The 72089-nt window shown below is 15.2% G+C and overlaps 8 protein-coding genes across 8 annotated transcripts, besides 84 other annotated features; 2 read left to right on the forward strand and 6 right to left on the reverse strand. All coding sequences in view use genetic code 6, as the record gives it.

The window, feature by feature from the left end:
* The first annotated feature begins 247 nt into the window (after nucleotides 1–247).
* Nucleotides 248–333: a microsatellite.
* Nucleotides 334–5493: 5160 nt separating this feature from the next.
* Nucleotides 5494–5523: a microsatellite.
* An 812-nt stretch (nucleotides 5524–6335) lies between these two features.
* Nucleotides 6336–6387: a microsatellite.
* A 106-nt stretch (nucleotides 6388–6493) lies between these two features.
* Nucleotides 6494–6531: a microsatellite.
* Nucleotides 6494–6553: a microsatellite.
* A 344-nt stretch (nucleotides 6554–6897) lies between these two features.
* IMG5_189790 (signal recognition particle 19 kda protein, putative) lies at nucleotides 6898–7523 on the reverse strand (the record flags this gene model as incomplete). The annotated part of the gene is made up of 4 exons (XM_004025152.1): nucleotides 6898–7027; nucleotides 7125–7215; nucleotides 7272–7375; nucleotides 7433–7523. Coding segments are annotated over 4 exons (416 nt in total), but the record flags the coding sequence as incomplete, so codon positions are not given.
* Nucleotides 7049–7098: a microsatellite.
* Nucleotides 7501–7533: a microsatellite.
* Nucleotides 7534–8555: 1022 nt separating this feature from the next.
* Nucleotides 8556–8590: a microsatellite.
* A 653-nt stretch (nucleotides 8591–9243) lies between these two features.
* Nucleotides 9244–9272: a microsatellite.
* A 3121-nt stretch (nucleotides 9273–12393) lies between these two features.
* Nucleotides 12394–12440: a microsatellite.
* A 1-nt stretch (nucleotide 12441) lies between these two features.
* Nucleotides 12442–12466: a microsatellite.
* Nucleotides 12467–12576: 110 nt separating this feature from the next.
* Nucleotides 12577–12635: a microsatellite.
* Nucleotides 12636–12674: 39 nt separating this feature from the next.
* Nucleotides 12675–12717: a microsatellite.
* Nucleotides 12718–14682: 1965 nt separating this feature from the next.
* Nucleotides 14683–14716: a microsatellite.
* A 100-nt stretch (nucleotides 14717–14816) lies between these two features.
* Nucleotides 14817–14853: a microsatellite.
* Nucleotides 14854–15478: 625 nt separating this feature from the next.
* Nucleotides 15479–15529: a microsatellite.
* Nucleotides 15479–15536: a microsatellite.
* A 27-nt stretch (nucleotides 15537–15563) lies between these two features.
* Nucleotides 15564–16719, reverse strand: IMG5_189800 (nucleosome assembly protein, putative; the record flags this gene model as incomplete). Its single annotated transcript, XM_004025153.1, has 2 exons — nucleotides 15564–16340; nucleotides 16702–16719. 2 exons carry the CDS (start codon nucleotides 16717–16719, stop codon nucleotides 15564–15566), a joined length of 795 nt encoding a protein of 264 aa, XP_004025202.1.
* Nucleotides 16563–16595: a microsatellite.
* Nucleotides 16567–16655: a microsatellite.
* Nucleotides 16720–16812: 93 nt separating the features above from the next.
* Nucleotides 16813–16853: a microsatellite.
* A 734-nt stretch (nucleotides 16854–17587) lies between these two features.
* Nucleotides 17588–17673: a microsatellite.
* Nucleotides 17593–17643: a microsatellite.
* Nucleotides 17607–17663: a microsatellite.
* A 516-nt stretch (nucleotides 17674–18189) lies between the features above and the next one.
* Nucleotides 18190–18239: a microsatellite.
* Nucleotides 18240–19453: 1214 nt separating this feature from the next.
* Nucleotides 19454–19535: a microsatellite.
* Nucleotides 19536–20384: 849 nt separating this feature from the next.
* Nucleotides 20385–20449: a microsatellite.
* Nucleotides 20400–20440: a microsatellite.
* Nucleotides 20450–20962: 513 nt separating the features above from the next.
* Nucleotides 20963–21011: a microsatellite.
* Nucleotides 21012–21378: 367 nt separating this feature from the next.
* Nucleotides 21379–21413: a microsatellite.
* Nucleotides 21414–21897: 484 nt separating this feature from the next.
* Nucleotides 21898–21959: a microsatellite.
* A 57-nt stretch (nucleotides 21960–22016) lies between these two features.
* Nucleotides 22017–22073: a microsatellite.
* Nucleotides 22074–23485: 1412 nt separating this feature from the next.
* Nucleotides 23486–23533: a microsatellite.
* Nucleotides 23487–23526: a microsatellite.
* Nucleotides 23534–23899: 366 nt separating the features above from the next.
* Nucleotides 23900–23968: a microsatellite.
* Nucleotides 23969–24728: 760 nt separating this feature from the next.
* Nucleotides 24729–24850: a microsatellite.
* Nucleotides 24734–24771: a microsatellite.
* A 260-nt stretch (nucleotides 24851–25110) lies between the features above and the next one.
* Nucleotides 25111–25184: a microsatellite.
* Nucleotides 25185–25713: 529 nt separating this feature from the next.
* Nucleotides 25714–25758: a microsatellite.
* Nucleotides 25759–26569: 811 nt separating this feature from the next.
* IMG5_189810 (kinesin motor domain protein) lies at nucleotides 26570–28071 on the reverse strand (the record flags this gene model as incomplete). The annotated part of the gene is made up of 3 exons (XM_004025154.1): nucleotides 26570–26857; nucleotides 26916–27851; nucleotides 27911–28071. Coding segments are annotated over 3 exons (1383 nt in total), but the record flags the coding sequence as incomplete, so codon positions are not given.
* Nucleotides 26614–26668: a microsatellite.
* A 649-nt stretch (nucleotides 28072–28720) lies between the features above and the next one.
* Nucleotides 28721–28774: a microsatellite.
* A 23-nt stretch (nucleotides 28775–28797) lies between these two features.
* Nucleotides 28798–28838: a microsatellite.
* A 348-nt stretch (nucleotides 28839–29186) lies between these two features.
* Nucleotides 29187–29266: a microsatellite.
* A 2433-nt stretch (nucleotides 29267–31699) lies between these two features.
* Nucleotides 31700–31749: a microsatellite.
* Nucleotides 31702–31740: a microsatellite.
* Nucleotides 31736–31782: a microsatellite.
* Nucleotides 31755–31829: a microsatellite.
* Nucleotides 31830–32215: 386 nt separating this feature from the next.
* Nucleotides 32216–32262: a microsatellite.
* Nucleotides 32263–32902: 640 nt separating this feature from the next.
* Nucleotides 32903–32956: a microsatellite.
* A 985-nt stretch (nucleotides 32957–33941) lies between these two features.
* Nucleotides 33942–33993: a microsatellite.
* A 265-nt stretch (nucleotides 33994–34258) lies between these two features.
* IMG5_189820 (hypothetical protein) lies at nucleotides 34259–35803 on the reverse strand (the record flags this gene model as incomplete). The annotated part of the gene is made up of 1 exon (XM_004025155.1): nucleotides 34259–35803. One exon carries the CDS (start codon nucleotides 35801–35803, stop codon nucleotides 34259–34261), a length of 1545 nt encoding a protein of 514 aa, XP_004025204.1.
* Nucleotides 35804–37348: 1545 nt separating this feature from the next.
* Nucleotides 37349–37388: a microsatellite.
* Nucleotides 37389–38434: 1046 nt separating this feature from the next.
* Nucleotides 38435–38479: a microsatellite.
* A 43-nt stretch (nucleotides 38480–38522) lies between these two features.
* Nucleotides 38523–38590: a microsatellite.
* Nucleotides 38591–39332: 742 nt separating this feature from the next.
* Nucleotides 39333–39371: a microsatellite.
* Nucleotides 39372–40595: 1224 nt separating this feature from the next.
* Nucleotides 40596–41422, forward strand: IMG5_189830 (ser thr protein phosphatase family protein, putative; the record flags this gene model as incomplete). The annotated part of the gene is made up of 2 exons (XM_004025156.1): nucleotides 40596–41252; nucleotides 41387–41422. The coding sequence occupies 2 exons, from the start codon at nucleotides 40596–40598 to the stop codon at nucleotides 41420–41422; spliced, it is 693 nt and encodes a 230-aa protein (XP_004025205.1).
* A 1083-nt stretch (nucleotides 41423–42505) lies between these two features.
* Nucleotides 42506–42557: a microsatellite.
* Nucleotides 42508–42557: a microsatellite.
* A 357-nt stretch (nucleotides 42558–42914) lies between these two features.
* Nucleotides 42915–42976: a microsatellite.
* A 566-nt stretch (nucleotides 42977–43542) lies between these two features.
* Nucleotides 43543–43569: a microsatellite.
* A 1680-nt stretch (nucleotides 43570–45249) lies between these two features.
* Nucleotides 45250–45313: a microsatellite.
* Nucleotides 45301–45373: a microsatellite.
* Nucleotides 45374–45377: 4 nt separating this feature from the next.
* Nucleotides 45378–45429: a microsatellite.
* Nucleotides 45398–45438: a microsatellite.
* A 76-nt stretch (nucleotides 45439–45514) lies between these two features.
* Nucleotides 45515–45555: a microsatellite.
* Nucleotides 45556–46812: 1257 nt separating this feature from the next.
* Nucleotides 46813–46850: a microsatellite.
* Nucleotides 46851–46910: 60 nt separating this feature from the next.
* Nucleotides 46911–46964: a microsatellite.
* A 507-nt stretch (nucleotides 46965–47471) lies between these two features.
* Nucleotides 47472–47515: a microsatellite.
* Nucleotides 47516–47609: 94 nt separating this feature from the next.
* Nucleotides 47610–47639: a microsatellite.
* A 988-nt stretch (nucleotides 47640–48627) lies between these two features.
* Nucleotides 48628–48670: a microsatellite.
* Nucleotides 48671–53856: 5186 nt separating this feature from the next.
* Nucleotides 53857–53900: a microsatellite.
* A 91-nt stretch (nucleotides 53901–53991) lies between these two features.
* Nucleotides 53992–54046: a microsatellite.
* A 63-nt stretch (nucleotides 54047–54109) lies between these two features.
* Nucleotides 54110–54200: a microsatellite.
* Nucleotides 54123–54194: a microsatellite.
* Nucleotides 54168–54212: a microsatellite.
* Nucleotides 54213–54332: 120 nt separating this feature from the next.
* Nucleotides 54333–54379: a microsatellite.
* Nucleotides 54380–57090: 2711 nt separating this feature from the next.
* Nucleotides 57091–57133: a microsatellite.
* Nucleotides 57134–57897: 764 nt separating this feature from the next.
* On the reverse strand, nucleotides 57898–58268 carry IMG5_189840 (U6 snRNA-associated SM protein LSM8, putative; the record flags this gene model as incomplete). The annotated part of the gene is made up of 2 exons (XM_004025157.1): nucleotides 57898–58115; nucleotides 58166–58268. The coding sequence occupies 2 exons, from the start codon at nucleotides 58266–58268 to the stop codon at nucleotides 57898–57900; spliced, it is 321 nt and encodes a 106-aa protein (XP_004025206.1).
* A 1125-nt stretch (nucleotides 58269–59393) lies between these two features.
* IMG5_189850 (hypothetical protein) lies at nucleotides 59394–60440 on the forward strand. The gene has a single exon (XM_004025158.1). The coding sequence runs from the start codon at nucleotides 59444–59446 to the stop codon at nucleotides 59930–59932; it is 489 nt and encodes a 162-aa protein (XP_004025207.1). The 5' UTR covers nucleotides 59394–59443; the 3' UTR covers nucleotides 59933–60440.
* A 7-nt stretch (nucleotides 60441–60447) lies between these two features.
* On the reverse strand, nucleotides 60448–62775 carry IMG5_189860 (hypothetical protein; the record flags this gene model as incomplete). The annotated part of the gene is made up of 2 exons (XM_004025159.1): nucleotides 62736–62775; nucleotides 60448–62691 (listed from the first exon to the last, which is right to left on the reverse strand). Exon 2 carries the CDS (start codon nucleotides 62662–62664, stop codon nucleotides 60448–60450), a length of 2217 nt encoding a protein of 738 aa, XP_004025208.1. The 5' UTR covers nucleotides 62665–62691; nucleotides 62736–62775.
* Nucleotides 60458–62514: a microsatellite.
* A 785-nt stretch (nucleotides 62776–63560) lies between the features above and the next one.
* Nucleotides 63561–63627: a microsatellite.
* A 5314-nt stretch (nucleotides 63628–68941) lies between these two features.
* Nucleotides 68942–68997: a microsatellite.
* A 1025-nt stretch (nucleotides 68998–70022) lies between these two features.
* Nucleotides 70023–70084: a microsatellite.
* Nucleotides 70085–70387: 303 nt separating this feature from the next.
* Nucleotides 70388–70428: a microsatellite.
* Nucleotides 70429–70956: 528 nt separating this feature from the next.
* Nucleotides 70957–71025: a microsatellite.
* Nucleotides 71007–71036: a microsatellite.
* A 405-nt stretch (nucleotides 71037–71441) lies between these two features.
* Nucleotides 71442–71476: a microsatellite.
* Nucleotides 71443–71473: a microsatellite.
* Nucleotides 71463–71505: a microsatellite.
* The last annotated feature ends 584 nt before the right edge of the window (nucleotides 71506–72089 follow it).

The raw sequence follows: 72089 nt of genomic DNA on the forward strand, positions 1-72089 counted from the left end.
AAAATCTGGAAATAAATATTATATTTTTTGTGAAAAAGATAAATTTCTAATCGTTATAAGTGATGAAATTTGAAAATTATTAGAAAATAAAAATGCTGTTAAATTGATTAAAATATTTTATATTAAGAATAATTCAATTAATCTTGTAAAAACTTGTTCAAAAAGTTTTATATTATTAAAAAATATAAGAAGATTAAAGAATTGAAAATATAAATTGTAAAATTGTCAATAATGAAAATTAAATTAGATATAAATATATATAAAAATATAAATATTTATATTTATTTTATTAATATATATATATATATATATATATATATAAATTTATATATAAAAAAAAAAATAACAATTATAAAATTTTATATATAAATTTTTTTTTCTAATATATATTTATTACTATTTTTATTTGAAATAATTCAAAACTTTTTTTATTTTTAAGAAATTAGTATTTTTTATTATTAAAATTAATTATATAATATTTTATAATTTTGATTGCTTTTTATTTTTATTATGGTTTCTTTAAGAAAATCATATCTTTACATAATAATTAATTATTTAATAATTTTATTTTTACCAAAACTCAATTATTATTGACTTTACTATTTTTTGGACTTTTATTTTATACACTATCTGTATTTTTTTTATTTGGAACTATAAGTACAGTTTTTGAATCAATATTTAGTATATTTCCAAATTCTGTTTAAGTTTTATTTTTATTTTTTCTTTTAATTATTAAATATTTAATTTTTTCCATTATTAATTTTCTCAAAATTTTAAATAATGTTTAATGTACTTGTTTACTTTAAACTTAACCGTTTTCGTCTATTCGATTAATTTAGTTAATTTTAAATCTATTATTCATTAATTTTATTTTGTTTTTGGATAGTCTCTGTATATATTCTGCTTTATTTTTTTTAGGCTGCATTGATAACATTATACTTTATAAAACACAAAAAGAAATCGTATTCCAATAAAAATTTAAACATGAATAAAAAACTAAAATTAAAGGAAAAATAAAACGCGAAAGATTATTTTACTTCATGGCTTCGTAGACTTCTATTTGTAAACCAAAATATTAAAAAATTTCTGATTAAACATTTTCGCTTATTAGTTAGATAAATACTACAATACACACAAACGTTAAAAATAAGCTTTATATGCATCTAAAAATAAAATCAATGAACGGGAACATGTCTTATTTCATTTTTTTAAAATACCAAAATTAAACTAAAATTTAGTTAAATAACTTTAATACTTTTTAATAAATATATAAAATAAAAATGCTTAATTTAATTTTTATTTTACTTAAAAAGCCTAATGTTAATATACTGAATGATTAACTAAAATTTAATATACTTTTTATTTTCGGATATATTTAAGGAATTATTAAAGTTATTATTGCTATTATTTAAACTAAATCATTTATTTATATAAACTAAAATATTTTCTTGTTTGAGACTTTAAAAAAGCATATAAATAAACTGAATGGTTTGCTATCATTATTATCTTAGAGATTTAATTATTGTTTTTTTAATTTCATAAAAAAATTATTTCTTAATATATAATTATTTTTTTCTGAAAAAAAAAAAAAAAACTTTTTTTAATAAAAATAGTTTATTTTTAAAAAGGGTTGTGTATGCAATTATATATATTATATTATATTAAAGGGTTAGTGAGCAAAAATTAGGGAAAATATACACATGAATAGAATTATATATATTAAATTCAAATTTTTTTATATATTAACTAATGAATGCACTTTAAGGAAAAAAATAGTAAAAGAATATTGAATAGAAGCTTTTGAAGCAGATTTTGGTAAAAAATGGATAGAAATTTTTTAATTTATGAGCATTTATAATTTGTGGAAAATATATTATTAAAATTATTAGAAAAATTTGAAAAAAGATTATAATATAAATAAAAATAGTTATGATGTTTGTGTTGTAGTTTTTGTTAAAACGTAAAATTAAGAATTTGAAAATCATATAAATTAGCGTAAAAAGTACATGAGAATATTTTAACAAAAGAAATTTTTTTAAAATGTTTTATTATTTTTGGAAATCAAGTGGTGTTGAAATTTTAATAATAAGTTTATTCCAAATTTTGATGTTAAATTATGGAAACTTTTTGTTATAAATATAAATATATTCTTTAAATTTAAAATATATATTAAATAAATAAATATAATTTCGTTTTCATATTATTGATAATTTCCTTTTTATATTTATTTCTTATTAATTTTCTACATACATTTTTTTTTTTTTTCGATTTATTCAGATCAAATTCATTGATTTATATTTATATATTTTAAATTTTTCAAATTTATTTCTATTTTTTTTATTATTTTTATAAATATCCAAATAGTCGTTTCTTTTATGTATTTATTAATAAATTTTCATTTTAGCAATTATTTTAAGACTTATAATTGAATCTAATCTCTTCTTATAATATTTTTTTTTCGATTTAATTTATTAAGATTAGCATAAATAATAACTTTTGTATAATAATAGACTTTTTTTATTTATTTTCTAATTTTTTTTTCGATTTATATATTTTTTTCTTCTATAAAAATTTACTATATAATAATTCTTTCTCTTTATTATTCGTATTTTTTCATAATTAATTGGCTTTATAAGATCAGTTTTTGTTATAATAATTAAAATAAATTTATTTAAGTATTATTATATGTTATTTACTTAAAGATAAAAATTGAGCCTATTATTTCTTTAAAAAAGATAAAACTATTAAGAATTTAAAAGTATTACTTCCAAAGTATTATTAATATATAATTATAGGTTTAAATTTGATTCTTGCTAAATTATTAATCTTGAATATATTTTTAGAATAATTTATTCATCATTCGCTTCTTTCATAATTTCTTTTTTATTTATAAACCTTTATTATTTATCCCACATATTTAATAATTAGCATTCATTATATATCTAATTATTTTATTCAAATATAAAATAAAAATACTGTTATGTATATAAATACTTTTTCTATTTTAATAATTGAAGCTATAATTTTTTGTGTAAATTTAAATGAAAATTTATACTTTTTGTTTTAATTTTCTTTAATATATAATATTTATTCTTATTTTTTTTAAATATAAAAAATACTTTTTTAGAATATTGCCTTAAGTAGATTAAATTACTAAGCAAACTCTTATAATTTTTTCGGGGATTATCATATACATATAATTCTTATATTTAACTTTTACCAAAACCTTAATTTATATTTATTTATAGAGACAATTTATACATTTGATCATTTTAATATTAATTCATACCCAATATATTATAATTAAAATTATTAATTACTATATTAAATTTCAAGGTTTTACAATATGTATTAATAATAATATAATAATGATTAAATGTATTAGTTATGAATACTCATTTAAATATATATAAATATATAGTTTAAATAATTAAATTAAATTTATTTATTATTTTTTAAATAAAATATCAAAATAAATATTTAATATATTATTAATAGCTTTTTAAAAATACATATCCAAATTAAGAAATATCATATATATTATTTATTTTTTTATTAATGGAATAATATAATATATAAATATATATATATATACATAAATAATGTTAATTTAATCTAATTATATACTAATATAATTATAAATACTTAAAAAAGTAATAACTTATAACATTCGAATTAAAGGAATATTATAATTAATAAATTAATTTTATTTATAAATAAACATCAAATTTCATTATGCTTTTTATTTTATTTTTCAAAATAACAATAAAAAATTGAAGGAAGTATTTAATATATGAAATTAAAATTTATAAAATAAAAATTTTATTTATTAAAAAATAAAAATATTTTTAATAATGAGCAATAATTAAAGTTCCTAAAACATTTCACATTAAGATTCATATTCTTTTTCTGAAAATTTACCTAATCAATAAGATTTTTCTTTATATTAATAAGTTGAATCGTTCTAATCATTATAAAATTCTCACAATATTGCAAGCTAAATAATAAAAAAATTATAGATTTAAGCTTTGAAAAGTTTTATACTAATTATTTAGATAAAAAAATACCACATCATGTTTTTTAATACTTTATTTACCTATCACATTTAGGATAATCATAATATTATCTTAGATAAGATAATTGTTAATCAATTACTTAAGATTGCTAAATAAATTAAGATTAAGAACCTTTATATCCTTAAAAAGAAAGTTGGTAAGTTTTTAATTTAGAAATAAACATAAACACTAAAACAAAAGAAAATGAGAAAAATAAAAATACAACAATAGAATAAGATAATCAAATAATATAAAAATTGGAAAACAAGAACTTCGATAAATACAAATTCAAATTAAATAAAATAAAAGAAAACCAAGAATAAAACCGATTTGAAGATTAACTTCGAGTTTTGAAATAAAGGGAAGCATAATAAAAAGCTGAAAAATAAAAAGAAGATTTAAAAAGAAATAAAGAAAATTAAATCTATCTTTAATTGATAAAGAACAATTTAGAAAAAGAAAAAGATAATAATTAAAATTATACATATGATTTTGATGGAAAAATATTATTACTAAATAAACCTAATGAGAATATTAAAGATAAAATTTCAATTGTATTACCATATAATATAAGTAATAAATAATAACTAAAAAGTTATCCAAGTATACCTTCGTAACCGAACTCTTAAAAGATTATTTCAAATAATCCTTCTTTTATTTAAGAAAAATTTAGAAAAGTAAGTATACTTTTACCAAGAAATAGTTTTGTTTTAAATAATTCTGTTAAGGATAAAGAATTATTTTTTGATAATTTTCAGGTCAATAAAGGAGTTACTTTAATAGAAAATTAGAAAGTTAAATAAGGTCCTAAATTTGTTAATTATATTTGTAAGGCTTCCCTATTATAAGACAATACTAGAATAACAAAATAAAATTTTCTTAATATTATTGAAGGGTAAGAAATCGATTATATAAGTAAGATTTAGGGTATTGTAAAACCTCCAATAGATATTGTTAACTAAAGTTCCAGAAAAAATAATTAATTAAGCAATTTAAAAAAAAAATCAATTAATGGAAGTAACAATAAAATAGATACATAAGAAGGATAAGAAGATTAAAATAAAAGTTAAACTTAAATCCATAAAAAATAATTAAATATTTTTTCCGAAAATCTTTTTAGAAAAAATTTTGTCTTAAAATTAAATGAAAAAGATTAAACTAAAATTAATTAAGATAATTTAGTAAAAAATGAAAAATCGGAATTATTTCCTTTAAATAAAATTGATTAATTCAATAAAGGATTTCTTACTAAATCTTTTGAATATGAGTTTAAAGAAAAAAACATATAAAAAATGTTGCCTCCTTTGAATAGTTTTAGATATTCAAAAAAGAAAAAATAAACATGAAAGACTATTATTAAATAAATTTTAATAAAAAATAGATATGTAACAACAATAAAAAAATTTATGGATATTAACAATTTACAATAATTATAATTTATATATATATATATATATATATATAATATTTCATTTATATTTTGTTCTAAGGTTTTAATTATTACAATAAATGTTTTTAAATTTATATCATCTTAAAAATAAAATTTTATTTTTCGAACTATCTTTTTTATCTTTTTAGTCGTTTAAATAACTCTAACCAAAAGGAGAATTATATGAAAGAACCTTCTAAAAAATAAAATATTTAATATAAAAAAATTAATTAAAAAATAATTTACTTTGACATCTAAATGGTTTTATGACCTACAGCCACTATTATTTACAGTAATATCTTATAAAGGATTTCTATTACCATTAAAAAAAAAATGAGAATTTTATACTTCTTAACTATTTACAAAATTTTAATTCAAAAATATGTTTTTATTTTCTTCGTTTTCTTCTTCTTCTTCATCCATTTCTTAATATATTTATTTAGGATTCTTATTTTCTTTATTTATATCTATCTTTTCTTCAACAAACGAGTCCTCAAAAGACTACTCATTTATAATTATTTTTTCAAGATTTGATTAGAAATTGTATTTACTATTTATACAGATACTATCATAAAATTAATTACCGTTTAAATCAAAACATATATCATAAGGAGATTATTAGTTAAATTTGGGTATTTATTTTTAATTATTAGAACTGCAGCAATTAGTTCCATTAGATGCAGTTGACTTCATGCAGTTATTGAAAGGCGACTCTTTCAATTTTTAAGGTGTTTTATGAAAATCCTAATTGAATACATTATAGATTTATTAAAGTGTTAAACTATTTTCTTCTCTAAGCATTTTTTATTATTATTATTTCAAATTTAAAATTATTATTTTGATTTAATTTCTTTTAATATATATTAATTTTAATATATGATTGTTTAATATTATTATTTTTAACAGAAAATTTAATTTAATTTTGTATGTTTGAATTTGATTTTACAAATTCAATTTAGTGATAATTATTTTTATGAATTTTTTTTAAATTTTTATAACTTAATAATTTAAAAATAATAAAAAATAACTAAAAATTAACTAAAAAATTAAAGAAAAATATTAATTAAAATATCTAATATATATGATATTATTACTCTGTTAAAATTTTTATAATTATAAACATTTAATTATATAAAATTTAAAAATTAAATATTCAATTTTTTTTATATACAAATAAATAGTTAATTATTTAATTTTTATAATTTGAGATATTATTTTATATATAATTATTTTTAAAATTATTTAATAAATGTTAGAAATATTTTACAAATATAAAAAAAATATCTTAATTTATTTTATTATATATATATTTTATAAATTTTTTAAATAAAAATTATAATCTTTTAATAAAATATTCATTTTCCTTTTTTTTTTTTTATTTATTTGCCTCCTTTTTCTTAAATTTTGGTTTAATTTTAATTTTTTTATTCTTAACTTTCATCTTATAATATTGCTCTTGAAGGATGTGGTTTTCCAATCGGATTTTATTATCTTTCACTTGTTTATTTTATTTCCTAACATATTCTTAGATAAAGTTGTTTTTCTTTTTTTTTTAAAAAAAATAAATATAAAAAGTTGAAATAATAATATAAAAATGATAATATTAATTAAAAAATTATTTTAATTTTAATAAAAAATACTTGATTTAAAAATGGGATTAACTAATTTCTTATCTTCATCTTTTAACATTACTTTAACTCTGCCTTTTATTTAAAATGATCTTGGATATGACTTTATTATAAAAATTAAATTATTTTATTTGTTTAAAAATAAATCTAAAAATGTACTTTATGAACTTCTACAACAGTAGGTACTCTAATTTTTTACAATGCTTCCGCAATTTCTTTTATATTTATATTTGGGACGCCTTAGTCTTTAGATATTCTTCTTCCTGTATCATTGTATTTTAATAAAAAAATTAATTTTTTTAATTAAAACAATAGTTGACCTTCTTATCTAGAAAACAAAGAATCAAGATATTATGGATAAATAGTTTTCCATGTTTTTGATTATTGTATCATTTCTTATTAAGACATCATTTTTTTAAGATTTACTAATAAATATTTTTATAAAGTAATTTTAAATTAAAAAGTATGTATAATTATGTATTTAAATTAAGATATTCATATTTACACGTATTAATATTTTTTATATTATTAATATATTAAATGTATTTTAAATATTTATATTGATTAAAAAATATACAATTAAAATTACATATTTATTTTGATTTAGTAAATTTATTTTAATTACAAAATATAGTTTTATAATTAAAAGCAAGCAAATAAATTAATTGATATTATTACTTTTTATATCACTTAACCTAATAAATATATTATCTATATTTTCCAAATTAAAACACTAGTTCACTTACTTCACCGAACTGTGATATATAAAATAAGTAAATATTTTAGTCAAAATCTTGAAAGCGATAGAATGGTTACTTTAAAAAGGATTAACAATCATTAATGTTAATAATTTAATAGAAATATGCAAAAGATATCGGAATAATTATAGCAAAAAACATATTAATTAACGTTTAAATTTTTTAGATTTAAAATCTTTTTTAATAAATAATTTTTTCAAATTTTTCAAGATTTTAGAAATACTAATTTATGTCTAATTTTATAAAATATAAAATAAAATACAAAGAATTATTAAAAAAAAAAATACAAAGCAAAATCAATAATTTAAAAGTTCTAATAAATTAATCCTAATATTTTTAATAATAAAATAAAATCTATTAATTAGAAGGAAATAATAAATCCGAGATAATCAAATAATTAACAAAAATTTAACTTATATTATAGATAATATTAAAAAATTTTATAAATAAAAAAAAAGAAAAAAAAAAATATCTCTTTTAGATTTTTATTATATTTTACTTTTAAAAATTTCATTATTTATATTTAATTATCTAATTTTTTTTCAAAAATCAATAAAAAAATTATATAAACCTTATTTTAAAAAAATATATTTATATAAAAATTGAAAATGAAAAATAATTTAAAAAATTTAATAAAATTTGCAAAAAAATATCAATTTGATTATATTAATAAATTATCAGTTACTAATTAAAATCAAAAAATTAATTAAATTAAAAAAAAATTATTTTGGTTTTAGTTGTGGCATCATTTTTCTTTAGCTCAGTATCTCTAACTTTGAACTTGAAATTTTGTTTGAAAGTTTCTTATATATTTATAATCCTCTTAAGAGAATTTAAAAGGAGAATTAACGTATAATAAAACATCAACTTTAACTGATTACAATGCTTATTTAAGAGTCCACCTTCAGTGATTTATTTAGTAATAACTGTGAAGTTAAAAGCTTTGATTTAATTTTAGTTATTATATAATCTGATATAGAATAATTATCCTTTCAATAACTCATCTTAAATATTTATTAAATATAGCTAAGTAAGTTTATTACTTTATAAATATTTTTTATTATCATCAATTAATTAGGTATTTGAAGTTAATTAACTAGCTGAAATAAAAGATATAACAAAAAAACTAATATTTTATATATTTATGTTATTTAATAAAATTTATTTATAAATAAAGCTTTAAATTCTATATAAAATAATATAAATGGCATATTTTTTAGATTTATTTTTTATTGTAAATTTTTTGAATTAAAAATTAATTTTTTTCTATGTTATTAGTAAAAATTTAAATTGTAATGTTTTAAAATATTTGAAATATGTTTTTTATAATTATAAAATATATTTTAATAAATAAGCTTTTATACATTTGTAAATTAAGCAATATTTTTAAGCAATTATTTTTTAAAATACTTATAATGACTTTTCTTTTAAAAAATGCAATTAATATTATTTAAAATCTGATTGATTTAGTATTTATTATATAATTATACTAAAAAGCTACTTTAATTTATGATATTTTTTAATATATAACAATTTATGTATATAAATTAAAATATAAATAAAATTTAAATTTATACTCAGAATTTAATTTGAAAAAACTAGAAAAAGATTAAAATAACAAATAAAATGAAGTAAATGAATTAATTATATTTACAAAGAAAAATTATTTTTTTAAAAATAATTAAATATTATTTATTACTTTGTATAGCTTTAAACCAATTTAAATATACAATTTTAATATAAAATTAAATGTGATTTAAAAAAATAATTTGTATTTTAATTTATAAGTTAAAAACTAATATATATATTTTATTTTTTTCATAAATCATTTAATATATATTTTTTATTTTGATTAATTTATGGTAAAATATTAATATTACTGTCATTATTTTTTAATTTGTTAGATATATTTATAAATTTGTAATTATTTGATTAACTTTCAGACAAATCGATTCCATTTTTTTATTTTATTTTTGAGTTAATCATATTAATAATTTCTTTAATTTTTTTTTTCATTTAAACTTGTTATTTACTGAGTTAATAATATTTGATATCTTACATAACTTCATTATTTACGGGCCAATATTTATTATTAACAAATTTTTAAACAATAAAATTATTTAGATTTCTATTATGGCTTAATTAATTCATTATTTTTTTCTACCCAATAGTTTTTTTTTTTAATTTTTTATTTTTAAGGAAACATTGATTCTCCCTATTTTATCTTTATTACTTAAATACTATTTTATAGGAAAAGGAATTAAATAGTTCTTTTAATTTATTGAAGGTAGAAAACAAGATTTATTTTACTAATCTAGTGGCGAAAAGTACTATTATTATTAAAATATTTTCAAATCTAAATCATCTTCACTATCTGTATCATAATTATGTTTCTAATTATATTTATATTACTTTGTAAAATTAACACACATTTTTCTTTTTTATTAAAATTTATTTATTTTTATTTTATAAAAAATTACTTAACTAAAGAATTTTCCTTTTCAATATCATTTGAATAAGCTTTATTATGAAAATATTCGGCTAAATAAATATCTCCGCAGTAATATAAGACTAAACCTATTTTATCATAAGCTAAAAGTTCGAATTCTTAATCATTAAGCAATATAGATAACTTGAGTAATTTTTTACAAAAAATTAATGCTTTTTAATATTGTCTTGTTATTAGTAAAACTTCTATTAAAGTTAAATATGATTAAAGTTTTAATTAATTTTATTTTAATTTATTGCATTATTTTCTCATTTCTTTTGATAATTAAATGCACCTATCATATTCACCTAAATTCTTTGTTATATTTATTTACATTAATAAGCTTTTAAGGTAATATTCATTTTCTGATAAAAAGTAATTTTAATTTAAAGATTATATATTTTCTAATAATTCTATTATTTAATTTTTTTAGGTTAATCTATTAATTCATATAATTATTGATTTAAACTATTTATTTATAAAAACACTTATTGTTTTTAATCGTTTTCATCATCTTATCCAATAGATTTATTTATAGTCTCCTTTGTAGAAAGTATAGAAGTTGAATTATTAAGGAATGTTAACTATTATTTAGAATAGTCTTCTTATGAAATCTCTTTTGCTATTACATTTTTTTGTTATTTTCGATTTTATAAAAGTTTAAGTTTTAATATTGAATACATTTTTATTTTAGAGGATTAAATTAAGGAATAATTTGCTTTTTTTTATTTATTTTATTATTAATCTATAATAAATTAAACAAATGTGAATTAAAAATAATTTTATAATTTTTATTAAATAATGTTTTAGTTTTAGTTTTTCTTATTTATATTTTAATTTTCTTTTTTTAAAAAACATAAATAAATAAACACTATTTTAAAAGATTATTTAAAAAAAAAAAAAAAAATTTAAAATAGATATTTATATGTTAAATATTTTATTTGTGATACAATATATTGAAAAATAAAGGCGGCTTTTCAAAGCACTAAATCAAAAAATTATATACAAAGCTCTATTTAATATATCATAAAAAGAGCTAAATTTATAATATATATCAATGTTAACATAATGCTTTTTTCATTTAACTAAAACTCAAAAGTTTTGATACGCATCTTCTTTTTGTTTTTCAGCAAGACTTCTAACTCTCCCTTTTTTAAGAGTAATATTGAGAACAACTTCAATAAGAGAATCAACATTTGATTAGAATAGAATTATATCGGAATTAACTAATCCCAATCCTTATTTCAAAGTTCATTATTATATATTCTTTAAATAGTTGTAAATGCATTATTTTCAATTTAACTGTAATTTCAATTATAACATACAAATTATATCATATTGTATAAAAAATTATTACTCATTCTTCTTAAAATTAAGTGTATAAAAAAATATCAGTTTAAATATGTCATTTGGTATCCAAATTAAGTTACAATAAATCATTCTTGGAAACAATCACAACCTTGAATTATTTATTTCAACAATATTTGAAGTTAATACATTAATAAAAGTCTTAATTTAAAATTTAAGTAATGTCTAGTTAATAGTTTTACCTATATATGATGGATTGAGTAAATTATTTCCAATCAATTTCACAATAGGGATAGTATTTTGTGGAATTAACTATAATAGGTTGATATTGTAACGAATTCTTATATTTATTATTAAGGTTTGACAAAAAATATTAAGAATTTTACTCTTTCGTTGCATATTATATATTTTAAATTTATACTTAATAAATATAATAGTGATAATATAAAAAAAAATTGGAGAAATATTAATTTTTTTAAAATAAGTTTTTTATTTAACTTCTGAACTTTTTTAAACTTATTTTATTATATTTAGTATATATTGTAAAATAATATGGAAAAAAAATGTGAATAGTTGTCATAAAGATAATAATTAATAAAATTAAAAAATAAATTAAATTAAAATATATATATTATGAATATATATAATTTATTTAATAATAACACTTTTAAAAATTAAAATATTTAATAAAATAAAATAAATATATATATTTATGTCTATTAAAATTTTATTTATAATTAAAAATAAAAATTATTTATATAAAATAAAAAAAATGTTTTTATTTTTATTTTTATTTTTATATTAATAAATTTAGAAAATTTATATATTCATTATTTATACCCTTAAATGTAATCATTTTATATTTAGTTCATAAATCTATCGATTTTCAAAAATTAATATTTTTTATTAAATTATATTACTTAATATATATTTATTATATACAAAAATAAATTATTATTTACTTAATATTATACCAATATATAATTTTTTATATTAAGTATATCCTATTAATTATTTTTTTTTAATAATTTTTTATTTTTGTAATATATTAAAATATAAATAATTAAATATTTTTCATATCATTTTTTAATTTAAAAAAATCTAAATATAATAATTACTTAGATTAAAAAATATTTTATTTAATTTCTTTTTATTCAATAAACTATTTATATATTTATAATAAAATATAAAAATTAATTTATAATTAATATAAATATTCATAAATAAGTTTATATAATAATTTTAATAATTTCAATTAAATTAATTCTTGTAATTATTATTATTAAAAAAAATTATTTAAATTAAATTAATTATTGAATAATACTTATATTAAAAATATAAAAAAGATCAAAATAACATTATTTTAATTATTATTATTTTTTATTTTAAATAATTAATTGTATTATCATTATCTTTATTATTATTATTGGTTTTATTAAATATTGTTTTATTAATTCTATTGTTAATTATTTTATTAATTATTAGTTCTTTAAATATTTACTTAGCTAAAAATAACCTATCTATTTTAGAATATTTAATTGAATATATTATACAAGATTGAAAATATAACAATAATAATTATAGTAAATATATATTCAATTATATTATTATTATCACCATATTAGATTTCATTTAAATAACTTTCTTAAATAGGATGTATATTATATTATGCTAAATCTCCATTTTCTAAAAGTAAATTTACTACAATATAATTTTAATCTTATTTTAAATTTTCTTCATTTAATTATAAATCTTTTATTAATATTTCTTCATCTTATTAAAAGAATTCAGCTTTAAAAACAGCTAGTTTGAAAATATTATTTATTAATAATATTTTTTTTTTATTTTATTGAAAAAAAAAAATATTACTTGTCGAATTTTTACTATCAATATCTTGTAAGTCTATTAAAAATAATTTAGAAATCTGTTTATAGTTTTGGGCTAAAATGAATATATAATCAGTATTTTTGTTTTAGAAAATTTTAATAACTTTAATGTTTTCTTATTCGAAATTATCAATTTTAAAAAAGTGATTTTCACTATCCTTTTGATTTGAACTTTTTTAAAAATAAATATACAAAATTTTTATTTTTATATACTTTAATTTAGAAATAAATATATATTTATTCAAAAACGAAAAAATCATAACTTTTTTTACTTCTTAATAATACATTGAGAAATATTTATAGAAACTTAATGAAAAAATATCAATTTTTTTAACTTCGAATTCCATAATTTTTAAAATAGGAGTAAATATATGTACCCATTCATATTCATTTTCTTTATTTTATATTAAACAATATACTTCTCCTTTGAAAATAATTTAATCATTTTATCCTCTAAATTAAATTAAATATTTTTTTAAAAATAAAAAAAGAAATAAAATTTACAGTGTATGGCTCAAAAAAAGAGTTTTTATACAATTTTTATCATAAGAAATATTAATAAAATTAAGAGATAAAGTTTAAGCGAAAAACTTTTTATTATTTTTAATTGTAGGATAAAAAGTAATATTAATCCATTAATTATTAATCCTTTATAGAAAAAAAAAAAATAAAAAAGAAAAAATAATTAAATTTAATTTTTTAATTTTCTACTTTTTATAAAATACTTTATCTTGGATCGAAATAAGACAAAATCTTCCTTGTTTGCATAAACAATGACGTTTTCTGATATTTAAAGAGAAATGATATCCGAATATGGTTCTATTTGTATTTCTTCATAAACATTTTCTATTTTTTATTCTTCAGAAACAAATTAATGTTCTTAAAGTATTTATTATTCTATTTTTTAGATATCAATTATGCAAATGTATTTTTAATCATAAAAGCCATAATTAATGCTTTTACGTGAAAAAATAACCTTGCTTTAATAACTTTGGTATGCGTTTATTACTGAAGTATTAAATCTTAATGTAAGAGCATGATAAATATCATTTTTTATATAAAATAAATACTTTTAATTAAACAATTAATTATTAATTAAAAATATATCAAGGCCTAAAGTAAAATAAAATATAAATATAATTAAATAAATATAAATATATAAATTTATGTATATATTTATATCTTAAATATAATTAAATATATTTATTAATATTTATTTATATATATTTCTTTTTTATATTTATATATATTAATTTCTATTTGTAAAAAATATAATTATAAAAAAAAATTATTTATAAAAACTTGAATATTTATTAGGAAAATTTGGGTTTATCATAAAATCATTATTTATAGATACGATTCCTAAAAAGTTTGAATTTAATGAAAGTGCATTTTCATTTAAAAAATAGTTTTTTGTTATATTTGTTATTGAGTTTCTATATTTCTACCTAATAATATTTGCTTATTCTATTTATTATACTAATGTTTCGTAGTTTTATTTTATCTAATCATCTTTTTATTCTTATTCTTCTTCTATTATTTATTCCATTTATTATATCTAAAAATTTGTTTTATAAAATTATATAAAAGCCTAATATAAATTGTTTTAATAAGAATTTCTTTTTTTTTCTTTTTAATGTTTTATGAAGATAATTTTTTTGTTGAAGAAGAAAAATATTTAACTAATTATAAATCAATATCATTCATATCAATATACGTTGCTAATTCTGTATCTCTGCTTTTATATTCATCTGGAAAACTTTCTATTAATGAAATTAAAGTCCAGACAGAAAAAAAAATTAATCCGATAGCTATAAATATAATTTTTTGAAGCATTTTTTATTTTTTTTCAAAATATATATATTTTTTTCTTTTATTATTTTAATTATACCAATTTTATTATTATTTTTATTTTTTTCAATAAAAATAAAATATTCATATATAAAATTTAATTTTAAAATATCATTTATAAAATATATATATATTTTTTAAAAAAAAAACAAAAAAAATATCATTATTATTTGCATTCTTATTTATCATTAATATTTTTAACTCCTTTAGATTTCTTTTTTTAATTTTCTTAATTTTTATTATATTCATCACACTATTAATCTTCGAATTCATTTTCATCATCTAAATCTAAACTTTCTTCTCCACTTTTAACACCTAAAAAATACTCTATGGAGTAAGGAATAACCTCATCAATTAATGATTTAAAAATATCAAAGTCAATATTAAGTCTATCAACATCAGATCTTTGATTCTTTTCATTATCATCGTCTGAATCTTCACTCAAAGGGTAAGAATCATTAAAAAAATTAAAAAAAGATTCATATTTTTATACTCTTTCTACAATTCTTTTAGTCCCTGTTTTTTTACTTTTTTAAGTTTTTTTCTCTATTTTTATGGTAGTATTTTTTCCTTATTTCCAGTCTATCGATGTTCCCGTTGATTTAATTGGCTCGTCTTCATCGTCTATTTCAAAAGTTTTAACTAATAATGTATTTGTGAAATATTCATTTGGCTTAAAATGAAAAATTAGTTAATATTTATATACTTCTAAGGGTATATATTCAATTCGTTTTAATGTCTTTAATACTGGAATGTCTTAGTCTTTTATTTCTTGTGATACTATATTATTACTATACATTGCTTTGTACCAATATTCATTTATTTCTTATTCTGTTTGGAGATTTTATAGCTCTTTTCTTTCTTCTTCATTTGTGAAATTTTCTATGTCGTTTATTTCGTCTGGATTTGGATATTTTCCGCATATTAGTTCTTGTGACTATTTATTTAATTTGTTTTTTTTTTTAAAATTTATTTTGATTTACTTTTTCGTATATTGGTTTTGATTTTTATTCATATTCAAATTTTAATTGATTTATTTTTTGTGATAATTCTTCATCTATTTGCTTTTTTTATTATAAATAATAATTGATTCCAATTGCATATATTTTTTCGTTAGAGGGAAGCTTATCGATGGCTTCTTCGATTTGCTCTTCAAGAGTTTTTTCTTTTTATTCTTTTTATTCATTTTATTATTATAATTCTTTATAATCTATTAGTTGATTTTATTATTGCTAATCTTTTATATTTTTTTCCTTTTTTTTTTTTCATTTTTTATAATGTTCTTATTTTTAATTTACTTCAGTAATTTCAGACATAATTCTTTTTTAATTATTATATATATAATATTTTATATTTATTTATTTTTGATTATTAATATTTTTTTCTTATAAAAAATAAAAAAAATGATGATAATAATTGCTTTAAAAATAAAATTGCTGTTAAAAAAAAACGAAAATAAAGAATTACTATATAGAAAAATAAAAAAATGTTAAAATCTTCATCAACCTATCTTTTAGATAAACAATTCCTATGTAATAGGAAAATAAATAAATAAAAAAGAAATAATATGCAATGGCTTAAATATATAAGTATTAACGAAAACAACTTATAGATTTTTAAAAAGATAATTGTGAGAATCAAACATTTTTGATAAATAAAATCACATAAATTAATAAAACCGATATAATAAAGATAGTACATCTAATAACAAAAAATAGTAATAAAAATTATATTATATAAATTAAAATATTTTTAAATATAAAATATGTTTCTTGTATAAAAATGAAAAATAATTAGTTTTCCTATAAAAATATCTTTTGAAAATGACAAAAAAATAAAAAATATTTGGCTAAAAAAGCGAAAATAATCTTATTAACAAAAAAACAATGTTAACTTATATGAATGCTAGAAATTTAAAAATTAAAATTACAATATTTATAAACTCTAAAAGTAAATTATAAAAATATAATATATAAATAATGTAATTAGTAATTAAAAAAATGAATAAAATATTATTAAAAAATAAATATAGATTAAATTAATAAAAATAATATTTAAACTTAAAAATAAAATAATTACTTAATGAAAAAAATAGATTTAATTTAAAAATATTTTTAAAAAATTAAAAAGAAAATAAATGTTTTAATATAAGAAAATAAAATTATATGATACTGTTGATAAAAAATTTAATATATAATATATAATATATTATATTTATATATATATATATATATATATATTTTTATTTATTTTTATATTTTTATATTATTGAATTATTTTTATTCGATTAAATAAAATATTTAAATTAGAAATTTTAATTTTTATATAATAAATTTTTTTTAATTGATTTTTTAAGCAAAAAATACAAAATAAGAACAAACTTTTTACAATGCAATATTCAATTTAAATTATTATTTTATATGTACAAACTTATATAATAATAATTACTAAATATCAATAATGTTTAAAATTTTAATTACTCTGTGATAAATTATTATAAAGAATAATTTATAAAATATATGATTTCTTATTTACATAAATAATGAAATAGAATTTAATATTAAATAATAGATTAAAAATAACTAATCATTTTTTAAAGGAAAACAATTAATTGAAATAATATATTTTTAAATTAGAATAATTATAAGAAACAATCAAAAGTAACTATTTTTTTATATAATTATATAAATATTTATTATAATTTTTAGTATTTTTTTTAAGATAAAGTATATATAACGAAAATTTAAGTATTTGTTCAGTAATTTAAGAATATAAAACGAAGATATATATTTTTTTATTATTAACTAATAATATTTTTATATTTTAAAATTAATATGTATTTAAATAAAGATTTTATCCATATTTTTATTATAAATTATCTATAATTTAAAAATTAAACTTAAAAATGATATTTAATATAAAAATAAATAAGTTATTAAAATTAAATATTGAGAAATTTTTAATTTTATAAAAAGAATATTTTTTTTTATTTTAGTATCTTATTATTTATTATCCATATTTTATGAAATTTTTATCACAATTAACAAATCAAGTTAATTTATATAAAAATTTAAAAATATAATATATAAATTTCAGTTAATAATATAATTAAAAGAAAAAAAATGGAAATTTAAAATGATGTAAATAATCAAATTAAATATGAACATAATGAAAACGTATTTTTTTTAAAAAAAAAAATGATTAAAATATATATATTTTTGACATAAAAATATATAGAATTATATGAATTCACCTCGTTAAAATTTAATAAGAAATTATTTGCTTTAAAATGGATATTTAGACTATTAGCTTTCTACAAGAAACACATAAAGATTTTAATTGCCATAAATATAATCGCAAAGAGAAGAAAACTCAAATAATTTTGTTCAATAAAACGTAATCATAAAAAGTATATAAAAATATAGAAATATAAATGAAATAATAATTATTAATAATTTTTTATTGATAAAAATAATTAAAGTATGAAAATTTGTATTTTAGTTCATAGGTAAGATCGTAATAATAATAATAAAATTAAATAGAACAATAAATAATAGTTAATTAATAATAAAACAATATCTAATAATAGTAGGAAAATGAATAAATGATATAATAATAAGAAAAATTTAAATAAATTCAATAAACTTTTTATTTGATATTTTTTCTATTATTAATATTAACCTTATTGAATGGAATATTTATTTTAGTATTATATGTGTAAATAATAAAAGATAATATATTTTTAATATTAAATATAACATGTATTTCTTTATCTTATCTAATGTAAAAAATTATTTATTATATATAAAAAAAAAACATATATATACAAAGAAATTAAACATCAAGAAAATATTTTTTAACTATAGAAATTTGCGTAATGGCTTTTTTTTTTTTAGCATTATATATATGCACTAAAATAGATAAAGACTAACCTTTGGCATCATTTATTTTTTATTGGCCTTTTTTACATATATTTGGATGGATGTTAGTAAATATGAAATGTGAAGAAAATTAAAATAACTCGAATATACATGTATAATAATAAATAAAATATATAAATATATATATATATATATATATATATATATATATATATATATATATATAATAATAATATATATATATATAATATTTTTTAAAAGATTTATTTTAGTTTAAGGGTTTTATGTTTTTTATAAATTATGTTTGTTTTACTTAAAAACGATGGATATTTAGATATTAATTGGTATATAATCTTTTTACCTTGTCTAATTAGTATGTTAATCGGATTAATTATATGTATTCAAATTGTTTTTTTTATGTTATAAAAAATTCGTATAAAAAAATGCGTTTCAGATTCTTAATAAAAATGTAATACAAACTTTGTTTTTCAATTTATCTTATATAAAAATAGTTCATTAATAATTTTTAGAATGTACAAATTTAGTAATATCTTATTTTGGATTTCTTTATACAATAATAGGAATCATTATTTATCTTTAATCAAACATCAAAAGTATTATTTTATTTAATTTTTATTTGACAAAAATAAAAAAAATATGAAGAATATGTTTTAATAAGCTTGGTTGTAAATATGATTTATTACTAATTATGTATGATTTACTTAATCAGAAATAAAAAAAATATAATGTATAATTATAATATTATTATTTAAATTTATCTATAAAAAGATAATATATATCAAATAAACTAAATCCAGAAATAAACGAATAATAATAATAGTTATAATAAGATAATTAGCAAGTATATATAACAAATTAAAATAATATTGAATAAAAATTTGAAAATAATAATTAAGATTAATTTGATAAAAAAATGAATATACATCCTGATTCTTCTCCTAATCCTTCTCCTAATTATTTAATTAAAATATCTTCTACTTTCTTTAAAATATGTAAAGTTAAAACTCAGATAGAAATGGATAAATTAAAATAAAATAAAAGCAAAAAAATAATTTTTAATAAAAAAATATTTAATTAATAAGTAAAAATTATTGAAAAAAATAAAAATAAAAAAAAAAGTAAAAAATAGAAAAAAGTAATAAATTAGTACATTAATTGAACCCGTAAAATTAATCTTTAGTCATTTAAACACAAAAAAAATATGAAATAAAATCTTTGTAATAAAATTAGTAAATATTAAAGTATTTATAAAATTAAAGATCTAGTAATAAAGATGTGACATGCATAATTTGTTTCGAAAATTTACCTGATTCTGTATTTATGGAATGTGGTCATGGCGGTATTTTTTTTTTTTTTATATATTTTACAATATAAAAAGGAATATGTAATTTATGTGCTATTGATATTGGAAAAAAAACTGGATTATGCTATTTATGTAGAATGGTAAAAAAATATTATTTATTAAAAAATACATATAAATAAATAACTAAAGCCTGTATAGAATATAATTTTAATATATATAAATGATTATAATTAAAAATTCTAATAAATTAAGTATATTACTAATATAACCTGTTTAAGATTAAATAAATGATAATATTGTTCTTAATTATTATAAGAATATATATATTTTTTATATTTATTTTTTTCAAAAAAAAAAAAATAAATTAATTTTACAAATTAAATAATTTTTAAAAAATATATAAAATAAATTTTTTTATATTAAATGAATTATTAAACAGCATAAATCCAATAACCAATTATTTATTAGCCTTTACAACAATAATAAATAGAATAATAATTAAGGACTGGAAATGTTTGCATTCCTGCCCACGCATCTACTCCTTTTTTACTTCCATCTACAGCTACAACAAAAAATGAAATATTATCAATAAAATCTGATGATTCTAGTGAAATGATAAGAATATAAGCATAAAGAATTGCTAGATTTGAAGAAAGATGTGATCTTTTAACCAAATAATATCAAAGATATATTTCTACAATAGCTTATAAGGATTAAGAATAGCACATTGGTAATAACGTTGTAATATTTTGTAACAACATTTAGGTAATAAAAAAAAATATTTAAAAAAAAAAATTACTTAAAATCTAAAAAGAAACTCCTTATAAAAGAATAGAAGAATTATAATGGGAAAAAAATGAAGTAAAGAGAGATTTCGAAAGAATGTAAGCCGTTTTAAAAACAGGAACTGATGAGTTAGTCTCTTTAGATTTATTATGTAAATAAAAAGATAAAGATATTGAGTTTTGGAGAGATAGAGCTAAAAAAGCAGAAAAAACATAAACTATTATTATGTCATTGGAACATAGAATTAAAATGCTTTAATAAGAAAACGAAAGACTTGATGGAAATATAACTGCGGATAAAAATTAAACTTATGGGAAACTTAACAACTGATTTTTTTGTTTATTTTTTATTATATTGAATATTTTGTTTTGTTTTTATTTATTTTTACTTTAATTTAATTTTGGAATTTTGTTTTAAAATAAAAATATATTAAATGATTTAAATTTATTTTTATATATGTATTAATTTTATAATATTAATAATATTTTACAACATAAAATATTTTTTAAAAATATATATTATAAATTATAATACATTTTAAAATTAATATTTAATTAATTATAATCCTTTTGATGTGGTTAAAAATCGTAAAATGTAAATAATTAACTAAATAAAAAGAAAAAAATATATAATTATATATATAATAAATACTGAAATTATATTATTATAAAATAATAATATAATTTTAATTATTTTTAAGATTTAATATTTAATATTTTATTTATTATAATCATGATTTTAATTTTTTTTTTTTAATCAATTTTTTTATATATTAAATTTTATAAAAAAATAAATAAGAAAAAAAAATTAGCTTAAGTAAGAATAAGTTTTCGATAAAATATTAAAAATTTAAAAAAAAACTAAACTTATTATTTAAATATAGAAAACACTATTCTATATTCATTCTACGACAAATTTTACGTATTTTTAAGCTTTTAAAACAAAATTTGATAAATATTTATAAATTATAAAAAATAATTAAATAAATTAATATTATTTTTTAATAATTAAAAATAAAAATAGTTTTTATTTTGTATTTAATTTTTTTTTTTTTCCCATATTATATAAAAATAAAAATTATAATAAATTATTTAAGAATATGTTTATATATTATTAATATTAATTTAAAATTATATGAAAAACTAATATTCTTTTACTCATAGTTGATTCATATCAATTTGATATATTTTTTAATTCTAAAAAAATTATAATTAGTTTAAAAATATTTTTATTTTAAATATGATACAAAAAAAAGTTAAGACAAAATATTTATTTTACTTAAAATATTAAAAAAATAAATATATATATATAATATTTATAATAAATAATTACACATATATATTTTTTTATTTAAATATTTCTTATACAAACAAATTTTTTTTAATATTTATATTTGGCACAATTTTTTGTCTATTAAAAATAATAAAATAATTTGATTAAAAATAATTTATATGAAAATTCTCTAAAATCTTAATAAAAAATAATCTGAGTATTTATATTTTAATAGAATTATAGAAAAATTAATATATATATATATAAAACCAAAATTACACATACCTAAATTATTAAAAGGTGGGGGACTTTTAAAAAGTAATAGATAAAAAATATTTTAAAATTATTAATACGCAATTTCTGTTTAGATTAAAAATAAATTTGATGCAAATTATATAATTTTTTTTCTTCAAAACTTAAAAACTTTTGCTAAACGAATTATAAATATTAATTTTACTTAGCTATGTTTTACAAAATTTAGCCCTTTTTTAAAATAATAAATAATTTAACTAGAGAATTATATTTATTTTTTAAATTATTTTTATTTTTGTTATGAATATTGAAACAAAATAATAATATTATAACCCATAAAATTGTTTATATATTTATATATAGATAGAAAAATAGAGGTATTATTTTAATTATTTATTTTTGTTAAAATTATTTAAAATACATATTCATATATTTAATTTTGTTAAGTAAAATGGAATTTAAAAATAATAATATTATTAAAAAAATAATTTTGAAAACATTCATAATATTAAATTTCATATTGAAATATATAATAAATAGGAAAGAAATTATAAATATTATTTTTTTTAAAAAAATAAAATAAAAAAAAAAGTAAATATATAAAAAAACAAAAAATTAATTCAAACTTCTAAAAAGAATAATAAATAACTATTCAAGCTAATATTTTTAGTAAATAAGCAAATTTAAATAAAAACGAAAAAAATAATTTAAATATATAAAAATATAATACTAAAATAAATTTATTAAAAATGTTATAATAATTAAATTCATAAAATAATATTAATAATGAAAATCAACACAAATAATAACACTGCTTATGTTATTTAAAGTTAAATTCACAATAAACAATAAATAAATAAGATTCGTTTTCAACAGATACACAATCCCAGATTGTAAAATAATTATAGTATAATCCAAAGAGTGATTAAATTTAGGAAATAGAAGTTTAAATGCCTTTATATATTAATGAAAAAATGGAATAAGAAAATATTGAAGAATATATAAATAAAATAAAGGAGAATATGGAAAAATATAAATAAGATAAAGAAATAACTGAATATTTAAATATTAGAATAAAAACTTAATATTTTAAGTCCCTTATTATTAGCTAAGTTAGAAATTAATAGAAATTTATGGAGAAAAATAGGAAAAATTAATAGAAAATAATATAAGTAAATACTTCGAAAATGATGAGTTTCCTAGTATTTTTAAATTGTAGCAAATTCTTGAAGAAGAAGATTAAATTGCTTTTAATGGAAAAATTGCTTAATTGAATTTTTTTCTTAAAATGAAATTAATTAATAAGATTTTAAAAAGTTACTTTTAGATATTTTTAATACTTTTAGCGGAACTTTTCCTTCTTTTTTTAGACCTCTGTTGTATTTTCCAGAATATTTACAAACATTTTTTACTACTTTTTAGTAAATTTTTATTAAATCATCTGCTCTTTCATTTGAAAATTTATTCCAAATAGCAATGATGACTTGTAGTGCTTTTGAAAATAACTATGTTTTCGGATTATTTGCTGAATTATATTAGTGTATTGGAGGATAAAATGATTTTTATGATGAAGGGTAAAAAAGTTTAGATATAAAAATTTAAAAGGTATGGAATCTTATATATGCATTAAAGGATAATTAAAATAATAAAAATATAGAAGATAATTATATATATTTATTTAAGTATTTACTCAATTATACACCTCAATGGAATGAAAACGAATTTATTTTTGCAACTTAAGCTATTATATTTACATAATAAATGATAAGTATTAGTAATGTATTAGGATTATAGGATTAATAGTAAATGTATAATAAAAATAATAATTAAAAAAAAATATATATATATAAAAATAATAAAACTAATAAAGATTATATTAATAATAATAATAATAATAATAATAATAATAATAATAATAATAATAATAATAATTGCAATAATTTTAGTTAAATTTTTAATAATTATTATTATTAATTTTTGAATCAAGAAGATAAAAAAAAATAAACTAATGAAATAGAAAATAATAATTTTTTTTAAATGTTTTATTAATAACAAAAATCTTGTGTTTTTACACAAACATAAAATTATGAAAAACATATAAAATATCCTGAATAAGAAATAGAAGATTTTAATTTGTTTAGAAATAATTAAAAGAGTTATCATAATAAATTTATATCTGAAAAAAATATATTTAATAATAATAATAATAATAATAATAATATTAATAATAATAATAATAATAATAATAATAATAATAATAATAATACGGAATTATAGAAAATTTATCTAATTAATAAATTATCTCTTGTAGTAGAAAAATCATTAAATTAAAACAAAACAAATCTAAAATTTATTCTTAAGATTCAAATTGGAAAATGCACACTTAAAGGTTTATTTTTTAAAGACATAAAGAATTGGCGATTATACTTGATTCAAAATATTAATAAATCACAAATTTCGGAAATATTTAAAAAATTGATAATTTTTTATTTAGAGAAGCCCTTTGGAATTATTGTGCAGTTTCCCTAGGTTATTAGTAAAATGGGTATAATTTTAAATCTTTAGATAGATTAATTTGTAATTCTTTGAAAAGTTTCATTAAAAAAGTTATTTTTAAACCTTAATGTTTTAAATAATAAGATCTTAAGTTATTACCTAATGGGTTTAAAACTTTTGATATTGTACATATTATACTTATTATTTGTGAAGCTAAGTTTTATACTCAAAACATTATATTAATGCATTATTTTTAATGTTTTAATAAGAAATGATTTTTATATTTATATTTTTAACAAATATATATATATATATATATTATATATTATTTATATTATTTATATTTTTATTTTTTGATTGTTTATTATAATTTTTTTTTCTCTTTTTTTTTAAAAAATATATATATATTTTAGATTATATATTTTTTTTTTATTTCAATAAAATGAATTTTAGCTATTTTATTATAATAAAATTTACATTTTATTTATTTTTTCAAGATATAAGTTATTTTCAATTTCAAGCGAATTAATTTTCTCCAAATATTTTTTTTAGAAAGAATTAATTTTTGTTTCATATTAATATGCTAAATATTAAATATCTTTTAATTCCTATAACTCTTCGTCGTCTATTTTTTATTTTTTTGCTAAAAATTCTCTTACTTTATTTTTTAAAGCCTCAATTTCTTGAAAGCTTTTTGTTTAAAAATTATTTTCTTCAAGAAAAATATGTTAAATATTATTATCATTTAATAATATTTAATCTTTTTATAAAGCAAAAAACTACTAAATTTCGTTCTCTAAAGGAACTCTAATGTCATGTTTGTTTAAAAGCATTTCGTAGTATTTATTTTTATATATTTGATTATGTTCATTATTTTATAAGTAAATATTTGTTTCTTCCAAATCTTAGATTCTGGTATTTTGTTCTTCTATCTTTTCTTACATAGAGTCCATAATTTATTTATATTTATTAAGTAATTCTTTACATTAATTAGCTTATAATATTTATTCAGTTTCAATATTTCTTTATTCTTATTTTTAATTAAATATCTTTTATTACATAAGTTTAACTTTTTATAAAAGTGAGTCTTTTTCATCTTTTTCTTTTAATAATTATTTCATTTATTCTTTATATGCGTTTTCAAATTCATCCCTTTCACATTCTGCTTAACTTATTTCTTTTTAAAGCTTTTTTATTAAATATATAAATATATATATATATATATATATATATATATATATATATATATATATAATGTATATTAAATACTTAGTATATAGTTTTTGAATTTATTAAATTTTATTATTTATCAAAAAGTTCTTATTTACATTTATTTATGTCTTTTTCATACTAAAGAAGTAATGTTTTTTAATCAAATCTATTATTAATTATTGGATAATTTTTTATATTTTTAGCTCTATTAACAAATTTAAGTGTTGAAAGCTTTTTTTTAAATTACATAAATCATTTTTATTTGTATAAATATTAAAAATAAATTTACAGAACAATTAAATTCATAAATGCTAGGCGAAATAGTACCTATAAAAGTAGTTTTACAATTTCCTCCTAAAGAATCTTATAAAAGTCTCGTAATTTTAGAATCTCTATATGGAATATGACTTCTTTTATACTCTTTTTATGTCAAAGCTGCAATCACATTACCCAAAGCAGCCAAAGAATAATTTATATTTTTGGTTTCTTATAATCTAATACCTGTAGATCCTGACATAGAAACTCTTTCTGAGCCTGCCAAATCAACAAAGTTGATTTTAGAGACTTTAAATTCATTAAATTCAAATGAAAGTTATTAAAAAATAATTATAAAAACAGCATGTGATCTTGAAGAAACATCATTTAGTTTAGTTTAAGCAGTCTCCCTTACTTAGTCTCCTTATTTAATTAATTTTTATACATCAGTAATATTTTATATTTAATATTCGGAAATGTCCTATACATAAATACCTTTATTTTTATCTTCTCTTATTTATAAATTTATATTATTAGAAAGTAAATCTTAAATAACTTCGTTATAAATTTACAAATATTAGCATTTTATTACAAAATCGTTATTTTTATTTTTTTGTTTTTTTATGATTTCAAATAAATCCTATACAGATCGAAATATCATGCCTATATTAGAATCCTCTAAATCGTATGTGAAACCTTTCATCGTATAGGTTTTGCCTGTTCCTGTTTAGCCGTAGGCAAATATGGTCGAGTTAAAACCTTCATAGAGGTCTTTTATTTGATTTTTGCCGCTGATTTCGTATATTTATTATTGTGTACTTTCTTAATCGAATATATAGTCGAATGTGAATGGATATTGAATGTAATTTTAGGAATTTTGGATATATTATTCGATTTCTTGTTGTGATATTTAGTTCATTGTTTGAAAATCGCAAATTATTATTTAAGAATGGTCTGGAGATATATCTATCTTTGGATATTTTATTTTATTAAAAAAAAAAAAAAAAAAAAATTTTTATTGTTTTTTACTGTAGATATAAATGGTTGACCTTTTTTCAATTCTCTTTAGAGAGGAGGACGAACTCTTATTAATAATTTAATGTTTTCTTTATTTTAAAGTTAATTTTTTTATTAAGATAAGGAAAAAAGACTAATATTATTAACAATTTCAGGTTAGTAAATGTTGCTTATAGAAAAATTGTTTAAATTTTTTAGGAAAACTTTTCTGTTGATTTAGAATGGAAGTCTTCTCTTAAAAAAGATCTTTACATTTATATTAAGTTTATAAATATATTTAATGTAAGATTTGTTTATTAATTGCTTAATTTAATTTTAAAAATTATTTTTTTATTTATTTTATTAATAAAATTTTGTATTTTTATTATTGAAAATAAATAAATTATTATTTAATTATTTCCTTTTTTTATTTTACAATATATTTAATTTAGTTATTCTAACTAAGGAAAATTTGAAAAATAAAGTTATATAAGAAATAAATATATTACTTTTTAATATTATGTTTTTATTATAAAAAGGGCACGAGCGAAACAAAATAATATTTAGATATAAAATAAATTATTTAAAATATTCATTTAAAAATTCTATTTTACTTTATGGCTTAAAATCGATTTTTTTGTTTCTTTATTTATTTAAAAGCTTTTAAATGGAATATATAAAATTTTGATAAATAATTAATAATTTGTAAAATAAAATTATTAACTTAATTATCATAATTTAATAAAAGATTATATATAACAGAAAACGTTCTATTGCTTTTAGTATGAAAATTAAAAAAATATTTATTTAACTTTTTTAATATATTAATTGTTAATGCAATTTTTTATATTTATTTATTATTTTCTAAATTTATGTTTATATTAAATTTTTTCTAAAAAAAAAAAAAAAACAATTGAAAAAATATATTATCTAATAATATATATATATATAATATAATTATTTTATATTTAAAATAAAATGTAAACAAATAAAGAAGAAAATATTTTTGATGATGAAGAATTTGAATATGAAAATTATGGTATTTTTTAAAATACTAATAAATAATAACATTTTAAAATAAAATAATTATAAAAAGAAAATTATAATGAAAATGATTAAGAATTCGATCAAATAGTCGGATAATTATAAGATATAGTTATAAGTTAAGAATATGAATTATTAGAAAAAGGATTTTTTAAATAAAACTGTTAAGTATTTTCTGATGAAGAAGAAAATAAACCTGAATATATGATTATTTATAAAGATTATGAAAAAACAATAGAAAAGTATATTCAATAAGTAATAAAAAATATATATATTTATATATGTATAAATATATATATTTATATATATTTATATATATATATATATATCATTATATATTTATATTTATTGCATATTTAAAATAAAAAAATGAAATAGGAATTATAAAAAAAAATAGAAAGTTTTAATATGGAGAGATTTTTAGAATTACTTAAAACAAGAGAGGATTAAATCGATGAGTAAATTTTAGACACTTTATTAAGTATTTCTGATTTTAATCATTTCAAATAATTAATGTTAGATTATAAAAAATAATTTGAAGAGGAAGAAAGAATTTAAAAACTAAAAACAATAAAAGCTAGTAAAAAATAATTCGGATAAAAAAAAGAACTTTAAAATAATAATATTTTTCTTAATTCAAATACAAAAAATAATGATTTAGAAGGTAATATTTATAATATTATTTATATATATTTTTTTATTTTATTTTTTTCACAAAAAAAGATTTAAAGAAATTTAAATTATAATAAAATATTTATTAAATTAAAAAACAAAAAACTTAAGATATAGATTAAGATTAAATAGTAATTTATAAATATAATGTTTTTTTTTTTTTTTTTTCTAAAAAAAAAAAAAAAAACTAAAATATAAATATAGAAAGACGAAGATTTAAAACCTAGTTTTTTTATAGATTGCAAATAATTGAATTCACCATAGAAATTAAAAAAATGAAAAATTATATAAAAAAAAAATATATATAATATATATAAATTATAAAAACTTTTAAATTACTTGAAATAAAATTAAAATTATTATTATAATTATTAAATTCAAGAAAAAATTACAAAATATAAATACCAAAAGAATTTAATTAGGAAAGAAACAAAAAATCATAATGTGGGTTAGACTTAAATTTAGTAAAAAATAGACTGTGATTTTAACTTGTTTTAAATATTTGAAAATATTTTAAATGAACTAAACTTTAAGTTTATATACCAAATAGTTAATTTTATTAAAAACTTTTAATTTGTATGGGATTTTCTTTTTTAATTTTCCTAATTATAAAAAAGCTACGCCATCATTGAAAACAATAGATTATTATAAATTATTTTTTTGAAATGAGTTATTATATTTTTCTATGAAATTTGCTATTATGTGTATTTTTTCTCAACTTTTAAATCTCATAATGACTTTAAAAATATTATAAATGCATTTAAAATCTACATCTTCATTATTAAGGAGGTTCAAATGTATTTTTTAGTAAAATTCAGCCTTAAATTTAATAATGAAGTCCCTAAAACAGATATTATATCATAATAATCAAGTATTGTTACAGAAATTAAAACTAAAAAAATTCCTAAAAAAAGGAATAAAGACAAGTACAATTTCGGAGTAATATTAAGAATTTCCTTTTAAATTTTTATTAAAAGAAAGTTAAAATTCTACATAATAAAAATTAAAAATTATAAGTAATTTTTTTAAACAATTTCAACAAGAATTCTTATTTAAGTATATTTTGTTTATAAGATGATATATTGAGTTTTAAAAAATTATTGCTTTTTTGAATATTTAGGAAAATATTGCTACAATAGGTTTAAAAGTTAAATTTTCGATAATTTTTGTCACTATATTTGATATTTATTTACCAATTCTGGGAAAAATATAACACTAAATCATTTATATTTGGGATATTTATATAATTTATATGCTTTAGTAGACTTAATTTTACTTTAATTAACTAAGGTAGTACTTTTTGGACTAAAAAGAAGGATTTTGATTAATTATTGTATTATTTTATACAATTTTCTCGGCCAATATTAGAAAAAAAATTCGAATTAAATTTCAAAATTTATAAGTTAGATTTATAATAAAATTTTTATTCCAAAAGTGTTTTAACGAAAATCCTAAAGATTTTATTTTCTAGTTAATTTCTTTTTTTGGAATTTGAGAAAAATACTTTGCAAAAGTTAAGAATAATAAATTAGCTTAAAAAGAAGAAATTAATGGTATTTATTAAGGAAAAATATAATTAATATTACTTGGGAAGTTTAAGATTTCCAAAAATAAATGGTAAAGCTTTTGTTGGAAAAATATTTCTTTTTGTTAAATTAAAGATCAAGTATTTTTTAAGTTGAAAAGACCTACTAAAGTGTTTTGTAAATAAACTTGTATTTTTCTAATATTAGTTTCCTTTTAATTTTTATTTTTTTCAATTTTAAACTGTTTAAACTCTATTAATTTGTTTAAATAAATTAAGATAATTTTTTATTATTATTATTTATCTTCATTTTTCATTATTCTACTACTTATTCTTGATTTTCTTGTGCTATTTATGTTTAAGTTAAATTTTTTAATAAATTTATTAATGTTATTATAATATTTGAATTTATGTAAATTATTTTTATACATGAAAATTGTCATTTTTTTTATTAGAAAATTTATTAATAAAATGGTTTTAAATAAAACTAATTTTTTTTTTTAAAGTTTTTTATAATTTTTTTTTTAGTTTAAAATAAAAATAAAAAGTAGTTTTTAAATTTTTATAAATAAAATTTAATTTTAAATATTTTTCTTCAAACATTTTTCTTAAAATTATTTTTAAAATTATTATTTTATTTTTTTAATAAAATTATAATTTTATTCATAATATAATAACATTTATAATATAAATTTTTATTTTTTTATAAAACTATTTTATGAAAACGATTACTTATTATTTTAAATAAAATATTGATTAAATTAAAATAATAAACTCATATGACATAATTATCCAAAAAAATTTTGATATTTTTTTTAACTAAATGATTTTAAATTAAAAAATAAATTATTTAATAAAAAAAAAAAAATATTATAAATTTTTATTTTATTATTATTTTTCATATAACTATCAATAATTAGATATGTGTAATTTATACTATTTGAAAAATAAAATATAATATAATGTTATAAAATAAATTTTTTTTTTACACAGTTGTATAAAACTTAAAGAAATTCAAAATAATTTTAATTTCCCATTTCATCTCCAAATATATTATTAAAAAGATTTAAAAACTTATTTTTAAAATAAATAAATAAATATATATATATATATATATATATATATTTATTATAATAAATATATAACCTAGACTGCTTCTTAATTTTACTATTTTAAACCTTAATAACATTTTACTTATTAACTCCATTATTATAAAGTTGGTAAAAGAATCTTTTAAATATTTTTTTTTTATAAAAATGTAATTAATACATTCAAATTATGGCTTTTTTCAACAAAATTATTTTAACTATCATGCTAAAATATTATTTCATAAATACTATCAATAAACTTTTCTAATTTAGGAATCTTATTTTAATTATATTAATATTTATATATTTATATATTTTTTATTACTGTTTTTATACATTCAGAGTATTTTTAAGCCGCTTAGGTTAGTTTTTGTTCATTTTCAACACACATAATATCACATAACTAGTATAATTATATATTTATATTTTTTATTTTTTTATGGAAAAAAAATAAAAAATATATTTACATTTTTGATAATTTTTTCTTTATAAATTAAAGCTAATAGAAAATTAAAATAAAATATAAATAATAAATTAATTAAAAAAAATGAAATAATTAACTTTATTCCTATTAAGTAAATTATCTTTCACTATTAAAACCTCCAGTTATTTCTTAAGATTAGTTATTTTTATCAATTTTTTATATTTCATTTTTATCTTTTTGATTAGATTCATTCTCTTCTTAGAATTATTATTTTTAAATATTCTTATCTTAAAATTATTTAAACTATTATTATTGAATATTATTTATATGTTTTTCAAGCTTGGCAATATAATTTTCATATTATTCATTTTGCATTTAATATTCATTCAATTAACTTTATAAATTAAAGTTTTAATATTATAAACTTTAAATATGATTTATTGATTATGAATCATATATTTTATCATGAATTTAACTTTATTATTTAGTATTTTATTTGTCTATTTAATAATCATTTTGAGGATAATGACTGATTCCATTAAATTAATTTCTTGAATAATTTATTTCGTTTATTTAATCTATGTTTTCTATTTAGTTTTAAAATTTTTATATATATAAATATTTATTTTACCTTTAATTGTTGATTTTTATTATGAATTGGAGCTACTGAATTAATAGTTTTGTTATTTCGTTTGCTTTATTTCTTGTAATTATTGCTATAATTATTAATTAAATCTTTTTTGTTCTTTCATTTCTTATTCTAGTTTATTAATTATTTACTCTATACAACTTTAATCTTATTATTGAGTTTAATTTTGTGAATTTTAATCATCTTCATTTATTTATTTCTACTAAAAAATTAATTTATATATAAATATTAGTATTATTTAAATTTGAAATGTTGTTTGTTTATAAATAAAATGATTATATTTTTAATATTTTATTTATATTTTTATTTATTTTTGTGTATTTTTACTTCCATTTTATTTTTTATTTGGAACTTTTAAGTTTATTTATTTTTTATTTGAAATTAAAAATTTTACTATTTTATTTATTAAAATAAATATTTATTGATTTTATTTTAATTTAAATTTATAATATAAAATATTATTAATAAAACAAATTTTATATACATGTTATTATTTTTTATAATATATTTACTTTTCTTATTTTTTTTTAATGATATACAACTTATACTTATCTTATTATTTATACAATTGTATTTTTTTAATATTTATATAAATAAATAATATTATTATATAATTAACCTTTTAAAGATAAGTGTTAAGAAAATATTTTTATTAAAGTTTCTATATATATATATATATATATATATATATATATATATATATATATATTATATTATTTATTTTTAATTTATTAAAAAAAATAATAATATAAATTAAATATTTTTCAAATTGTAATATTTTTTTGTTCCTAATTAAGTTAATTACTAAAGTTATTAAAAGCCCATATTTTTGTTATTAAAAAATCAAATTTTAAATAATTACACTTTTTTTTAAAAAAAATAATATTTTCTAAATATAAAAGTTAAAGAAATTTTAAACTTAAAAAAAAAAATTAATAAAAATAAAAACTAAATGTAATAAAATAAATAAAATATCAAATCATCTTTTATGATATTCAAGTAGTGCTTCACTATCTCTAATTTCACTTGCAGACTATTTTTTTTCCATTTTTTTACCTCTAATTGGTTACGCCCCAGTTTGCATAAATTATGTCATTTAGTTTTTTTATACACCCGCATCTTATTCTAAATTAGTCTCTTAAATTCCTAAATCTTCCTTATAAGTCCATTTCCTAATATAATAGCTACAAATAAATGCCATAACTCCAAAAGTAACAAAAATATTAATCCCAAATTAGTCACAAATAATCTTATACAATGGCATAACACTACTAAGTCCTAAAGTTGCTATATTAGAGAATGTAAATAATAATAAAAGGTATCTAAAAGGTACTAATTATGGTGTAACAATCAATAAGCCACCCACAATAATCGATTTATAAGCCCTAGCAACTACTATAGGTCCCATTTCTGCATAATACGAAGAATTATGATTCAATCCGAAAGTTGCGCATTAAACAAAGCCAGCAATAATGGAAGAAATAAACATGACATTTCTAGAAGGGAAGCATCTAAATAAAATATAAGCAAGTAACCCTCCGAATACATCAGCGACTTAAGAAAAATACATATTATAGAAAAATGAGCCTACTTTAATATCACTGAAGACGAGATAAGAACTTGTATATGCCATACTTGAATTTAGCCAACATAAAACGTACATAATTGAGTTTGTAAGCATTTTAGGTTAAGTGATTAATTCATTGTATTTAAAAAGAAGATCCTATATGAAATTATATTAGTCGATTTTAGCTATTTTGGACTTTTCCTCTTTTACAGTTTCATTTTCATCATTTCTATAATCATAAATACAAAACCAAATAACACCAATAGCTAATAAAGGAATAGCAGTAAAATAAGCTAAATGATTTCTCCATTCTTTATCATAGGAGGCATATAAAATGTAAAAAAGACCAATAAAAGGCTACATAAACCCTAAAGCGACAGGCGCAACATTATTAATTGTGGCAGAATAAACATCACATATATAAGCGTATTATTAGCCGAAATAAAAGGCGAAAAGACCATTCCAGCAACTCAAGGCTACGGAGAGGAAAAAGGAAGGTAAATAGATAATTTTTATTGATATTAAAAGTGCCGATTCTATTATTACAGTAAATAAGAGCATTTTAGCTTTATGGGGCTTTGGTATATCAAAAAACATAGAAATAGCAAAACCTACTACTTAGCCAATTAAGGCGAGACCTAACATAGCGGATTCTTAGAGTTGACCAGATATACAAAAAAAATCATATTCCATTGATATAGAATGAATTATTTCGGAATCAAGGTAACGGAAAAAATAGTGGTTTTTACACATTTCTTATTCAGTACATGGAAAAAACTCGGATCCTTCATGGGATTTGGTACATAGTAATTGCTAGGGGTGATAAAATAGGAAAGGAATGCTTAAGCTTATGGTTACTTGGAAAGCAAATAAGAAACATAAAATTATAAATTGCATTTTCATATTTTGACTTGTATTTTCATTTAAGTTGAAACTTAAAACTCCGTATTTGTCCATATTTTTTTTTCTATTTTTTCTGTTTTTTTTATATATATATTTTACGAATGTAGTAAAAAAAAAAAAATTAATATTATTAGAAATTTTTTATTTATTTATTTTTTCATTATTTAAATTTAATTTTATTTTTATTTGACACTTTTAAATTAAATTTAATGTTTTTTTAAAAAGAAAAATTGATATTTTTAATATTAATTAAAAAATAAATCTTATTTTAAATAAAATTTAAAATATAAATAAATTAAAAAAAAAAATAATATTATTTTTGAAAAGGAAAATTATGCAAATAAAAATTATTTCATTATTAAATTAATAAAATATTATTGATAAAAAAATATTTTCAAATAAATTTTATGTTTACTAAAATTCATTATACATATTTTAATGAAAATTATTATGTATATAGAATTTTTTATATTTGTTTTTTTAAAAAAACACTTATTTTCAATAGTTTTGTTCAAATTATATTAAATATTCCATTAATTTTATATAAATTCCAAAAAAAAAAAAAAAAACTGATTTTTTTGTTTAAACAAAAAAAAATTAAATAAAATATTTTTCTTTTTTGTACTTTTAACTTTCTTTGAATATATCTCATTAAAATATCTTTTGTGTCCAAAATATATGCAACACCACTTAATAAAAAAAAAAATTTAATACTTACTGGAAATTAAATAATCATAAATTCTTAATAAATCTTCATTTTTTAGAATATTACAAAAAAACCAAGTCAAAATCCAGTCAATAATACAAAATAAGTAAAAGATGATGATTTTTTCCAAATAATTTATTAAATTATTATGCTATTAATAGTATTTTAACAACATAAATTTCATAACTAAGTAATTTGATATTTATTATATTTTAAATAAATATAATTAATAATATCTTCTTAAAAAAATTAAGTCTGAACTTTTCTAAAAGCCGTAAATATTCTTATTTACTAAAAGTAGATTCTTATTTTTCAAAGTTTATTAAAAATATACTATATAATTATTCGAATCTCTCTAAAAAAGTAAATATATTAATATTTATTGATTATAAATAATATTTATTTATATTTTACTAAGTATATATAAGTTATTATATATTTTTTATTTTATTTTTACTTTTTAATTATTTTTAATTTTTTTTTAGTATTTGTTATAAACTTTATTATTATTAATAGAAATTGATTATTTAATTATTCTTTAGGTAAATTTAATAATATGCAATTACGCAGCTATTATTTAATTATTATTGTTTCCATAACTTTTTATATTCCCAATATTTTATGGATAATGTTGTTTCTTAGTAATTGCTTTTCTTACTTAAAAAAATAATTTTATTTATATATATATATATATATTAAAAAATTTTGAGTATTTTTAAATATTACTATTATAATTTCTTTTAATAAAATTCGATCGAAAAAAAAAATGTAAAAAATGGATTATGGACTTTTATTTTAATCGTAAAAAATAAATAAAGGATATTCAAACAAAGTAAAATAAGTTATTAGTTTATATTTTTAAAAATAAATTATTATAAATCATTCATTTTTTTATTTTTTTTATATAATAGTTTTTTTTATTTACATAATTTTATTAAATTTTATAAAAAGTAATTAATTTGAATTTAATAATTAAAACAAAATAATTATTTTTTTCTTTAAATAATTTACATTTAATGAAGTCTTTTAAAAAAAAATAATAAGTTATCAATTTAATTATCTATATTTATTAAATTTTTAATATTCTTAATATAAATACTTTTAAATTATTTTCAATTTTTTTTACTTTTAATAATCAAAGATTATTTTTTATATAGCAAATAATTAAAATAAACTATTTTTTTATCCATTTCGTATATTTTTCATAAAAAATAAATTAAAAATATATTTTTATATTAATAAAAAAACTCTAATTGTTTAATTATGAAAATGCAAAAAAAAAAAATTCAAATTAATTTATTTTAACAAAATTTTTAAAAATAAATCATTTTTTTACTTCTTAAACAATATCTATATTTCATTCTTTTTTAAATATAAAAATAACTTTTTTTTTCATAATTATTTTATTTTTTTTTAAATCCTAAAAAATTATTTCTTATATTAAAGTTTCTACTTTTATAAATATAGTTTGAATAAGCGTTTTTTTCTCTTTAAATTTTTCTTATTTATAACTATTTTCTTCTTTTTAATCTTCAAGTTCCAACATTTCAATTTTGAATTTTTAGGTATTATATTTTCATAAAAAAGGCACATTATATTTATTTATTTATTGTAGTATTTATTCAATATAATCAAATTAAAAAAGCTCTTTCATTTATAAAGTTCTTTTTATATATATATTTAATATTTTTTTAACATTTGAACTTCAATATGTTTTAAATTAAGCGAAAGAATATATAATTAAAAAGTTTTCAAAAATACAGATTTTTATTGAAATATACATTATTATTTTTTTAGTTTTTTAAAAAAACATAATTAAAAAAACAAACTGTCAATATTCCAATTTTTCTAGTCTATTTATTTTTTGTAAAAAAATACAGAAAAAATATTGTTAAAAAATAATAATTTTCTTTTTTAAAAAAATCATTTTTTTATATTTTTTTAAAAAAATTTACATTTAAATATCGTATTTTTAAGTCTTTAATTTTTCTTTATTTTAAATTTTAATTTTTATTTTTTGTAAAAAAAATTAAAATATTATTTTAAAATTTTTCATAAAAATTGATGTTTTTTTTAAAAAAATAATCAATGGTTTTTACATTTATAAAATTAATCAATTTTTTTATTTATTAAATAATAATATATTTAAGATACTCTTTCTTCATTTATTTAGAAATAAATTTATAATTAAATAATATTATATGTAAAATATTCAATAAATTATTATCAAAGTCTATTTTTTATTAGTTATATTATAGAAGCTTTTAGGTCATTTAAAATAATAAAATTATTTTTTTTCTAAATTTTCAGCTATTTGTGCATGCTCATAAGTTTAATAATGTTTTGTTTCTTTTATTTTATGTTTATTTATTATTAATTTATTTTAATTTTGTTGTAATATGTATTATTTAGTTATATATATATAATGTCTATGTAATTATCTAGCATTTTTTTATAATATATAAAATAAAAAAAGTTGTTTTTTTTTTTTTTTTTTTTTACAATAAAAAAAAGTTTTTTGTTAATTTTAAAAAAGAAAGAAAATAAAAAAAAATGATGAATAAAAATTTAGGTTAAAAAAATATATATATAAAAAAAGTTTAAAAATAAAAAATAGATATTAAAAACTATTATTTTTAATAGAATTAAATTCCTTAATATTAATATATGTTTCCTTAATAGAATTTACAATAGAACTAATTAACTCCAAAAACAAAATAAAATATAGATCTAACAAAATTTTATACTCCTTAAAAAGATAAATAATTTTCTTAAAGGAATTCATTTCTTGAATAGTTAGCTATTAAATATCCTAATGCATAAAAAGTATTATAAACAAATCTAATATGTAATTAAGAAACAGAAAAAATATAAACAAATAATTAATAATAATAATATTAATCATAATAATAATAAAGTTAATTTTCTTAAGAATAAAAATTTTAATAAATAAGAAATTCTATTCATTAAATATAAAATACACTGAAAAATTCTAATTGTAACTTCAATTTATATAGTAGACTAGATGATAATTAAAAAACGAATAAATTAATATATATAAAAATGATAATTTAATATAAAACTAAATTACTGATTAATTATAAAAGAATTAAAATTAATAATAACCTTTAATATAATAACCTATAGTAAATAATAATATTAATAATTATTATAATATAATTCTATAATCTCCTTAAAATACTAAATTATAATTGACTTCTTAACATTTAATTTAATAACATTCTTAGAAAAAAATTCAATAATATCCTGTGTAAATTACTTAAGAATCTCCTCCTAAGAATTTAATAAAGCAATTTAATTAGAAAATAACTGAATAATCACCTTAAAGTTAAATTAAATAACCTCCTAAAGACATAATTTAATAATCTACTTAAAATATTTAATAAAATACAAACATTTAATAAAGACCTTCCCCATAAAAAAATCCTAATTATAAATAAAAAATATATTAAGATATATTGAAAAAAAGAAAATAGAAAGCTATTGAAAAATAATATCCAAATGATAATAGTTTATAAAAATAATAAATACATGATAATTTAATTACATCAAATAATAACTAGATTTAATAATAATAAAATGATATATAAAATGGTTTTAAAATGACTTTTGGAGAATAAGGATTTTAATTCCTTAAAAAATGATTATTTCTTATATATTAAACCAAATTTCTTTAACTAAAAAATTCAAATATATATTTATATATATAGATTAGTTTAATACTCTTCTAAATATAATTAAATTTTTAATTAATATTTTTATAATGTTGTTTTATTTTTATGGATTGATTTGTTTATTTAAAATTTATTTCTTATAAAAAAAAGAAACCAAAAAATAAAATAAAAATTTAATTTGTGGTGTTATTTTTAAATTATATAAATAATAATTTAATATACAAAATTAATCATATATTTTATAAACTTTTTATTTATTTATTTAATTATTTAAATTAATTAGCATATATTTAAAAAAAATGATTAGAAAATAAAAATATTCATTATAATTATTACTATTGTTTTTTATATATATTATAAAAAGATTCATTTTAAAATATATAATTTCAAATAAAAAAAATTCAATTCAACATTTTAATTTTTTTTTTTTTTATTAAAAAAAAAAATGGATATAAATTAATGTTTAAGTAACTTAAAAGATCATTAAATAATTCTTGATGAATCGACTTTGTTAAATATATCATTTATACTAAAAGAAATATTCCTTTAAGAGCCCAATATAAAGTCTGTAAACCTTCCGGTAAATATATGCGGGGATATTCATGGCTAATTTTTCGATTTATTGAAATTATTTAATTTATCAGGTTAACCACCCCACTAAACATATATATTAATAGGTGATTTTGTCGACCGAGGATATCATAGTGTTGAAACAATTTAATATTTACTTTGTTTAAAAGTAAAATATCCTGAGAATGTAATCCTTGTAAGAGGAAATCATGAAACTAGAGCAGTGTCAAAAATTTATGGTTTTTATGATGAAATAATTAGAAAATATGGAAATCCGTATCCATGGAAAATTATTACTGATATATTCGATTATTTACCAATTTCAGCATTAGTTTAGGGTAAATTTTTTTGCGTACATGGAGGTCTTTCGCCTTAAATAAAAACTTTAGACTAATTATAGGTAATAAATAGGTGTACTGATGTACCTTTAGAAGGACCTTTTTGCGATTTATTATGGAGTGATCCTGATGAAAATGTTGAAACTTGGGGATGTAGCCCAAGAGGAGCAGGTTGGGCTTATGGGTGGAAAAGCGTGAGTCATTTTAATTAGATTAATGGGCTAGAATTGATTTGTCGAGCACACTAATTAGTCTAAAGTGGATATAAATTTTGGTTTAAAAATAAAGATTTGTTAAGTATTTGGAGTGCACCTAATTATTGTTATAGAATGAATAATAAAGGATGTGTTGGATAGTTTAGTGAAAATGAAAAGAAATTTTTAATTTTTGATAAGTCAGAATTTTAAGGAAAATAATGTGAAGATTTTTAGTTTTTGGAGAGTTTTTAGGAATATTTTTTGTGAGTTTTTATTTTTTTTTTTAGTATAAATTGAATTTTTTTTGTACATATATTTATATTTTAATTAATATTTGAAACAAAAAAAACATAATTTTTATTTTTCTATAATTTATATAAAATATAAATATAATAAATAAGTAAAAAATTACCAATATTAGAATAATATTTCGAAATATTTTTTTTTAAATAAAAAACATTTTAATTATTTTTATTTTTTAAGTTTTTATTATCAAAAATAAAATTTTCAATTTAATTTTTATGATCTTTTACTAATTTAATTTTAATTTTCTTCATATTTCTAAACTCTAATTTAAATTAAATATTTTTTACATAAAGGCTTTAAAAAGCTATATTATTCATCTTTGTTTGTTTTTTCCTCTTCTAATTCATAATATTAATTAGTTTATAAACATTCATTTTTATTTTCTACATAAACAAAATCCATTAATTCTTTGTATTTCTATTAAAATTAATTAAAACCTTATAAACCTTAAATTCCTTAAGAAATATCTAAAAAATATTTACAAAAATATACTTATTCAAATATATCTATGCATTAGAATTTCTCCACAAATAATATTATTTTATCTTTATTAATATAAAAAATATTAAATTATAAATAATAAAATAACCTAAATATATATGAAAACTCCAATTTCTAATAATAATTAAACTATTAACTAGTTGATCTAATATATTAGCTTCTTTAATTATATTAAAATTTTAAATAAAAAACACATATTCTGAAAAACCATCACATACAACAATTTTATTATTTCTAAATTAAACTACTTAACACATAAACGCTTCATTATTTTAATTTTAGAATTAAAAAATACAGCTTCCCTATTTTCTAAAATTTAAATTGCTTTTATTTTTTTGAATTTCCTAAAAGCATTTATCAAAAGAATTTAATAAAATTTAATGAATTTATTAATTTTACATTAAAAAAAATTATTAATTAATTTATTTATTTATTTATTTTCAAAAAAAAAAAAAAAATTTAAACAAAAAAAATGAAAAATAAACACAAAAAAAACCTCACATAAAATAATTTTTATACTAAAACTAGTTTTAATTCACCCGAAACTGAAATTCCCTCAATAATTCCATATAGCCCTTAAGAAAAACAACTCAAAAATTTTAATGAATAATCCTTAGTTTCTTTTTTTTCTAAAATAATGACGTTTCATATTAACGACTAGAAATGTTAATAATCTTCCTAAACCGAACCGACTCTATTTAATTTTTTTCAAAATCCAAAAATATTATTAAAACAAAATAATAACTATAAAGCATAAGATTTAATATAAAATCGACTTTCTAAACTCTCTTTATAGTATTTAAGTAAAAAGCCTAAATGCCCTTAAGAAAATCCAAAAATAATTATTAAAGCTTCCAAAAAAAAACATTCTCCTTAAAAAACTTTTCCAAAAAAAAATATTACCCCTCAAAAAAAGAGTTTATATTTTTAAGATGATCTTTCTTTTAAAAAATCTTATAATTATATTAGTTAAAATCAGGAAAACTAAAATGAATAAAGTTTAAAGTATTCAATATAGTATTTAATTTAAGAAAAAAAATTACTTTTTATCTATTGTTTATTATATGAAGCACATAAAAATTTCAAAAGTGACAGCTAATTAGCAAAATATGCATTTATTTAACAATTAGAATGCTTGGTCCCTGAACTGAATTAAATAAAATAACAAAGTCAAAAAATAATTGAAAATTAAACTAATTTATAATATACGAACGATATATGGAATTAAATAATTATTTAAACAGATTATTAAAAAAGTGCTTATTTTCAAATAATTATATATATATATTATTGCAAATACCTTTTTTTGACTAAGGATTATGTAAAATGTATTCACACAGTTAAAAAAGCAAAATAACTATCTTAAAAATACGAATATATTAAACAATTATTAACTATATATTATATATTAGGATGTTCTTTTGGAGAACTATAAGGTCATAATACTGCTTTAATATATTATATAAAGTAAAAATAATTTAAAATTAAAAAAAAATTAAAAAAAAATAGAATGTTAAGATTAAGTTGGTATTTAGAAAATAAAAATAAGGAACTGAAAGCATACGATTTAATAGGGATAAGCTATTATTATTTAGGAGATATTGAAAAGGCGAATTATTATCATTAAAAAATGATGAATTGTGAATATGAGAAGAGTTTAAAAATCAAACAATTTTCAAATAAATAATTATAAAATAGGCAATATAGTAAATTAAATAATGTAAATAAAAAATCATAAATAAATAGAGATTTATAAGAAGTAAATTATGTGAGTAGTAGTGATGATGAATTTTAACTAAACTAAATAGCAACTTAATAATAAAACTATTTTTCTTTGCCTGAATAATAATAAAATTAATAAAATGAAAAAAGAATTTCCTCTTTTTCTAATTAAGCATGGAATCAAAGATTTATTTTGGCAAAACTTAAAGTTTTATAGGCTAAAAAGGCCAAATAAAATAAATGGCCTGAAAAAGATACTATAGGGAAGATTTTGTTTAAAATAAGTGATAATTAACCACAGTATAAATGCTTGGATTAGATTTTGAATAAAATTAATAAATCTAATAAAATTAATTTTAAGAAAACAGTTTCTCATTTAACTCCTAATAGAAATTTGTAATTTTATAGGTAGAATGAATTTAAATTTCTTAATTTAAAAAATTATAATGCTTAAGAGTATTTCGTATTTGATTTTTAAAATAAAAAAAGTATTTAAAAGCTATTAGGTAAATTTATAAAATTTATTGATGATATTTTAATTTAAATTTAATCTGAGCTTTTAAATAAAAAGCCTACGGTTGGAAATAATTTATTGGATAAAATTTAGTCTGTAAAAATTAAAGATAATAATTAAAAATTATCACTTTTATCAATTAAATAAAAAATTGATAAAGAAAATAAGTTTAAATTTATATAAATTTAATAATGATTTTTTATTACATATATATATGTATATTTCATTAACTTAATTTTAAAAAATTATTTTATTTATTTAATTTTTCAGTCAACTGATTTTATTTTCTTATTTTATTTAAATAAATATATAAAAAAATTAATTTTTATTACTCATAATCTTATAAAAGTGATATACTAATATTTTTTAAAGTTTGTTCATCAAGATTATTTAAATCCTTTATTTATTTTAATTAATATTTAAAAATTATATTTAAGAATACTTAGTTTTTATAATTATTTTAAATTGCTTCATTTACACATTATAATATATTTGATTAAAATTTATTAACATCTTTAATATAATCTAATTGAATAAAGTCAGGATTTTAACTAAATTCGCAACTTTTAAATATTTTAACTTTATTTTAATTTTTCATTTAACTTATTTTAAATTAAAGAACTTCTTTTTTTATTCTAAAGATAAATCATTGCAATAAGCTAATAATTATTATTAAAACAAACTTTTTCCGATATAATTATAAAATTTCTTTATTTTTAAAAATATAATATTAGTATAAAAAAATAAAAAATATAACTTTAGTTTTTTTAGTTGATTTTAAAGAGTTTTAAAATTATAAAAATTTATCATTGTCTTAATTATTTGATTGAATATTTTAAAAAATTTTTTTTTTTTATTATTCTAATTCGTCTCCTTTTTCTTTTTAATTTTCTTTTTTTTGTTTTTCGACGTTTTCTTTATTTTCTTATATTTCTTAAGTTTCATATATAAATTATTATTATTATTATTATAATTATTATTATTATTATTATTATGTTTATTATTATTATTATTAAATATTTTATTCTTGATTTTATGTTATATTAATTTTTTCTTCTTTATTTAATTATTATATATTCTCTTTATTTTATTCTTAATCTTTTTTTTCATTTTTATAATTTTTTTTATTTTCATGAATTTGTTATTAAACATTTTAATTATCTTTTGAAGATTCATTATTTTATTCTAATGTTTCATTATTTTCAATATATTATTATTAATGTTTTTATTTTTTATTTTTTTTTTAATATTTTTTTTATTTAATAGAATTAAAATAATTATTTTATTAATCCTAATGTTTATTTGAATAATTTTTAACTTGATATTTATAAATATCTATAGAAATTTGACTTTAATTTTCTGATTAATTATTTTTATTTTATTTTTTCATTTTTTTCATTTACTTAATATAATCATTTATAACTTTGTTTTTTTCTTCCAGAAGTTTTTTTTTAAAATTTTCTTTATTTTACTAAGTAATAAATTTTTCTTTTTATTATATTTCAATCCTAATTTAGTCTTCTTTTAATTTATTTAAGAGTTAATCTTTTTAAAATTATCTTATTTTTTCTACTCTTAATTAGTTCTCTTTAGCTTCTTCTATATTAATTAATTCTAAAGCTACTTTTTTTTTTGTCATATCTATTTATTACTATTTTTTTTATTAAACATTATTTATTTTAAGTTCTAGTTCTTACAAAAATAGTTTTTTTTCTTCTTTTTCTTATAATATATTTATTTTATTTTTCTCCTAAACTTCCTTTTAATGCATTTCTTCCAGAAGTTTTTTTTATTGAATATATTCGCTTTTTTCTTCTTGATTTTTTTGTAGTTTAAATAATTTCTCATTATTTTTATTTATTAATTTCTAATAATATATTTAATTTAATTCCTAATTAGAACTTAATTATAATTTTATTGATTTCTCTTTTTCATTTCTTTCTTTTATTTTTTATTTTATTGTTTTTAGCATTTCTTCTTCACTTTATTTTTTTTTTTATTCCTATTCATATAGTTTTATTTAAGCTTTCTTTTATTTTTTTTTTAATATTTTTTCAGTTTAAATTAATATAAATACTTCTTTTGTTTTATTTCTATTATTTTCTTCTATCATCCTTGATTATTAGTATTTATATTCTTAAAATTATATTTTTTATTATTATTTTTATTTTCTTTCGTTAATTTCTTATATTTTTAACTATAAAAAAATAAAAACGAAATTATAAATATATAATTTTTTTTCGGACTTAAATAGTTAAAATATACTTATTCAATTCTTTATTATTATAATTCTCTATTATTTATTTTATTTTTAATATCATCATTTTTTTCATTCTATAAAAATTTAATTTTGTTATTTATATTATCAAGTTTTTCTTTTATTTCAACATCCTTTTTAAGAGATTATTCTTCTCTTTATTTTTAAATGCTTACTTTTTTCATTTTTAGTCTTATTTCATTTTCTATTTATTTTTTGTTTATTTCTTAACTTTTCTCATTTTACTTTCTTTAAGCTTCTATTTTTTTTAATTTTCTATTTTATTCATTTTCTAATGCCTACTATCTTTTTAATTCATATTCTTGATTTTTCTTTTCTTACATTTCTTAAAGTCTTTATTCTTATTGAATTTATTTCTATTTTTTATTTTATTATTTTTTTATTTATTGAAAAAATAAAAAACTTCTTTCATTTCTTCTATTCTGCTTTAATTTTAAATAAAAAACTATATTTAATTTTCTTTTTTTTTTTTAATTAAAACACATTTTTTTTAAAAAAATAAATATATATTTACCTGTTTTCTTTTAAGTACTTATAACTTTTTTTTTCGAACTCTTCAATACTCATTCCTTATTTAAAGTTAATAGAACTAACTGATTTTAATTAATTTTTGTTTGAATAATAAGAAGCTTTAGATTCTTATTGTATTATAATTTTTTCTCTTTCCTTATTTTTTTTTATTTTTTATAAATATGTATTTTATTTACATCAATTAATTATTTTAATCTTTCTTATCTTCTATTTTCATATTTTCTAGCTTTCATTTCCAAATAAATATCAGGACAATCTTTGAATTCAAGAGGAATATATTCTTTTGAAAAATCTTCTTTTGTTTTTCTTAACAGCTAATATTCTTCAATTCCTTACTTAATACAAGCAAGTTTTGATTCTGGTCTTTTTTATTAAATTTCTATATTTAATTCAATTTTATTTTTAATTTACGAAGTCAAAAATGGATATTTTTTTGAATCTGGATTAAAATTAAGTAAACTAATGTTTTATTGTTCTTCTAATTTTTAATTCTTTTTTTTTAATTAAAAAAAAATATTAAAAAAATATATTATTACAGAAATATTATTTGTTTCACTATTCTGAATTTAATATTAATCGATTTTTTATTATTTATTTTCTTATTGACTATCTATTTTATTCTCATTTTCATGGAAAACTTAACTTTCTTCCTATTAATATTATGTTTAATTTTAATTATCCATTTATCTATCTATAAATTTATATGTTAAAAAAATTATTTATAATAAAAATTAGTTTATTTTAATTTTTTATAAATAAAACAATAATCAAATTTTAATAAAAAATAAAAAGGGAAAAATATTTTTAACTTATTTTATAAAACTAGAATACTTATAAATATAAATACATTTATTTTTTATATAATTCAATTATTATTATAAAAAGTATCTTCACAAACAATTAATTAATATATTAATGATAAGTATTTCTTTTGTTTATTATCTAAAATATTTTCTATGATTTAATAATTATATTCTTAATTATTTTATTATTTTTCCTATTAAATAAAGATATAGAAAAATAAATATACAATATTAAATTTTTACACTTAAAATTTAATATACTTAAAAGAATTTTACTTCTAAGGTTTATTCTAAAAATAATTTTAATTATTCAATTCTATAAAAAATAGATTCCTTTTCGTTTAAATTATCATTATTTTATTGTCCATTTAAATATTTAAATCTAAAAATATAAAGAATTTATTTAATTATATATTATATATTAAATTTGAAAAATTACAAACTTTTAATTCTTTAATTATCTAAATCGTCTGTATCTTATTCAATTTTAATACTAACATTAGATTGCTAATTCTAAAATTAAAAGTTATTTAATCTTTTGTGCTATAAATTTTATATTTCTTTATTTTTATTATTTAATAATTAAATATCATTACTATTTATATTATTAAATTATTGATTTTCTTTATATTAAAAATTATAATAAATAAATATAAATAAATAAATTACGTATTATATTTTAATTTTCAATAATTTCTAAATTTTTATTTAAATGAATTTAATTATTTTGATTATCTTAATTTTATTTAATTATTTTAATACTTTAAAAGTTTCCATTTTTTGCATATAAAGAATTGCTCTATCTTTAATTGCATTTTTAAAATTAATTTTAATTTTATTTATTTGCATTTTCTAAAATATTTGGAAGTGAGCTTTTTTAATTTTAAAACATTTCAATATCATTATTTTTTTACGGATTAACTACAAAATTTTACACACTTAAATTAATTTCTAAATTATATGTATTTTATTGTTAAAAGTTTTATTCGTTTATTATATTTTTATTTTCTTTATAAGTATTTTACAAACTAATAACTTATTATTTTTCAATTATTTTATTTATAGTATTTGCTAAAAATGGTTTTTCTAAAATTTTATTAATAGAAGGCCTTTTAATCGGATTTTTCTATAACATTTCGCTAATTAAATTTTTTAAATCTTAAGAATACTATTCTGATATTTGAGGATAGTTTCCTCTTAAAATCTTCAAAACTAAACCTCTCATGTCTAAAAAAGTATTAATGATCATAATAAATAAATGTTAACTTTGATTTTTTAATACTTTGAGCATCAAAAGCATGATGAAGAGTCGTAAGTTCATACAAAATGCATCCTAGACTCCAAATATCAGACTTTTAATTATATGGTTATTACTATTATATTTTAAATTAATTTGTTATTTTTTAAATTAAGTATTTTTAATAAAAATACTTAACAAATTTCTGGTGATAAATAATAAGGAGTCCCTATTGCAGTTTAAGCCATTTCGCAAGTATTTTATAAAATTTTTGCTTTTTATTTTTAAATATATAAAATATATTATTTAAAAATTAATTATTTTATAATATACCAATTCCAAAATCTCCGATTTTTACTTATTTATTTTATGTCAAAAAAATGTTTTAAGTTTTTAAATCTCTATGTAATATTTTCTTCCCATGAATAAATTTTAACCCAAAGCAAATTTAGACAAACCAATCTAATATCTATTACTCAGAAAAACCTTTTCCTGTTTTTCCTTATTATAATATTTAGTTGTGTAAATCTCCACCTTCACAATAATCCATTATTATACATAAAAAACGACTTTGTATATTTACATTAAATAATATAATAATAAAAATACTTTTTATCCATAAATGATTCCCTGTATGTTATTATTATTGGATGGTTTAATTCTTTTAAAAAAGTTACTTCATTTAATGCTTCTTGCTTTTGTTTTTTATCCATACATGATACATCTATTATCTTTTATTATTTAAATTAAATATAGATAATTTTATATTTTAAATCACTTTCATTATGTAATGCTTTCTGTTAATAATATTTTAAACTAAAACTGCACATCCGAAATTTCCTTTACCTACTATTTTTATTTTCCTGTAATTTTCCATTTATTTATTTTTACTTTGATATTCAAAAAAACAAATATGATTGTTATTGTTAATTTAAAAATAATATTAAAATTAAATTCGAATAGAATTTTTTTTTTTTTTTTTAAACAAACTCGTTTTTTTTTATAAAAAAAAAATTAAAAAATTTATAATTTATTGTTTTAATTTTATAAATTTAATACATATATATTGTTTTTTTATTCAAATTAAAAAAAATTACAGCAAAAATAAACAGAATTATAGACAAATAATAGATAGTTGTATAGATTATCTTTAAGTTAGAATAAATAGAATATTGTCCTAGAGCAAATATTATTTAATTAGGATATAGATTTTTAAGAAATTCAATTAAATCTTTAGATTTGATTAAAATATGTAAAAATTATGTTTTAAATTATATTGGTGGATAAGGATATTTTAATTAATTATGTTCGTCAAAAAAAAAGTGGCTTATGTGAAAGTTGTGATAACTTGATTAGTTAACTTTCTTATAATAATTAATTAAAAGTAAGCCTAATAATTATACATATGAATATTACACTTTTATTTCAGTTTGGAAGAAATATTATGGATGCTCAAACTACTTTAAATATAAGTATTAATGATTATATTTTAAAAATTTAAACAATAAATTAATAGAAATTGGAGTTTTAATAAAGAATATTATGACTTATATTTAATTAATTACCTTAAATACATAACTAAATTTATAAAACCTTCTAAATTTAATAATATGTTAAATAATATTGGATATACAATGTCACAAATAAGTTATAGTTGATATTAATGGAAATATTGATTTATTGTATTTTTAAATCATATGTTTATTCCTTATTCGTATATTATTCAATTGTCTTTGTTTTTATATAAACGAAATTTTAATAAAAAAATTCAATAATTAAATCTTTATAATTTCCGTTATTTATATTTCATATGCACTCGAAATTCTCTAATTAATTTATTTGTTTGATCATTATCTTGTATGTTTATTTTTTATATAATAAAGTTATATGTATTTAATTAAAAAAAAGGTATATGTTCATAAAAGTACATTAAATAATATTCTTCTTACTATTTTTTTACGAGCCATAAGGCTTTGTTTTAATTGCAATTATATTCACTTTATTTTTTATTATTTATAATCTATAAAAGTAAAAATAACTATTAGAACTTTAGAATCAATAAAAATATGAAAATTTTATATTCTAAAATTAAATACATACTTACTATTTGAATAAGTGTAGTCTAAATATTTATAAAAAAAAAATTGTAATAAATTTCTAATATTTATGATTTGTATATAAATGTTAAAGGAAACTTTTTTTTATATTATTCGTAAAAGCGATTTTGCTCAAAATATTAACTTTATTAATAATAAATGCTTAATAATATTGACTTTTATTGATTTTAAATTATTAATTGTTTAGATTATTTTTCTATTTTTTTTAATAAAAAGTCAATTAAAAAAAAATTATCCATTTTTTCTAGAATTACAGTTGGTGTTGAATTTTTTATAAAAAAAAAATACAGAAAAATATAAAAATTATAATATGAGTAAATAAAATAGTTGTTAAAGTGTGTTTAATTTTATTAAGTTTTTGTTAAAATAATTATTAATACCTATTTTCTGATAATTGAAATAAATTAATTACTTATATTATATCCCTTTAAAATAGCTCTAGAACCTTATTTTACATGTTTTAAAAAGAAGATAAATTTAGATATTAATAAAAAAACTCTTATCCTTTAGAAATTTTAAGCTATAACTTTATTCTTTATTTTATTTACAAAAATTCTAATTAAGTGAATAAAATAATGGTAGTATAATTATTATATATATTGAAAAATAAAAAAAATGTGTTAAGAATGAAAAAAAATAAAACTAAATTATTAAAAGATATTATACAAAATAATTTACTAAAAAATAAATAAGTTTAAATGCTAAATCCCGGCTTTTTTTAGCCTAATACTCTATTAGTATAAAATCTAAGATTGGTAATTATATATATTTTAATGAAAAAAATATTAAAATTCTTAATAAAGGATTTATTATATAGTAATCAAAATATGTAAAAGTATGATATAAATTTTAAAAAAGCAGTAAGCAAGAAAGAAAATTTCAAATATAATATCTTTAAAAGGATTTATAAAAATATCAATATTAATAATAAAATAGTAAAAATAAAAAAAATGAATTATTTAATTATTTTTTAAATAAAATTGTTTTAAATTATCGAATAATAAATTCATGAATAAATTTAATTTATATATTAAGAATAAAAATTAGTTTAGATTAAAATTGAAAAATAATTTTACAATTTTGATAAACATGTTTAAAATTCTCATTTAGTTTATAAAGATAAATGATCATTATTTATTTTTGATAATAGTTATAAATTATTTAAAATAAAATATAAATACTTTATTAATTATTCTTTTATCTTTTTTGTAAAAAAGTAAATATTTTTAATTATTAAAATAAATAGTATAATTTTAAGAGAAAATATTTTGATATATTATAAATAATTTTAAAGTATCTTTTAAATTATTTATTAAATTATAAAAAATGAAATTAAGCTCATATAATTTAAATAAATTAGTATATTTAATATAAATACTTATCAAATAATTTTTAAATATTTAATTAGTAAAATGAAGGAAGTTAATTCTAATAAGAAAATACAAAAACTTATGATGATTTATCAACGTAAAATATTTTTAAATTAGACTATATATATATTTTTCATTATGTTGATTAAAATATTAAATTAATAAATAGTTAATCAAGATAATCTTTTAAATTTTCATATGAAGATGGATTTTACGGAAAAAAATAATAAATGCAAAACAAATAATAAGTATATAAATATATCTATTTAAAATATTAAATTATCATAATATAAATATAAAAAAGAAGAAAAATAATAATTTTAAATAAGAAATATAAGATGAATATTATGATAAATCAGTTTATTTGGGCAATAAAGAAGCTTAAAATTTTCCGAAAAAAATAGATTATTAATATAATTAATAAAAAACAACATTTCAAATAAACTAATCAAATTATGAAAAACCTTGTAAATTTTCAAGTATTTATAAAAAAAACAAAAATATTTAAATATTAGGTAAATAAATATAAGAATCTGAATTACATAAATAATGTTTAAATGATATAAATTTATTAATAAATGGTAAATTATCAAGTTAATAATTTAAATAAAAAATGCAATAAATTGGAATTGATTGCATAGACATTAATAAATAATTAAATGAATTAACTTCTTCTAATTAGGCAAGCTAAAGCAAGATAATATCGCATATTTATAAGTCAATATAGTTAAATAAATAAGGTAAAAAAAATATATATTTTAATTTTATATTTTTTTTTAGATAAAGAAAATAGTTAAGATGATTAGTAAAAATCAACTAAAAGTACATAATATTATGAATATAAAAAAAATGCACTCGAATACTATAAAGCACAAAAGTAATTTTTAAAGAACTATATAAAAAAATAAATTATCTAAATTAAAAAGCAATAATGGATAAATTTTAGCATGGGATTCTGAAAAAAATAATTGTAATGAATAAAAAGAAATAAAAGATTACAAAATTTTAAATCATAATATAACAAATTTCTAATTAGAATTTGATGAAAATATGAATAAAAAGATTTAAGATGAAAATTAAAATTAAAATTTTAAGAAAATATTAAATAATTATTGTATTTAATATATATTAATGTTTTTTTATTTTTTAATATAGAAGCTCAAGGGATATATTATAATATGAGAGTGAAAATATATAAGTTAATAGAAACCAAAATTAATAATTAAAGTATTTTATATAAAAACTTAAATTATTTTATGCAAAAACAAAAAGGGGAAATGGAAATATTATATCATGGGATAGATGAATAAAATTATATAAAAAAGAAGAATATTTAAATAATTTGATTAATAAATTTTAAATTATTATTTAAATAAATTATTTGTCTAAAATAAATTTTATTAAAAGTAAATGTAAATACTTTCAAGAAATAATATAATTAATTATATTTTTTTTCTTTATTAAAATTTAAAATGAATAAAAAATAATTATTTATAAAATATATTTTATATTAAATTATTTATAATAAAAATATAATAAATAATAATTATATTTAATAAATATATATTATTTTAATAATTTGTTTAAATTAAAATAATATATTTTGTATATTAGTTGTGCATTATTTAACTAAAAATAAATTTTAAAAGATAATAAAAATAAAAAATTTTGTTTATTTATTTTTAAATAAAAATATCAAAAAATATTTAACCATAAAAATTTATAATACGATAAAAATATTTATAAAAGAAAATTACTTAAGTAAAATTTTAAACATAAAAAAATAACTTTTTAAAATGATTTTTTATAGAATATATAAATATATAATAAAAAAAGCCATAAAAATAAAAAATGAAAATAATTATCTAGTACAAATTTTGTGAATAAACACAAGAAAAAGAATTTTGCCCAAATCTAATAAAAACAACTACTTAATTACTCGATTTTATCTATAATTTCCTAAATATTACCCCTTAATAAATAAAAAACACAAAAACGTACTTCTAATCTAATTTTTATATCATAATATGTCCAGATTGGCCTTTAGAATTTTATGAAATAACTCAAAATTCTGTCATAATAATAACCCTTAATAAACCTGAAGGTAAGAAATTCGTTAAAAAAGAGCATGAGAACAAAATTAATCAAATAATAAATAAAAAAACTGACGAATTACAAGTATTTTTAAGTAAATTTATCAGCCCAAAATATGAAAAAAACATGTAAAAATTTCTGAATACATATGATGTTTAAGGCTGGTGTATTATACACTATATCGTTTATTTAGATTTTAGTGAAATTTTATCAGAATTTCTAAAAAAAGATCTTAATATTCATTCTAGGACTAAAAAAGAAGGACTATCGGTTATATAAATTTGCTCTATTAGAAATAGCGAAAATTCATTTAAAATTATATGCCAGAAAAGGATTTTTGGAAATTTTTTATAGGAAATAATTTAAGTTATAAATCCGAAAATGTTAGAAGTATTTCTATTTTTTCATTCTAATATATAAGATATTTCTTATTTTTTAGAAAAAATTGATTGTTTTGAAAAAAAGCAAATACTTCATGAATATTTAAAAAAAACACAAAATATAAATTTTAATGATAATAAGGAATTTCATGCTCAATAAAATACAAAAAATTAAAATTTGGATAAAAAAGATTTAAAGAATACAAAAAACTTAAATATATAATGCTATTTAGATAATCAAAGTTAAAAAATACATCAAAAATAAGAAAATCAAGATAAATAAGATTTAAAAAAAATACAAATTTAAAATATTTTAGGGTATTTATATAAAGAAGGCCAAAAAACAATAAAAATGAGACAAAGATATGTTTTTTTGGATGTAATAAACGGCTTTTTGTACCGCTTTAAAACAAAGGAAGATTTTCGTTTGAATAATTATATTTAAAAAACTAGATTAGAAGAAATAATAATGATTAAAAAAGTGGAAAAAAAGAAACTTTTTTGGAATAAAAATTGGTTCTTTTTTGAAATTTTTCTTTATTAAAATAATTCAATGGTTTTTGCTTCTGAAAATTCAAAGTTAGCAGAATTTTGGATTATAGGAATTTTCGGAGGATGTTTTTGGAATTTATATAGAACTTTTAAAGGAATATAAGCAGATTAATGGGAATAAAAGAATATATTTTTAGATGATTTTTAATAAAATAGCGAATAAAATAATGTTTTTTTTGAAAATTTTTTAGGGAAATAGTATTTTTTTGGAAATATTTAAGAGGCTTTTTGTAAATGGAATGAGAAATAAAAAATAAATTCTAATGAAAAAAACATAGAGATTTTTAATGTTAAGTAATTAGATTTTCCTCGAAAACTTTAAATTTTCGGAAACTGTTAAAAAATAGAAAACTACCTTATTTTAAAAAAAATAGGAAAAGGAGCATTTTCAGACGTATATAAAGTCTAAAATAAATAAAATGGAAATATATATGCTATGAAAGTAATAAAAAAAAGCTTATAAAATAATTAAATAGGACTAAATGAAATTAATATATTAAAATAAATAAAATAAAATAAATTTATAGTAAATCTTTATTAATCTTTTTAAGTAAAATATAATATAAAAATAATAATATATATATATAAATATATTTATATATCTTTTATAGAATTTAAATTATTTATTTATTATACTTGATTTTTGCGAAGGAGGTGATTTATAAAATCTTATTAAAAAAAAGGAAATTTTAATGATGAAAAATGTAGAAAAATTATTGGGGAAATAATCTAAGGGTTAATTTATTTACATGAAGAATAATAAGTATTTGTTAGAGATTTAAAACCTGCTAATATTCTAATTTGTAAAAATGGACATATTAAAATTGCTGATTTTGGTTTGGCTAAAAAAATGGCTTCTTCAAGTCGTTTAAAAGTTTTTGTCAAAAATTCTTTTAAAGGAACTCCTGCTTATTTAGCTCCTGAATGCATAAATAATTAATAATTAGGTTTTTTTACAGATCTATGGGCTGTTGGAGTTATTTATTTTGAAATTTTAGTTGGGAAAAATCCGTTTTTAGATGAAAATGTGTCTAATGTTTATTAAAAAATTTAATAATAAGATATTACTTTTCCAGATGGAATAAAAAAAGAAACTAAAAAATTTATATAGAAACTTCTTTGTAAAGATTTTAATAAAAGGTTAGGTAAAGAAAGCATTTTTGATGTAAAAAACAACAAGTTTTTTAATGGATTTGATTGGAGTTTTTCAGAAGGTCCTTTTTTCGGAGAAATTCAAAATGATAATGATAAAAACATAGATTTTTAAGAAGATTTTGGTTAAAACTATAATTTATTTAATTTTAATAATAATAAAGTAAAAAATTTTAGTTTTGATTCTAATTCTTAATATTTTTGTTGATTTTTTAGTTTAGTTTATATATTAAAAAATGTATATTGTATTAACATATTTTAGTTAATTTTTTTATTTCTATATATATATATATATATATATATATATATATATATATATATCTTTTTTTTAATATTTATATTTATATTTTCAATTGAATTTAAAAGAAGAACTTATTTTTTAATTAATATTCATATTTTTTTTTTGTAATTTATAATTATTTTTATAAAAAATTAAAAATTGATTTTTATTTGTTCTTTTACAGAATTAAAATACATTTATTTTTCACTTTTATATTAGATTAAAAATTTAAATATTAGTTTTTTCTTTAATATTATATAAATATATAAATTTCATTTTACATATAGATATATATACTTTTTATTCTTTATATAATTATATTATTTATTTAAATATTTTAATTAAAAATTTTATTCTTATGATATTATTATTAATTTAATATTTTAACTTCATTTATTAATATTTTATAAGTATTTTTTATTACATAATAATATTTTCAATATTAAATATTTTTTATTATAAGTATTATATTATTTTAATTTAACAATTTAATTTATTTTAATATTTATTCATTATTAGATATATAATTTTTATTTTTAAAAACTTCATTTATATATAATTAATTATCACTTTATTATAAATTGTATATAAAAAAAAGTTCTGATTATTTGATTAATTTATTTTATTTAATGAAATTGAATTTTCTTTCACTTAAATATAATAATTAAAAAAAATAGTTTAGATTATATATATTTTTAATTTTTTATTTTTTTCGTGTGCTAAATCTATTTGTAAAAAAAAACTAGAATTAATTAATATATATATAAATGCTTTTATTAATAAACTTTTTTATACAAAAATATTTTCAATTAGTAATAGGACGCAAAGGTGCACATTTGACATTCTCATATGCTATATTTTATTCAATATCTTCATCTAATTCTCCTATTAAACATACATTATCCCCTCTTAAAACATATAAACCAATTTTATTAAATTATACTCCTTATTCTAATGAATAAACTCTTTCGGTACATTCAGATAATACTGAATTTAGTGCTTAATCAAGACCTTTTAAAATACCTTTTTTTATTAATTTATAAAGTTATTATTTTTAGTTACTTTTTATTTACCAACTAATATTCTGCCATCTGAAGTAACTATTTGAACTTTTTTGAAAAGTAATTTTTCTAAAGGATTTAAAATTTTCATTTAGTTATTTTTTTTTTCTTCCATTTTTTTTTATCTTTTTTTTTTAAATAAATTAAATATATAATTTAATACTTACATATATTAAAATAAATGAATATATATTTATTATTTTTTTATGATTTATAAAAAAAAAAATATGTTTTATTTAAAAAAGGAAGAAATTTTATTACTGCTTTTAATATTTTTACGATTTAATTTCATAAAATAAGCCTAAAAACAATTCCTTTTTAATATTTATAATTTTATTTTATGATATACAAAAAATAAATATTTATTATATCTTATTTATAATTTCTTATATTTTAGTATTTTTATTAAATGTTAAAATTTTTAATTTTTTGTCTAAAATTTATAAATTATAATATAATAAGTATAGCTTTTAATTAAATTATTAATTTTTTTATGTAAATATATATAATTTTTTAAAAACTTTATTTTTATTTTAAATTTCAGTTCAAATTATATTATAAATTTTAATTTTTAGTATATTTGATACCTTTATATTAGTTAATTTGATTTATTACTGATTAAATTGATAAATAATTCTTTTTTTAAATATATTAATAAACTTTTCATTTTAATTAATAAAAACTTTATCACTAAATTAATTTTTTAAATAAAATAATTATTAAATTGAATATTTTATTTATTAAATAGATGTTGAAAAAATAATAATAATCTTATCTTGAGTATTTTCATTTGATTCATATAAAAAAATTTGATGTTTATAAGTAAAACTTTAAAAATAATTTCTATAATTTCTAATATAATATTTTTTTATATAATTTTAATTTTTTTTTTTACTTCATTTACAATAATAAATCAAATTAATCATATGTTAAATAATAAGAAATAATATAAATAATTTAAAAAAAAAAAAAATTATCTTTTAATTATAGTTAAACAGTTTTTTTGGAATATATATTTTATTTACTAATATTTATAGAGTTTATGTTTTTAATTAAAAATATTCATATTTATTCAAGTATATATTTAATGTTTTTATAAATATAAAAGATAATATAAAATAATATTTATAATTAATGAATTCTAATACATAATTATATTTTTATTTAAAATTATGTATTATTTTTGTTTAAAAAAACTAGTGTTATAATTAAAAATCATATATAGAGACATATATGAAAAATAAATGAATAATATATTTAAATATAATATAAAATCATATCAATAATGAAATGAGAACTAAGCATACTGAGACAAATAATTATTAAGCGAAACTAGATTTTTATGTAGTTAATTCTGATTCAGCATTTTAAGATTTAGTAGTACTACCAATAACTTAGACTTCAAAGTTCTTGAGAGATGATTTATTAGAATCATTATTGGCTAAGGTTCTGACATTCTTATTAACAGCTTCGATAGTAAATTAAATTTAAACAATTGCATTAAGAGAAGGTTCAACCAATTCAATAGCAAGAATAATAACTCCTGGATTTTTTTAATTGATAACAGTAGTCATTTTGGTGAGGTTAAGCACACTGCTTTCGCTTTTGTAAAGGACTCTATTAAGAGTGAGTTTTTTACTTAAAGTGCTGTCAATAAACCAAACTTTAGTGTATAATTTATCATAAATATTAAAGACTGTGTCAGCTCTAATAGTTTTACAACTTTCATCAGAACAAATTTATGATTAAGTATCTAAATCAACAATAACTTAACATTGAGAAGATTAGGTGCCTTCTTTATCACAAATATCAGTTATTTATTTAGTAACATTTAAAGAAAAAGTTTCAATGACATTTCTGTTTGTGTATACAGTGATTTAGAATTATATTTATTTGAGAACTCCTCTTGAGTTTCCTAAGTCCAAAGCAAAATTAAGTACTTAGTAAGTTTGACTTCCTTTAACATTGGTGGAGTAGGCATAATTATAAATTTAAGATAAAGGAAGAGAAACTAATAATTATTATACATTATTACGTTTTACGTAATTAGTGGAGAATGGTTAATATCCATCTTATTCGTTTTATTCAATTAATAATTTAGCAGATAAAGATTATTAACAAATTTCGTCAATTGTTGTACGATTAAACTCGAAGTCAATAAGAATATATAATTATTACACATTACCAACTAATTTAGAAGATGAATTAGTTACTACTACAATATTTTTAATTTATTAATATAAATCTCTATCACAATCGGAAAATTCAACATATTATTCTTATTTTGTTATTCTTCAAGACGTTTTTATTCTTCTTCTTCTTTATGTTTTTATTCTTCTTCGTCTTTAAGTCTTTATTCTTCTATCTTTACGTTTTTATTCTTCTTCGTCTTTAAGTCTTTATTCTTCTTCTTCTTTATGTTTTTATTCTTCATCTTTACGTTTTTATTCTTCTTCATCTTTACGTTTTTATTCTTCTTCGTCTTTAAGTCTTTATTCTTCATCTTTACGTTTTTATTCTTCTTCGTCTTTAAGTCTTTATTCTTCTTCGTCTTTAAGTCTTTATTCTTCATCTTTACGTTTTTATTCTTCTTCGTCTTTAAGTCTTTATTCTTCTTCTTCTTTATGTTTTTATTCTTCTTCGTCTTTAAGTCTTTATTCTTCATCTTTACGTTTTTATTCTTCTTCATCTTTACGTTTTTATTCTTCTTCGTCTTTAAGTCTTTATTCTTCATCTTTACGTTTTTATTCTTCTTCGTCTTTAAGTCTTTATTCTTCTTCGTCTTTAAGTCTTTATTCTTTATCTTTACGTTTTTATTCTTCTTCGTCTTTAAGTCTTTATTCTTCTTCTTCTTTATGTTTTTATTCTTCTTCGTCTTTACGTTTTTATTCTTCTTCATCTTTACGTTTTTATTCTTCTTCGTCTTTAAGTCTTTATTCTTCTTCTTCTTTATGTTTTTATTCTTCTTCGTCTTTAAGTCTTTATTCTTCATCTTTACGTTTTTATTCTTCTTCGTCTTTAAGTCTTTATTCTTCTTCTTCTTTATGTTTTTATTCTTCATCTTTACGTTTTTATTCTTCTTCATCTTTACGTTTTTATTCTTCTTCGTCTTTAAGTCTTTATTCTTCATCTTTACGTTTTTATTCTTCTTCGTCTTTAAGTCTTTATTCTTCTTCGTCTTTAAGTCTTTATTCTTCATCTTTACGTTTTTATTCTTCTTCGTCTTTAAGTCTTTATTCTTCTTCTTCTTTATGTTTTTATTCTTCTTCGTCTTTAAGTCTTTATTCTTCATCTTTACGTTTTTATTCTTCTTCGTCTTTAAGTCTTTATTCTTCTTCTTCTTTATGTTTTTATTCTTCATCTTTACGTTTTTATTCTTCTTCATCTTTACGTTTTTATTCTTCTTCGTCTTTAAGTCTTTATTCTTCATCTTTACGTTTTTATTCTTCTTCGTCTTTAAGTCTTTATTCTTCTTCGTCTTTAAGTCTTTATTCTTCATCTTTACGTTTTTATTCTTCTTCATCTTTACGTCTTTATTCTTCTTCGTCTTTAAGTCTTTATTCTTCGTCTTTAAGTTTTTATTCTTCTTCGTCTTTAAGTCTTTATTCTTCTTCGTCTTTAAGTCTTTATTCTTCTTCGTCTTTAAGTCTTTATTCTTCTTCGTCTTTAAGTCTTTATTCTTCTTCGTCTTTAAGTCTTTATTCTTCATCTTTACGTCTTTATTCTTCTTCGTCTTTAAGTCTTTATTCTTCTTCGTCTTTAAGTTTTTATTCTTCTTCGTCTTTAAGTCTTTATTCTTCATCTTTAAGTCTTTATTCTTCTTCGTCTTTAAGTCTTTATTCTTCTTCGTCTTTAAGTCTTTATTCTTCATCTTTACGTTTTTATTCTTCTTCGTCTTTAAGTCTTTATTCTTCTTCTTCTTTAAGTTTTTATTCTTCTTCGTCTTTAAGTCTTTATTCTTCATCTTTACGTTTTTATTCTTCTTCGTCTTTAAGTTTTTATTCTTCGTCTTTAAGTCTTTATTCTTCTTCGTCCTTAAGTCTTTATTCTTTCTTCTTCTTTAAGTCTTTATTCTTCATCTTTACGTTTTTATTCTTCTTCGTCTTTAAGTCTTTATTCTTCTTCGTCTTTAAGTCTTTATTCTTCTTCGTCTTTAAGTCTTTATTCTTCTTCGTCTTTATGTCTTTATTCTTCTTCGTCTTTAAGTCTTTATTCTTCTTCGTCTTTATGTTTTTATTCTTCTTCGTCTTTAAGTCTTTATTCTTCATCTTTGCGTTTTTATTCTTCTTCGTCTTTGAGTCTTTATTCTTCTTCGTCTTTAAGTCTTTATTCTTCTTCGTCTTTAAGTCTTTATTCTTCTTTAGACACTGTTTCGTCGTTTTATCCTTTATCTTTTTCTTAAATATCATCTTTAATTGGTTCTTTTTCAGCTACAGGATCTACATTTGCTGTTTATTATTATTAAGCAATATCTATATTATTATTTTCAACTCCATTTTCTTTATTATCATTATTTTCTTATAATCTTCTTAATTTTACTAATTTATTTTATTAGTTATATATATATTTTTTTTTTATTTACTATTATTCATTTTACTAAAATTATTTACGCTCACTTTTGTTTATATTTATAAAACTAAAAGGGCAACTAACAATGCTATTATTATTTTTTTATTCATTTATCTTTATTTTTTATATAAATTTTATTTTTTAAATATTTATTAAACTAAGTAATTTATTATTTATATGTTTTTTTTTTTTTTAAGTATACAGTTTTAATTTAAATTTATTTAAGTTTTTTCAAGCATTAATATAAAATATATTCACGTTTTTTTTTAATAATATTTTTTTATAAACTTAATTCGTTATCTAATAATGATATATTTTTTTTTTTTCAGTTTATTTTATATATATCTATTAAATGTATTTCTTTTAATTTTAGCTTGAATTAATATTTTATTTTATTTAATTTAGTAATTAAAATAAGTTATTTATTAATTTTTTATATAAATAATCTATTAGATTATTATAATATTTCTTAATAATAATCTATTTTTCTTTTTATTACAATTTTTCCTATATTTATTTTCATTTTATGTTGTGTATGTTATTGATCATTTTTTTATTCTTCACATCAACTATTAGAATATTTTTCTATACAAATACATCATTATTTTCCTTATCTATTTTTTTTTGGAAATTTATAATATTAGCTAAAATTATATTTTTGAATATTTGATTTAACTTAATTAAATTAAAAATATATTAATATTTAATTTATATACAATATACTAAATAATAAATTACTATGTTTTTTTTTTAAATAAATTAAAAGTATTTATTTATTTTTAATTAATAGATTTTTTTATCAATTTTTATAAAATATAATAATAATTTTTATATCATTTTTATATAAATGTATTTTTTAAATTTTATATAATTTTGTTTTAAAATTTATAAAATTATTTTTTAAATGAAAATAAATAAAATACCTATTATAAAACTGAACTTGTATAATTTTTTTTTATGAATGTCAAATGTTATGTTTTTTTAAATTAAATCAATTTTATTTATTTAATATTTAATTTTATAAATATGTATAATAATTATTTATATTTTAAATTTTAAATTTATTTTTTTTATAATTAAGTTAATTTCAAGATTAATACTATTATTTTAAATATAAATCTACTAATTAATATTTATATTTTTATAATTAATATTAATAATATAAAATTATTTTTATATTTTTTAAAATAATATTACTTACATTTATTTAATTTAAAAATTTATTAAATAACATTATTAGACTTTATACTATAAAAATAATTTTATTATACAAATTAATACAAAATTACTTCATACAATATTTATAAATTTTAAAAAATCTAACTCAAAAATCAATTTTAATAAAATTTATAATAAATTTTTAATATATCATATAAAATTAAATAATAAAATTAAAAATATATTTACTATATTAACTTAATGTTATTAAAAATTATAATAAATATAAATTAAATTCTATATTTAAAAGACTTCATTTTTATATTCATTTAATAAAAAATAACTATTTTTTTTATGATGAATATTATATTCTAAAATATTTATTTATTTTTATAATATTTTTGGATTTTAAATGCTTTTAAAAATAAACTGAAAATAAAATTAATTTTATTATATTAAAATATATTTAATATTTAATAAAAAATTAAAAATAACGGAAAATGTAATAATAATTATAATTATATAAAATTACTTATATTTTATTTTTTATGAAAATAAGAATATTTGACACCTAAAAATATATTGTAAATATAAATTATATTTACAAACATATTAAAATAATTTTATTTTTTTTATTCTTAAAATTTTATTATAAATTTCGTTAATATCTTGCTATTATTTTTAGTCAAACAAAAAAACAATAAAAAATAGCAATTAGATAATAAACTTAAATATGAAATAAATTTTTACTGCAATTATTATTAATTTTTTATAATTTAAAATTATTATATATACTTTAACAGCTCTCAATATTCCAAATATTTTTATTAAATATAGGAGAAATTTAATTTACTTTGTTTTCAAAAATAATTATTTATAAATAAATAAAAGATTAATCTTATTAATAATAGTAGTATTTGAAAATTTTGTCTTTCTTGAGTTTTAAAACACAGTATTTAAACTTATAACCCTGATTTAGTTAGTAATATTCATATATTAGAATTATATTAATTAAATATATTAATATGAAAAGTAAAAAGCGTTTATATCAACATGATTAAATTTAATAAAGATATAATATTTTTTTAATAAATAAGTTAATTTTTTCTTTAAAGTATATTTTTATATTTAAAATATTATTATAAACAAATAATATTACAAAAATTAAAATTTTGTTTTTAAATTAAAAAAAAAGTAATAAATTATTACAAATTAAAAATTATATTTTTATCAAAATAAATAATACAATAATAATTTTTTTTATATGCTTTTTTAAAATATTTCTAAAAAAGTAAATAAAAAAATTTTAATTATATTTTAATTTTTTATATTTTCTATTAACTATAATTTTTTATTTATTTATTATTCCTTTAAATATATAGATACCCTTAGATCTTTGAAAAGATTAATATTAAAAAAATTAGTGTAAAATAAGTTATTTTTTAATTTCTTATTTGTAAAATAATAGAAACTTGACTAAATTATAATTAATATTTAACAAACATTTATATTCTTTTTATATTTTTAAAAAAATTATTAATATACTACTAATTTTATTATATAAATTAATATATATAATAATAAATAGATGCTATCATAAATAATTTTCATGATTTAAAATTTATGTTTAAATCTTAATTTATTATTTTCTAAATTTTATATTTGAAATTTTCTTTAATATATATATTTTTTTTAATTAATAAAAAAATTTAATAATATTAAAAAAACATAAATTTAATGATAAGTAAAAGATTTTATTTGATAATAACTTAAAAATCTAAACTAATAACCTTAAATCGATTATAATAAATTTTTTTAATAATCAAAAAATAAATAATTTTTATTTATTTTTAGTTAGTTTATAATACAAAAGATAATAATACTAAAAATTTAAGATAATCATATTTTCTAATTATTTAATTTGCCTTTTATATATTAAAAAAAAAAATGAAATTCAATAATAAAATTGTTAAATTGTTTTTTGATTAATAAATATACATAAATAGCAGCTTTATTAGACCAAGGAACTAAACATATAAAATATTTATCTTTATTTAAAAACTTATTTGCAAAAAATTATTTACTAATAATAATTATAAATAAATTGTTTAAAAAATAATATTTTTTTGTATATATAAAAAAAATATATTTAAATTTGATATATTACCCGATATTTATATTTAAAAAACTTATTTTAAAATAAAAACAAATGAATCATTTTTAAATATATAAAATAATATTAATTTTAAAAAAAATATATTAATAGACTAATAAAAAAAACTTTAACATAATAAATAATATTTTAATGTATATTTGATTTTCATTTATAATATTATTTAATATATGTTTTATATTTAAAATTATATATATTTTTTTAAAAAAAATAAATATTAAATCTATAAATATTCATTTTATTTACATTAATTTATATTATTTTATTTTAATTTAAATTCAATTCAATTTAGAATCCATTAATTTTATATTAAATGATTTATTAATAGGTATTTTAAAATCTAAACTATTAAAAAACAAAAACTACTCATATTTTTTATATTAATTAATATTAGTAAAAAATATTTATTAAATATTAGAACATTTTGCTGGTTAAACTAGAATTTAATAAACTATTATATTCTATGTTTTCTATACAGTTATGATTCACACAAAATATTATAATTATATAGTTAGAAATTATTATAATTAATAATAATTTTACAAAAATTATTTATAAATGCATCAATAAATATATATATATTATATAATAATTTTGTAAATGTTTTTAATATATTGTTACTGAAATTTTTAGTATATTTATATTGTTTATTTTTATTTTTATTTCTTATTAAATATATTTTAGTTTAAAAATTATTTAATGAAATTATTGTTTTAGATTATTTATTTTTTAATTTGTATTTGTATTATATAAATTTTTTAAAACATATATCATTATATTTATTCTTTTAAACTTTTTTTATTATATTTTGTATCACATTAATTTTTGAATAACGTAATTTTAGACTAAAAATTCCTGAATTATTTTTATACTATAAATAAATTATTTTATCTTGCATTTTATTTAATTTATCACTAAATAATTCTCATTAAAATTACATATTTAGATATTTTGCCCAATAAAATTAAATATATTTATCACATTTTAATCTATTAACTAGACTTTTAAATAATATGAAATTGTTAAACTTTTAACTTTAATATTTTATTTACATTATTTATTTATTTATACCTTAAAAATGTAATTAATTGATTTTTTTTTATGATTATTTAACTTTTATATTTATTCATTATATATATAATAGTACTCATGTAATTATATTTATATATAATAATTTTATTAATTACTATACTTATTACTAAAAAAAATACTTTTTTAATTGTTTATTAATTTATAGCAATTGATTAGGTAGGGATGTAATTTTGTTAAAAAATATATTAAATATTTGTGGAATTTGCAATTAATTCTTTATATTTTGTTTTAAATAAAAAAATTAATATATACTTAACATAAGAATATTGTTTATTTTTTATTTAATTTTAGGGTATAAAATATATTTTTTTATATTTAAAGAAATTTATAAAATGTTATTAATACTTAAAGCCTTTCCATTTAATATTTAATTTTAGATGACAATAATATATATGACATTTTATTAATATAAATACTCATCTTTATATCTATTTTTAATATTTTTTTATTATATATATATATATATTACTTATTTAAATTAAAAATGAAATCTAATTTATAACTATAAAATAATAAATACATATAAAAAATACAATTTTTTAATTCATTTAAATAATAAATCATTTCTTTGGATTTTCAATTATCAAATAATTACATTTAAATTTTTTTAAACTCTTCAATTAAAAATTTTTCATTTTCATTTTCAAAAGCTTTAAAATTATTCAACCCATCATCAAATTCAGCCTTAATTTTTTACATAATTTTTTAATTTTCATCATTATGTTTAAATATTTATGCAAAAATAGTAAGAACAGTCAAATAACAATTAGAATAAGTTCTATCGTCCTAAATTTTTTTATCTAGGAGATATTTACAATAATTAAGTACATCTAATCCTTACTAAATATTCCCTTTATTTATTTAAAGTAAAGAAAAAGTAATTAAAGATTAAAAATAATTTACATTATTTAATTATTTATTATCAATTTATAGCCAAATTTATCTACAAAGATTAATATTTATCTCAGCTTTATCTATCTAGTTCTATTAGATTTAAATCAAACTAATTTTTTATAAAAGTTCAGCATAATCTTTTAAAAAAGGTGCATTTTCCCTTTTATCTTTATAACTTTTTTCATAAATATAAACTGCTTTTTAATAAAATTCCAAAACTTCATTGTTTTATTATTTTTATTTATTATATATATTGTTTATATTAGCTAATTATATATAGTTTTATGCCAATATTTATTCTATTTTTTCATCAGAATTTTTATTTTATTCTAATAAAGGAATCGTTTCTTCGAGTATTTTTAAAGATTTTTAAATTTCGTTTTTATAAAATTCCCCTTAACATATATTTTCACATATTTGTCCTAATAAAATATAGTCTTGATTATTAATTTATTTTAATTAATGTTTTAGATCATATAGTACTTCTAATCCCTAATTATATTTTTTTATTTTATTAATAAACGGCCTATTTCTAAAACATCATATGATATATTTTAAGTTTATTATTATTTATATTCTATTCTTTAAAGTATTTATTCTTCGCATTTTTTGTAATCTTTTTAAGTATAATATTATTGATATTATTAATCGCTTTTATAAAAATCAGTATTGCTTTATTAAGAAAGCTATTTTTTTATTTAAAAAAAGAGTTATTAATGTTTATCAGTCGCTTTTGTTTAAAATATGTGTTTTTTTAATGAGTTTTTTGAGTAAAATATTTGTTTTATTTATCTTATTAACATTTTTATTGTATAAAATACAAATAATAAAGATTTTATTTATTAAATAAAAAATTTTTATTTTTTAATAAATTAATTTATAAAAAAAAATGATTTTTATATTATTTATTTTTATTTAAAATAAGTATATTTTTTTTCATTTAATATAAGTAAATTTTCCTTAAAATATTGTTTATTGATAACAATAGGTGTCAAAAATTTTTATTTTTAATTATATAATATTACCTTCATATTATAAAAAAAAAGTATTGATCATATAAAAAGATTCCTATGATCAATATTATGATTTATAATTAATTTAACATATGATATTATTTTAAATAAAATATCACTTTTTTTAAATGCTATATATCTATATATTATTAATGAAATAATCCAATAATAGAATTTTGGATTATTTTTTACAAAAAACCAATTAACAAAAAGCGAAGAATTAATATAATAAAATTATTTTTTTTTAAAAAAAATACAAAATAATAAATTATTAATAATAAAATAAATAAATATATAAAAAAGATTAAATATTTTATATTTATACTATGAAAAAAAAGTAAATTATAGGCTTTCCTCTAAAAAAAAAAATTGAAGGTTTTTTTTAGAAGAAAGAATAAAATTCTAAACTATTATTCACTATTTCTAAAATATCAAGCAAATTTGTATGACTGAAAGTCCTGGAATAAATATTGACAACTTTTTAGAGAATTTCACTTAAATCTAAAACAATAAATATAGTGTATTATAAAATAACTTTAAATATCATATATGTTATTTGCTGATATTATTTTTTTATCTTTTATGTATTTTTCTTTAAAAAATCAATTAATAAAAAAAAAATGAAATTACAGAAGAAATAAAAAATACAATATAAGAAAAATAATATATTTATAAATTTTTGATTAATAAAGTTTAATAAAAATATTAATATTTGGTCAGTTTTTTTATTTATTATTTGATTAATTAAACTTTCATGTTTACTTTAATTGATTTTATATCTTTATATTAATTATTAATGTATATTTTAGGGATATTTCGAAAAAATTCTAAAAGCTAATTTTGAAAAATTATTATATAAATTTTTTTCACGTGTTTAAACATAAAATTTATATTAGATAATTATTTTAATGTTTTGATTTAGCTTTTATTTTAAATATATAATATATAAATATAATTTTATATATGCTTTTATTTATATTTTTTATTTTTTAAATATATATTTATATATTTTATTTTATTTAATATATATTTTAAATCTAAATAAAAACAAAAACTGATATTATAATATAATCAAAAACTGATATTTTATAATAAATACAATTATATTTAAAATAATTTATTAATTATTTAATATGTAATTATATTTATTTTAGCAGCCTATTTTAATGATTTATAATAAAATTTATATTATTAATTCAATATTATAGAATTAATAATTTTTATTAATTTTGAAGTTGTTAATATATATAAGCCATTTGTATAAATAAATAATATATAAATTACTTTATATTTTAACAAATGTTAAAAATAAATATATATATAATTTTTCAAAAATATTAATTTTTTTATATTTATTAATAATTTTTTAATTTATTCATTGAAATAGTTTCTTATTACTAGCTAAATTTTTAATGTATATTTTTTTAAAAAAAATTTAAAATAAATAAATAAAATTTACTTCATTTCACATATACTACCTTCTAAAGGAATCATATTATTATCGATTGAATTATAAAAACTTTGATTTTTATAATTTTCTTATTATAAAGCAAATTTATTTTCTGTCTTTTTTTATTAATTTATGATTTATTATTATTAATTAAAAATTATATTTTCAATTTAAGTATTCTCAAAATATTATTTTTATTGTTAATTATTTAAATCTACTTTTATTTATTATTATAATATATTTTAATATTAATTTATTTGGATAGAATTAAATGCAAATATCCATTCATCTTGTATTTTTTTTAATTAGTTATTAAAATTATTCGTTTTCCTGTTTAAAGCTCAATTAAAATACTATATTTCCAATCATCTTATATTTTAATTTTTATACTTACATTAGGTTATATATATTTTATATCCTTTTAATATTTAATTAATGTAATTATTATATTGTAATATAAATATATAAATTAATATTATATATATATATATATATATATATATATATATATTTATTTATATATTTACTTATATACTATATTTCTTTACAAAACAAAATTTAGATTGAATTTTTATTGTCATCTCTGTTAAATTTAAAACGACCTTTCGTGTATTATATGAACCTAGTAATATATTTAATCCTATTTTAGATTTTATTTATCGAAATTTGTTTTAAAGTATTATTTCTCCCTTATTTATATATTTTTTTTATTAAAAATTCTTTTTTTATTATACTTAATTTTGTTTTGACATTTATCAATTTTTATTCTTTTTTTAATTTTTTTTGAATGTTTAGTGTATTTAAATATTTATTTTAAATTACATAGTTTAAAAATTATTTATATTACTTTTTAATATTAATAATAAAAAAAATCTATTTAAAATTATATATTTATTTTATTTTATTTTATTTTCATTAAATATGTTTATAATATACATTAATATATATATATATATATATATAAATATATAAATTAAATAAAATAAAATAAAATAAAATAAAAATAATTATTTTTATTTTTAATTAACATATTAATATTAAAATAATTATTTTTAAATATAAATTACTTAAAAAAATTAGTCTATATTTGTTATTATATTTTTTTAATTAAAATAAAGACATTTATTCTATATTAGATAATAATTTACTAAAAACTTGAAATAATTGAAATGAAAACAAAATTATTAATAAATAAAATATAATAGATATAATTTTTTTTTATTTATATTATAAATAGTTTAAATTTTTTATAAAAGGAATTATTAATATTTAATTTATTTTTTAATATTTATTAAGTAATAAAAAAATATATTTTTATCAAAAAAACAAAATAACTCTATTCATATTTTCTTAGTAATTAATAACTATATCATCTAAAATAATTCTTTTAAAAAATATAAAATGTATTATAAAAATAATCTAAAAAATTAAAATAAATATATTTTTTCTTTAAAAAAAAAATAAGAAATAAATTATTATTATCTCTTATAATAATTTATACTAATTCACAAAACAATAATTATAAAAAGGCGATTTTTTAAAACATAGAAACTTAAAAAAATTAAAATTGCTATCTTAATTCTAACT

Source organism: Ichthyophthirius multifiliis (assembly GCF_000220395.1).
Source record: "Ichthyophthirius multifiliis unplaced genomic scaffold scaff_1120509251365, whole genome shotgun sequence".
Lineage (NCBI taxonomy): Eukaryota > Ciliophora > Oligohymenophorea > Hymenostomatida > Ichthyophthirius > Ichthyophthirius multifiliis.